A 72,089-nucleotide genomic window follows, 5' to 3' on the forward strand; every position below is an offset into this window, starting at 1 on the left:
TCAAGGACTCACTTCATCACCCTGCATGCTTGGCTACCTGTGGATCAATGGTAAATGGAAGGTTCTCCACAATGTGTAAGAAACTCTCTTTCATGGGGCTAAGATATACATATCCCTTGGATTATTGGCCATTTAATCGAGCAAGCTTAACCTCTACCTTAATTCTAAACTGCATACTTCCAGTCGCTTCCAACATCATACAGAATGGACGCCACTATTTGCTAAGAGAGTCGATTTCCTTGAGAAAATGTTTTACCAACACCCACCAAGCTTTGATATGAAACGCTGGACAGCAACTTTGCAAGTGATGTCCAAGTGTTAGGACTTTGTTCCGAATCAAATTTAAACAAATAGCTGCTCCCCCCCCCCCACCTCTGCTCCCCCTCCCAAATTCCTCAGCCGAGAGCTCCAGCAAAAAAAAGGAGAAAGGAAAAGGGGGGTGAAAAAACAGTTCAAAGTAAGTTCAGACATTGCCGTTTGTGTCATCTAATTGTAATGTGTATTACAAATTAGGGAAGAGTTCCATTTTAATAAAGTTGTCTTTGCTGAAACAGGAAGCCATTGATTATCCTTGTGTGTACCTTATGATATATTTAGAGATCAGAACGGCCAAAGTTTTGAAAATGGAGAACAGCTGAATAATGTCATTAAGACATAGGCCCTACTCTGACAGGATAATCCCACTGCCTTTGTTCCCCACCCCAACAAACACATGCTGCAGTTCTGAAATGTGTTAAAGGCAAGTGGAAACCTGAAGACACTGTCGAAAGCTCTTTTCCCAATCCCTTTGCAATCATTTCCTTGCTACTATGCGCACCTGAAAGACGCTGACTGCAAAAGGCATAATGGTAGACAAGACTGAGGAACATGTCGCCCTCCAGATGTTTGGTAACATCTCCCATCAGCCCTAACCAACATGGGACATGGTCTGGGATGGTGGGATTTGTAGTCCAGCAACATCAGAAAAAAGGTTATTGGTTCCCCCATTGGTTACAATTAACACAGGCCATAACTGCAGGCCTGAATCAAATTCTCCTCCCTCTCCCTTCATAACTGCCTCTTGTATCGTGACATTATAAATTTCCCCACCAGTGGCAGTCAATGAGGTGGAGCAGGACAGAGGTCGGTTTGACTATCCATTAGAAAAGGGGAGACGTTGAAACAGAGCTGCCATTTGTTGCAGTATCCTCCTGTTTCTTGTGCACATACATAGATCTCCCCTAATCTCTCCCTTTCCCATACTGCGGCCGGCCCTTATCTTTCAGCTCCAGGAGCACCAAAAACAGCCTGGAGACCTTCATGGCATTCTCCACATGAGACTGGTCTAGGTAGGTTTCCTCCTTCCCAGGCATCATTTGGAGAGGACCCTATGCTGTCCCTACTATCTCGGACATCCAAGTTGAAAGGGCTGTTAATCTCCTCTTCTGCACCACCCAGAGGGATGCCTTGCAGGGTGAGGGTGCAAGAGACGTGCAAGAAGGATCCCATCCTCTTCCTTGTCAGAACAAATTAAGGGAATCCTCTACCTACATACCTGGGAGGAAGCTGCACTGAATACAGTGGGATTTATGCCTCAGCAAATTTGATCCATAAGGGAATTTTCCTTTCTTTAGGTTGTCCACAGATGTGTTTGTTGGTTGGCATCATCAGGAATAATAATAATAATAATAATAATAATAATAATAATAATAATAATAATTTATTTATACCGCGCCCATCTGGCTGGGCCTCCCCAGCCACTCTGGGCGGCTTCCATAGAAACCAAAAATACAGTACAGTAAAATATCACACGTTAAAAACTTCCCTGAACAGGGCTGCCTTAAGATGTCTTCTGAATGTCAGGTAGTTGTTTATCGCTTTGACATCTGCTGGAAGGGCGTTCCACAGGGCGGGCGCCACTACCGAGAAGGAAATGACATTATCCCAATATATACCTGCCCTTTTATCTGATGTGCTTCAACCAATGGCCTGCTTTAATCCCACATTTATTGTGAATTTATTATGGCCATGAACTGCTCAGTGCAGGTGAAGAGACCTTAGAATGGATGCAGTGGAAGAATAGGAGAATTCACCGTCTGCTCTCACAGTATCTCTGTTGCTGCCAAATAACAGAAAATCACAAAAAGTCATCATCATAATCATCACCTATTACCTCTGTTGATGTTGTTGTTGCTGCTGCTACTCTTTAGAATATTCAGAGTATCATCTTGTCATCTTCAAAACAACCCTGTAAGGTAGGTCATTTTTTATTATTTCCATATTGCAGATGGAACTGGAAGCGGCTTCCTTATTGAGTAAATTAGGGACCAGTTCTTTTTGCACAAGTAGCTGGCATAAAACAAGAAACTGTAAATTAAGTCAATGTAAATTTTACACTGCATTCAAACTGTGTTCAGCAGTGGCGCTGCTGTTTGCAGATGGAAAACAAGCAGTTAAAATAGGGTTTTATGCAGGGGTTGCCAATATGACTGAGCTGAATGGGCTTAGGATCAAGCTTAAGTCCCACCCCCTTCTCCGGTCCCAACAACCCCCCATAATGTCCATTTTAGGGGACTTACACTGTCCTGGACTTAGCTGGCTAAATCCCAGCCAAGCAAGGATTGAGCAAGTTATATCAGCATATCTTTGGTTAAACTGGGGTGGGGACTTAACTAGCTGAGCCAGTTTGAGCTGGCCATCTGTTGGCTGAGCCAGAGATCCACTGAATCCTAAGCTGCTCGTCCCTGTGGATCTTGCTATAGGATCACCTTATTTATCTCATTTTAAAAGGCACAGCACCTCCTCCTTGTGTCCTAGGAAACAGAGCTTTGGGAAGTTGTATCGGATAGATTTTTCACGGTGAATGTAGGAAGGCATAGCCAATTGGTTCTCAGCATAGGGAGATATTGAGAGACATGAGAGTTTTCCACATGACATCCCCATGTGATGGAATGGAAAAGTGTTTCTTCCAGGAATCTGAGCGTATAATGGGACTTTCCTACAACCCCTTGGCTAGTTTGCCCTCCGTAACGAGTACTGAATCTGCACACCCTATAGATCATTCTAAGCTTATTATTGTAAAGGCCCTCTCTAAGGAACAATGAAATGAATTATAAGAATGAATAATTTGAGAGTTTGCTAACTTAACACAAGAGTTCCTTCTGGACTGAAAAGGAAGAAGATGAGATAATTGCCAATAATTTATTGTAAGGATTCTGATTAGATGAATATGATAAGAACAATAGATGTACATGGTAAGGTGTAAGAACACATCTTGTAATCTGATGACTCAAGCACGTGAATTTATATAACCTTGAAGATCATTTAAAGGGGAAAAAAGGATTTGCACATGCTGAAACAATCCTAGCCAACCTGATATCCTCCAGCTACGACTCCCATTAGCCCCGGCCAGCACAAAACAGCTGGAGGGTGGCAGGTTGGCACTGGCTGACACAGAAAAATAATGGAGCCAAAGGAAAATAAAGGAGGAATAAATAAATGGGTGTAAGGGAGCAACATCCCCACATTATATTCTTAATGCCTCTCACCCAATAATATTGTATACACAGTGCATGTGGAAAGAGGTGCTAAGGCTGCAATGTTATATGCACTTCCCTGAGAGTAAGCCCCACTAACATCAATGGGACTTACTTCTGAGTAAGCATGTATGGATTTGCACCATAAGTTTTAGTATTGTGCTGTATCTAGAAGGTCACACTATGAAACTAAGCCGGACTCATCCAGTTTGATCAAGAAAACCAATGGAAAATGAAGAAGATGATGCTATTGATTTTGCTGTGGGAGAATGGACAGCGTCAAATTTCTAGGTGGAAAGATTGCAGATGAGGTATTTTGGAGTCAATCATTTATTCGCTTGCTGCTTTTTCGGTCCTCAGCCGAAGACAATTTGCAACATTAAAACTTCAGACACACGATAGTATAAAGCCAGAGATTGCTAAAACAAGTCTAGAAGGATCTACAAGGATCAAAACAACTACAATACATTAAAATAAATTGAAAGCTTTGCAGAATTAAAAAAAATAAATAAATCTTACAGTGAAATCTTGTTTTGTTTGTTGAGTGTGTATCAGATTGCAGCATTGACTGTCTACCTAAAAGAATCAGAGCCAGAACTCTAGAGATATCATTGCCTACAGTATACTCACATACATATTCCGGCATTAGGTCCAGTCAAACTGGTTTTAATAGGTTTCTCATTGATACCTCAAGAAGTGCCTCAAGGGGAGCCTTAGGGCAGCTCCCAGGAGTGCAATCCACCTGCTACAAATAATAGGCTGCCTACCTACATTTTGGAGTAACTGTCATCATAAGCAGTTCTAGGCTTGCACCCCTGTTAAGTAACCTAAGCATACCCCATCCAGTGTCTGAAACTGTTTGAAAATACTTTAAAGTTTAGGTTTCAGTGGGCAGGTGACAATATGTTGTTACACACAGCTCTCTAAAAAGGGGAATCTATGCTTGTCTACTTTGTTTGCTTCAAATAAAATAACTGAACAGATTCAGTAAAATAGCAATATGATCCACACGGCACTGCATTTAGAAATAAGATGAAATATTTCCCCAAAGTGCTTAGAGCATTGCCAGACCTCTAAATGTCAGAGCCTGGGTTCCCAGGAACTACCCGGCCAGTAATAATAATAATAAAAATATAATAATAATAATAATAATTATTATTATTATTATTATTATTATTATTATTATTTATTTATACCCCACCACTCTGGGCGGCTTCCAACAAAATATTAAAATACCATAATGCATCAAACATTAAAAGCTTCCCTAAACAGGGCTGCCTTCAGATGTCTTCTAAAAGTCTGGTAGTTGTTGTTCTCTTTGACATCTGGTGAGAGGGGTTCCACAGGGCAGGCGCCACCACCAAGAAGGCCCTCTGCCTGGTTCCCTGTAACTTCGCTTCTCGCAGTGAGGGAACCACCAGAAGGCCCTCGGCACTGGACCTCAGCGTCCAGGCAGAACGATGGGGGTGGAGACGCTCCTTCATATATACTGGACCGAGGCCGTCCTAGTACCATATGCATGGTGCGGCTTTGGGCTGCTGTTTCTCAAACCACAGCTTCCAGGGGTTCGTGGCGAAATTGTTTCTTACTTTCAAAGCAACTTGTGACCTGGCATAGGGGGTTTGCAGTTCAAAGGGGAAATGTCAAACATTCCAATTAGCCGGGTGCAAGTAGATAAATAGGGACCGCTTACCAGCGGGAAGGTTAACGGCGTTTCCGTGTGCGGCTCTGGCTCTGGCTCTGGCTCTGGCTCTGGCTCTGGCTCTGGCTCTGGCCAGAGCAGCGATGTCACGCTGGCCACGTGACCCGGAAGTGTCTCCGGACAGCGCTGGCCCCTGGCCTCTTAAGTGAGATGGGCGCACAACCCCAGAGTCTGTCAAGACTGGCCCGTATGGGCAGGGGTACCTTTACCTTTACCTTTAATTGACAGGTCTCAATTATATCTCTGAATCCCAGCCAGAATTTCAATAGTGGGAGATTGGCTAAGTTGCCTCTTCCAATAACTGACAAACATTCTGATTATCAAAATAATTTCTCATGTGTTTTTTTAAAAAAGACTCTTCCTTATTTTCCTGGTAAGTAATTCACCAGATTTTTGTTTCAAATTCTTCAAAGTCTTCTAACAAGGCCCACTGGACAATATATACTGGCTAGCTATTTCAGTTGTACTTGTTAAGATCAGATTAGCCATTACTTCCTAATGTTTTCTGTGCACTAAATCTTTAAGATAAGAAAGCAGAAATAAAGCATAACACAAAAGGATAAGGAATGTGAAGAGATAACTTTCATCAATAGTTCTGAATTTCCCATCACATACAAAAATAATTTCCTTTTGCTGTCATCACATACACACCACAAATATGTGTTCGGGTTCACTTCCTTTCTCTTATTCAATTGAACAGACATCATTGGTTTTCTCTTAAAATAATTAGTAACAGAATTGCTGTTTACGAGGTTTTTTAAAGAAAAAATTGTCAGGTTTCTTCTTACATATAATTTCCAAGATTTCCTCACCATTTACCTTTTAAAATAAAGGCAATTTAATTGTTTCAACTGTCCTTTAGAAGTGAAATTGACTTGATCAGAAGCATCTTGTGATTTGGTCTAGTCAATGTTACTGTACTTCTCCAGTAAAATTGTCTTCTCCCGAGACAAAGGGATTTTAGCCATGACCTGTAAGGGAGCAAGGTTTAAGATGCCCTTCTATAGCTTTCAAATCTTTGGTGCTGAACTGAAAGCATGAAAGAATAGGGTGCTGCCCCCCTTGTTCTTCAGAAATAATCATCTCCCCACAGCCTTAAAACCACTCACTTCTCAAAATGGAAGTACCAAAAAGAAAAAAAAAGATCAGAACTTGGAAAACAGGAACCAGGAAGAGAAAATGACTTAACATTTAAGTTACTTGGCGGAGTTTTGTTTCACCCATTCCCTAGAATATAAATGAAATGGAAGATTTTGTTTTTTCGAAAACAGACAGGTTTCCAGCAACAACAATTTTGAACAAAATATTTTTACAAGCTAAGTTAGAAGAGCATCATTCCATTCATGGTCCACACCCATGATAACTTGAAAGACAGAACCAGAGAACAAATATTATGATCAAATGTTCTTTGTTATGAAGAAAGGTTCCCTTTTCTTATTTCCATTCCTCTGAGTTCATCTTGTCCCCCACAATGAGACTTTTTGAACTTGAGTACGTTCAGCCCATAATATATATTTTTAAGTGGATGGAAAACTGCATCTAACACCAAGTAGTTTTCATGCGTGTAGTTCAAGGTGGAAATGATCTCTACGATATGTCCACACCCCATGCCAACTTGGTAATGCAGATATTGAAAAATATTTAGCATGACACTTAAATGTGCATTGCAAGTGGAAATATTTGAGATTCCAACACATTTTAAAGTGCATTTGCTTCTCTTTAACGTTTGCTTTGCTGATTTGTTCATCTCGCCCCTCCACACAAACACTATATTTACTGTTCTAGTGCTAATGCATTTTCAGGTCTCTAAGGCTTTTAACCTTTAATCTCCTCTCATTCAAGTAAGGTTAAGTAATTTTTTTTTCTTTCTTTCCTTGTGGCCAAAAATAGGTCTTCAATCAAACTTTCCTCTGAAAAAGACAACACTCCCATCAAACCCTAAAGTGCTTCCTCTTAAAACTTGACAATTTTCCTAGCAATAATGCAGAAAGAATGTGGAGCAGGAGATTATATAAAACAGGTAATTCTTTTTAAAAGCACACAGACACAATGTTTTATACCTTTTAAATGAAACTAGGAAGAAACATACAAGAAGGCAACGTTGAATTTAGTGCCTGATCCACCCAAGTTTCAGCATTTTCAAGGACCATTCATTTCAACAGGAAAAATTTCACATACACACTTATGACTTCAGACATTCAGGCTGCAGTCCTATACCCACTTACCTGGGAGTAAGTCCCATGGAACTCAACAGGTCTTCCTTCTGAGTAGACATAGATAGAATTTCACTGTAAGTTAAAGATATATAACATCACACAATAGTCTTCCAAATCATTGACATCAGTTCATGTATTCCATTTTAAATTGTTTCAAATCCTGCTTTTCAATCTCTGTTATGTCACTGTTTTTATTATTATATTTTTAATGATATATTATTATTTTTAATGATATTGATATTATATGTTCCTGAAACTGTTGTTGAAGGGTGGCATAAAATTCCCCTAAATAAATTAATAAGGCTGCAATCCTATGCACTCTTACCTATAGGTAAGACTCACTAAACTCAACTGAGTTAACTTGAAAAGGACTGTACTGTTGATTTATTACAGAGCAGGGACTCATGTAGCAATACAACAGCCAGTCTCATTTAAGAGTAAGCTTTTAGAAGCCTTTAGATAACCAGTTCATTTATTTTTCAAGGCACCTTAATAGTATTCTTGTGGCACACTGTTTGGGAGTTATAGATTTACATGATGTCTGGCAGCCTCTGCTAGCTTGAACGCTAATGAAATAGTAATTTAAGTTTAATTTCCAGACATACCATACGTGTAAATCAATGAGGGGATACTCAGATGATGTAACAATATAAGTCTCATTCCTAGTGACATTGTACACCCACAAATATTTTCTCTGGGGTCCAAACATTAAAAAAAAAATCTTTAAAAGGAATCTTGCTGCAAGCGTGTTCAAAAATAGAATTGTAGGACGTTATTTTTTGTTTGGGTTGTAATTATAGATGGCGTTTTATTAAAAGAAGTCTGAGGTAAGGGATTGTACATTCTATTAATGCTCTATACTGTTAATTCCTGTCACTGTTCACTTGTTACTTTATTTTTAGGGGCAAAGTTATAGTGAGCTGCTAGATCACATGTGCCAAAGTATTCGAAGTATCTGCAGCTGCTTACATTGCAAGCGATCCAAACTGCATTCCTGTCACGAATCATAGATTTGCGAGTGCAGCGCAACAAGTTTCAAAAGAGAGAGGGAGAACAAGAGAGCAAGGTTATACATGTTGCAATCAGATAGTGAGACTTTATAAGATTCTTTCGTGTCTGAGGAGCTCCATCATTCTCTCGCCCCCCCCCCCACGTCCTGATGATGGATGGGTTGTGCCGCCATTGCCAGCTTCAATCTTTAGCTTTCATAGCCGTCCAACGTGCGCCAAGAATGGATTTAAGTGGCAACGGTTTTGACAGAGCCTTTGCCGCTCTCTTGCCCATAGAGCAACCATCAAAAGGTTCACAAGATGCCATGCGCCAGCAGCTGACATGGGCACACAACTTGAGATCGGAGAGGACTCCTGGAAAACATGCGGCTCAGAGCTAAAGAGCAGGGTTATCAATGAGGAGAGGGGATTGGTTCTTGTTCCCATAACGGTGCCTTGATTTGCAGGCGAAGCCTCTCACGGCAAGGGGGTTGGCACCGTGGGCTGCCAAGGTCAACCGTTCCACTTGGTTGAAAAGTTGGCAACCATGCTCAATAGCTTCCCTTGCCCATCCCTGCAATCCTATTGGAGAAGGGAGCATTGGGTTATGTGTTTCAGTTGGACACTTAGCAAGACTGGCTCTGTTCATACAGATCCATTCCCTTCCCCAAGAGTGAAGGAGGAGCACGTGTGAAAGGGGGGCACATGGGTCAATCTCAAGGGAGCTTTTCCGTAGATTCTGTAGTCCCTTCCTTTAACGTACGCACCACTTCTTAGAGGGCCATGTGAACTGTATCCCACCAATCAGACCCCTGGACGGAAGTGTGAGGCGGCGAAATCGAGATGTGGAAAATATGGAAACAACGAGGAGAAGCAGGACTAAGATGTGGAGATATGCTTCAGAGATCCAGACTGTAGGGAGCTCCGAAAAATTAATAAATATAATTTGGACTATAATTTGGTCTTTTTATTTTAGTTTTTTATTTTAATTGGAGTATTATGATTGGATATATTAATTGGATGTTTTTTATTGGGAAATCAATAAAAATGATTTTTTTAAAAAAAGGAAGTGTGAGGTGGCTACCTCAGTCGCCTGATTTAGAGGTGTAATGAAAGGACAGCAACTTGTTACGTCAATGCTTTTTAATTCTTGACTATTGATGTTGTCATCAATCACAGGGTGAAGCACTTGTGGGATTGTCTGCCTCAGGTGCTAAAATAACTTGGCCAGCTTTGAAAACAGACCTCAGAGGGGAACAGTGCTGACCTTTGAGGGGGACAGTTTTATACATAGTAGTTTTCATTGTATCTTATAAATTTATCATAATATTTTATTTTTATTTTATATTTTGAAGGGTTTTTTTAATCAACTTGTGAAAGAGACTGTATCGATTGGTGACTATATCGATTAAACATGCCCAGGCATGTTCCTGAAAGAATTTTTAAAGGGGAATTTGCAAAGGAAAAGGCACACCAAGTGAGATTTTGACATGCCTGAAATTGAGACTTAAATTTTAACATCACAATTCACACTCAAAATGATGTGTGCTAAAACATTTTCCTTGCAGTTGAGAAAGATAATCAAGGACTGTGGTATTACTCATTCTTGCAACTTAAAATAAATTTAGCCGTTTCAAGTGATGGACTTGTCTTTTTTTTTTTTTTCTCCTACGAGGCATCTGTTTTTGAAAATTGAAGTTAGCAGTTGTGGGTGAGGGCATGCAAGTAGTGGCAAGCCTTTCCCAGAGCACAAAATAGCCAAGCATCATCGCTGAACCCACCTCAGGTAGCACAATGTCTTGGGTCAGCCCTGGCACTGCTCTTCCCAAGGGTGGTGAGATGCAAAAGAAGCTCAGATTCTGGCACCTCCTTGGAGGAGAGGGAGGTTGTGACGCAAGGAACATGGATGGAAATGCCCTTTTCTGTACAATTATTAAAGGTGTAGGAATCCCATTCTTTTTTCACCTGCCGATCTTCTTACATCAGCCCAAATGTAAACGGCGCAAAAAGAGATAAGGAAAAGAGAAAATGCAATATCCTCATGCAGAGCCATTTTATATCTTAATGCTCAGACAAAAAAGATCTGCATTTCTTGTCATTTATCTTACCAGGGTATGGAAAAACAAGAATGGCCGCTGCACACTTGAAGCCCCTGGCACAGAATGAATGAATCTTTATTTGCATCAGCCACCAGCTATCACATTAAAACAAACAAAATGTGGTATACAGGAGATAAATTACCGTATTGCCCCTTTCAATAATAATCCTGGGAACTGTAGTCTGCCCTCTCACAGAGCTACAGTTTGCAGCACTCATACCAAACTACAGTTCCCAGGATTCTTTGGGAGTGGCCATGAGCTCTAAATGTATGGTGTGGGGTGAGTCCCATGAAAAGGAAAAAAATGTTTGCAATATTTGTGCATAGGTACATTTGATGCATTACTTGCACATGAAAGGACCACGTTTGTTTTCACAACGCAGTCCCTACAGTTGCTTCCTGAGCTACAGAAGTCACTGAAAACATCAGTTCATCATGCCCCACACTCAGTGGCGTAGCGTGGGGGTGCAGGGGGGGCCGGCCGCACCGGGCGCAACATCTGGGGGTTAGGGTTAGGGGGCGCAAATCCATGGGTTAGGGGGCGCAAATTACTTGCCTTGCCCCGAGTGCTGACAACCCACGCTACACCACTGCCCACACTTCCTATAATTCATCATGCCTTTAAAAAGCAAATGTCCTATTATGGTCAGCTGAGAGCGCCATGAACTACATGCAACCTGGAAAACAAAGGAATTCCCCAAATTGTACCATTGCATAACATTAATGTCATTTTGTTGGTGTTGATGTTTCACATGGAACATGGCATGTTTACTTTGCCTCGTTTGTCTGATGATTATTAGTTCTGTATTAACTTTTTGCATCAGGGTAACCACACTGCGTATGGAGAATGCTATCTTGGGTCACAGCCAACCGTCCCCAAGTGCCTTGGTGGCTTTCAAGCACGACTGACTGGAGGTGGGACTAGACAGTGTGGCGGCAGCCTTAGGCCTTCAGACATCTTCCTACTCTCCCCTCTCCCCAACCCCTCCCCCAGGCTGTTTTTCTTCATGTTGGGCTCACTTCTGGCATCAAAAAATGAGATGAAGAGTTACGGTGGTGCTGCAGGAACAGCAGACTCAGCACGGATGTAATTCCAGATACTTATAGCTTCTCTGCTTCAAATCATACACGCATACCAAAGGACCTTGCAGTTGTTGGGCACAACTCATCTTCGAAGTCGTGGGTCATGTCTAGTTCTTCTGTAAAGGCCATAAACAAGGAGACATTAGGGGACTAGCCTAGTATGTTGACGTTGTTTTGCACCATGTACAACTTGCATCACAAGAATATACAGAACTGTGTGTACTATCTCAGATCACTGGTCCATCTCTGCCCCAAGGCAATCAGCAATGGTTCTCCAACGTCTGAAACAAAAGTCATCCAGAACCTCCACCTAAGATCTTTTTATCCCCCTGGATTGAGTATGATTTTGAGCATGAAATGCATGTGCTTACCTGCTGCGCTTTGGCCACTCCACAGAGTTTTATGCCTTCTTTACCCCAGCACTTCTTGTTTGGGATATGAACCTGAGACCTCACACACAAACACTATGCGAAACTTGTGCATCTGCTTATGTGATTTTGTGGCTTTATTTTCAAATTTTCTAGCCCCCCACCCCACCCCTATAATCACCAATCCCAAACTAGCTGACAGAAACATAGGTTAAAATGATACCATCAGTTTCAGATATACAAGAGGACCAGATTACACTGTCACAATTAAAATAGAATTGCCTCTAAAACTAGATTGATGGTTTCTTCCTACACCCCATTAACATTCCACAAAAGCCTGAGCAATCAGGTACCAATGTCCACAGAACTGTAGAGTTGGAAGGGACCAACCTCTGCAATCTTTTCCCCAATGTGGGATGGGAACCCACAACCCTAAGAACAAGAGCCTTATGCTCCACATGCATTACTCTTGGTAAACAGCCTACAGATTCTTCTCATTAGCCCCATGTCCAATGGCTAGGGATGATGGGAGTTGTAGGTCAGCAACATTGAGAGGGCCCAAATTCCCCCACACCTGCTATAAAGCAATAGAAGCTACTTTCCCCTTAGTGCTACCATGGTGGATATACCGGAATCTACCATCAGTAAACCTACTGGTTATAGGTTAGAGATCACCCACCAGAGTAGCACTAAGCAGAAACAACTGTGTGTCTTCTGATATCATAAAGACTTCCAAATAATTATGACATAAGCTTTCATGGACTTGATATTAGTTTACTAGTTTGTTAGCTTTTGAGGTCCCTGAAACCTCTTTCTGGTTTTTGATGCCACAAACTGAGAGAGCTACCCCTCTGGAAATCTTTACTACAGAAAAAAAATGCTTCCATTTTCCCACAGGAATAATCCATTGCACACAACTTCAGTTGTGGGGGCAGAGCTTACCACACGGGGACAGTTTGTCTGAAAAGTTTTCCCTAATTCCTAACTGCAGCTGCTTTTGCTGGTACCATACAAGTCCATGGAGTTGTGAAATCTATTGGACCAACCTTCTCATCCTGTCAGTTTTACTCCTTTTTTTATTGTGTCAGTTTCACTTTAAAGGGCTGCGAATATGCACCCTTCCTTCCTTCTACTTTAAACAAACAAACAAAAACAACCCAACTATGAATCAAGGTATTAGGGAAAGAGGCAGGTAATTGTAGCAAAAGAGAAAGCTTTTATAAATTGGTCACTTCTAATACATATTAAGGGATGCGGGTGGTGCTGTGGGTAAAACCTCAGCGCCTAGGACTTGCCGATCGCATGGTCGGCGGTTTGAATCCCCGCGGCGGGGTGCGCTCCCGTTGCTCGGTCCCAGCGTCTGCCAACCTAGCAGTTCGAAAGCACCCCCGGGTGCAAGTAGATAAATAGGTACCGCTTTATAGCGGGAAGGTAAACGGCGTTCCGTGTGCTGCTCTGGTGCCAGTTCACCGGAGTAGCTTCGTCACGCTGGCCATGTGACCCGGAAGTGTCTGTGGACAGCGCTGGCTCCCGGCCTCTAGAGTGAGATGAGTGCACAATCCTAGAGTCTGTCAAGACTGGCCCGTACGGGCAGGGGTACCTTTACCTTTAATACATATTAAGCTGACGAATATAATGGCGTAATAAGGCACAACAAAACACAACATGTGACTTCAAGCTCCTTCCCCTATTCAATTGCTTTTCCCAGGAATAAATTGTGCTGTACTGCCTAGCATGGAACCCCCCTTTTTTTAAATAAAAGAAAGAAACATACTGCTATCATGCCTGATTCCTTAGTGGCAACTGAGGCTGGATCTACACACATCAAAAAAAAACATTTCAGGAAAACACATTGTAAACCTCATAATGGCAAATCACATTGCCAAAAGTCCCAACTCTACAGAACTATCTGGTGTCACAGTGGTATCACACATTTAAAACACTTTTTTTAAAAAAAAAACACCCAACAACACTAATCTGGCTAAGTTTGTGAAAAATGGCAGTATGACCACAATTCAACTATGGAAGAGGGCTCCGTGTTGTTGGACTCATTGGAGAAAAAAGATCTTGCTAACAGTTTAGAAAATCTGGTGTGTCTGGTAGACAAAGAACTGGGTGGCAATTCCTTTCTCAGTTCTAGAGTTCTCAACTCTTCCAAAAGATCCTGGGATGTGGCCGTTACTCAGCAGTAGGGAGAACATGCTTTGCAAGGAGACGGTGCCTGATTCGACTCTGACCTTTAGGTTTAATAAATTTTATATACTAGGGCTGAGAAAGACCTTTGCCTAAGATCTTGGAGAGCTTTGGCAGGTCAGAACACAGAGCTCAGTGGCATAATAACCTAAGTATGACAGCTCCATATATATATATTTAGAATCATAATACTGAACCTTGCTCTTTTGTCTGCTATTGTTGCTGTTCTTTCATTTCTGTTTTATTGCCTTCCACAGCAGCTGATGAGAAAACACATTTGAACTGTTTCTCAACCATGGTTTGCTTGTGAGAACATTGCTCCTTTCTATATTCTCAACTAATCCGTTCTAATATTTTAATACTGTGGGACCTGAACCAATATATCTGTATTTCCAATGCAAATGTCTTTAAGATGTCGTTGAGTGCCTGAAAGTTTATTCCACAGTCTTCAAATGGGATCATTTCCTTTCAATGTAGCACAGCTGTGTAATAATCAAGTGTAGTCTGCATTCCATATGCTAAAACCAGATTGCTTGCTGTTCATTATATGCCTAAGTTTGCCCATTTGCATGATCCAAAACCAACCTCAGCCAGAACTGAAACAATCAGACACAGCCAGACCATGTTGGCATGTTTTTATTTAAAGGCACAGCTAGCTTTTCAGGGACTCCAGGTGAGAAACAGGATTACACAATATGAATAACATAGTATGTTTCTTGGAAACGTCTGCAACCCATTCACGGTCTGTTTGCTTTTTCAAAAAGCAATCTGCTGTTGTAACCGATAAACCCACAAAATCAAAATGACTTATTTTCAAAGACTTTGCTCTGGGATAATTTTAGAGAGCCAACTTTCATTGTCCGCAAAAAAAAAAAAGATGAGCATATTTCACTGCAAAAGCAGTGATTACGGCCTTAGTGATTCTTAGACCATAGTTCCAATCTCACCCGCACCACTCTCCTGCCATCTTGCTTGGCCAAACTATTCTACATAGTCAGCTTTGTTAGCTCAGTTGGTTGCAGCATGATGCCAAGGTTGCAAGTTCGAACCCTGTAGGGGACAGTTGTATATTCCTGCATTGCAGGGGGTTGAAGAAGAAGAAGAAGAAGAAGAAGAAGAAGAAGAAGAAGAAGAAGAGTTTAGATTTGATATCCCGCTTTATCACTACCCTAAGGAGTCTCAAAGCGGCTAACATTCTCCTTTCCCTTCCTCCCCCACAACAAACACACTGTGAGGTGAGTGGGGCTGAGAGACTTCAGAGAAGTGTGACTAGCCCAAGGTCACCCAGCAGCCGCATGTGGAGGAGTGGGGAATCGAACCCGGTTCACCAGATTACGAGTCTACCGCTCTTAACCACTACACCACACTAGATGATCCTCATGATCCCTTCCAATGCTACAATTCTATGATTCTATGAAATGGTTTGAAACCCAGGTACAGTATCTTGAAGGTGACTTTTGTATGTGTTCCTTTATGTACTCCATTCAGTGTCAGAGACCTCCTCCAGGAATCATTGCCAAATGAAATACAGTAGGCCTTTAGTAGACCTCTCAGTAGCAGTGCCAGTTCTGTGAAACTCCCTCTATACATGGTTCCTCTAGGTCTCTAGGCCATTACCCTATACATTTTTAAGTTCCTTGATGGGGCAGGCAGAAGCTTTGGCTGATATGTTTTAGAACTGGTCATACAATTGGTACCAAGTTCTCAAGTTAGTTTTATTGCGACAAAAGCCAGCGACACAGAACACCACAAGGTCAAACAAAAGGAAATCAACAACAACATCAAAAAAAAAATTACACATTGTCAATAATGATTGTAAGATAATTTCCAAAATGTATAAAATTCTGTTGGAATGGCATACAATGGATGAGGAAGTAAAAGTGGTCATGATTCAATGGGCCAAAGATTTAGGATATAACATAGAAATGGATGATTGGCAAAGAATATGGAATGAAAACCTGAAGTTTACAGCATGTATCACATTGAAAGAAAATGTTATGAAGATGGTATATAGGTGGTATATGACACCAGTAAAATTAGCAAAAATGTACAAAACTTGTAACAAATGTTGGAGATGCAAGGAGAAAGAAGGTACATTCATGCATATGTGGTGGGATTGTAAGAAAGTAAGGGGGTTCTGGGAGATGATATATAATGAATTAAAGAAAATGCTAAAATATAGCTTTGTTAAGAAACCAGAAACCTTTTTGCTGGGAATAACAAGAATGGACATAAATAGGAGAGACTGTAAACTTTTTCAGTATGCAATCACCGCAGCAAGAATACTGTTGGCCCAAAAATGGAAACAAGAAGAAGTACCGACTTTGGAAGAATGGAGGACAAAATTAACAGACTATGCAGAACTGGATAAATTAACTGGGAAAATCAGATTCCAAAAGGATCACAGGTTTTTTGAGGACTGGGGAAAATTTACGGAGTATTTGAAAACTGTTTGTGAGGACTGTACAACGCTAGTGTGCTTTAAAGAAGCTTTGTGAAAATACAAGGAATATTGTTAGTAAGTAAATAAGGTCAGAAATATAGTGTTTAATGGCAATATTAAAATTAAGGAATGTGAAAATAGGATTCGAACTACGAATGATTGTCAGAGAAGTTGAGGGAGGTCCAATAAGCTAAAATATGTGATGTGTAAATTGATATGACTGGAGTTTTTCATGGAAAATTTTTTAATAAAAATTTTTAAAAAAATAAAAATTACACAAGGGAACTTCGCTTCTCGGCCTTTTGGCTAAGATCAAGTGTAGTAACAATTGGTACCATTGAACATGCAGGTGTTGCCACATTATGCTGCTGTCGGAGTATGAGCCAGATCACAGAATCAAAGAATTGTGGAGTTGGAAGGGACCCCAAGGGTCATCTAGTCCAACCCCCTGCAATGCAGAAATCTCAACCAGATCATACCCAAAAGATGGTCATTCAACCTCTGCTTAGAAACCACCAGGGAAGTAGAGTCCACCACCTCCCAAGGGAGTCCGTTCCACTGTCAAACAGCTCTTTCTCTTAATTGTAATCCCTTGATATTTAGTAAGAATCGCCTGATGTTTAGTTGGAATCTCCTTTCTTGTAACTTTGGTTCAGATCCTAGCCTCCACAGCAGGAGAAAGAAAGCTCGCTCCATCTTCCATGTGACAGCCCTTTCAATAGTTGAAGATGGCTGTTATCTCCTCAGACTTTACCAGGCTAATCATGCCTGATTCCCTCATAAGACTTCTGGTTGCTTGTTACCAGAATGTCTCCAAACTGCTGTGACATTTCCACCCCTGTCAGAATGATGTCTGCTCACATAAGTGAGGGCTCCAAACGTTGGTAGCTATACCGATTAATGAAGGCAAGCAAAGTAGATTGTATCTGAGAGCAACGCTCCCTAGATTAGCAATGTGGGTGAACTCAGTCAAATCAGGGATCATGTTGTGAGCATAATGGCATATTATGCAACTGATCACATATGGTACATTATGATCAGGGCTTTTTTCCAGCTGGAACTCGCTGGAACTCAGTTCCGGCACCTCTCAGATGGGTACCGTTGCCATTCTAAGAGAACAAGGGAGGTGTTCATGGTGAGTTCTATTTTTCCTAGAAAAATAGCACTGATTATGATGTCACTGAGGACAAACAAAGCAAACAAAGAGATGAGGTGGTTGTATCCAGTGCTGTGCAAGCAACATGCCACTTGCACAACAAGGCTTCCTCTCCCCGCGAAACTGCTCCAGAGGGCCACCAACCCCTTGGAGAAGACTTTGAGCATGTGCGGGGAACTGCAAGAGTGGAGGGGAAAGTCCCATTGGGCAAGTGGACATCTTTTGCTCAAGCAGAACAGCAGCACTGGCAACAACCCTGGAGGCAAATGTAGACAAATAAGCAAAGGTTTTTACAGGCATTGCCCCAAAAAATCATCAAAAGAAGAGGCTTTTTCACACTGCTAAAAGTGTTCCCCAACAACAAGGACTTCAGCTCAGCATCACCCTAGCAATGCTCCCTTTTATCAAAGATCTTTTACTCGTGGGTAATATATATGCTATATCAAATCATATAGCAAAGAGCTCCTTTAAGCAGCTTAATCAGCAGTCAATCCATCTTGGATTCTGTTTCAACCAAGGGACTTTGACTTGTTAAGCCAAATATTTAACTACCGCTTAGATTTCTAGTATCTACTTGAAGTCTTTATCAGGCCACTCCAATTCATCTTTGTCAAATAATAAACCTTTTGGCCGCAGACCCCCTTCTCCCTGCAGGTGTCAAAGAAATATATCACTGTAATTTATAAAACACAAGATGACAGAATCCCCATTAGTGCAATTGTTAGCCAATGCCAAAAGGTAATCTTGTTACAAATATCACCACCTTTTCATCTGTATTATTTTCCGGGTGGTCTGAAACGTTGATTCAGAAAATAATGCCACAAACAGCAACTTGTAGTTCCCGAGGCCAAGCTGCCAGATGTGTCAATAATCAGTGCAAATTGGAAACAGATGTTGGTCCATCTTGAATAATAAATATAATTGAAATACTTCCTTTGGTCTCTCAGGTCCTCAGCAGATTCAAAAAATAAAGTCACTCTGAATTTTTATAATGCATTTTCTTGGGTTCCTGTTTTTATGATGAGCAGAAGGCTGCATTCCGAAATGCTTGTGCCATGGTTTGCTATACCTGCAAAGCCATATGCGTCTGCACAGACGTTGCCAGCCATGTGATCTGGATGTCATTGTCAGGTAGTGGCAGCGAGGGGTACATAAGAATTGGAACCTGATCAATGCTGTACAGCACTGGGGTATAATCTGGCAGCACCAGATCACCAGTGTTGAAGCAATGATTCTTCAACATCAACTTTGTCGGACTGGTCATGTATTTCAGATGCCTGATTATTGTCTTCCAAAGGAAATACTGTATTCTCAACTTAAGAATGGAAAAGTGAAATACTGGTGGACAACAAAAGAGGTTTAAAGATGCTCTCAAGGCAAATCTTTTAAAATGCAGTATAAGCACAGAAAACTGGAAAACACTGGTCTGCAAGCGCTCCAGTTGGAGAATAGCCTTTACCAAAGGTGTCATAGACTTTGAAGAAGCTCAAACTCAGGACAAAAGGGAGAAATGAGCCAGGATGAAGGCATGTTTGGCAAATCCTCACCGTGATCAGCTCCCACACAGAAACCTATGTCCCCACTGTGGAAGGACGTGTGAATCCAGAATTGGCCTCCACAGTCACATACAGACACACCATTAAGACAATACTCATGGAAGACTCGGCTACGAGTGGTTGCCAAAGAAGAATCTGGCAGCAGGACAGGGAGCCTGGGGAGGTGGGTTGGAGTCCAGGGAAGAATCACGCATGATGTACAAAGTCAGAGGCAACATGGAGTCAACATGGAGCTAAACAGTGATGGTCTGTGGGAAAGGGGAGATTCAACACATTTTTCTTCATGCACAGCAGCTGATTGGCAAAAAGAGGCAAAAACCAGGAAGCATCACTTAGCAGAGATAAGGGTGTGACAGGACTACAACATGGGCACCATGCCCAGAGAATGATCAGCAGTGCCCAGCCATGTCAGAGGTCCCTGATGTCATTGGCACATGCTAAGTGCTATGGGCAAAGCAAAATGCCCTGTGACAGGACTACAACATGGGCACCATGCCCAGAGAATGATCAGCAGTGCTATGGGCAAAGCAAAATGCCCTGTGACAGGACTACAACATGGGCACCATGCCCAGAGAATGATCAGCAGTGCCCAGCCATGTCAGAGGTCCCTGATGTCATTGGCACATGCTAAGTGCTATGGGCAAAGCAAAATGCCCTGGTAATGGGTGCCCTTCACTTGTGTTGCTAAGAGTACTGCATTCACCACCCCCAATCCTGTACATATCACTACTGAAACAAAACGATTCCCACCCACCTACCCAGGAGATCCCTCTTGGAAAGATCTGACTGGTCACAAAAATAATGAGAGTTTTTGTTTGTTTTTTAATCCTACTAAGAGGCTGATCCCACCAAAAGGCCTAACCCTGGGACTGGAAGAGCAGCTCTGTGAAAATCTACTTTGTTTTGGTTTGGTTTTTTAATCTATGCAAACAAAAAACCACAGTCATATGCAGTCACTCACTATAGTTCCCCTTCAGAAATTCTCAGAAAGAGGTATTGGTTCTCAGGGCTTTGATAACATACACATCTCCCTTTTTGCTTTGAATTGAAACTCTCCTGGAGGCATGAACAAAACACAATACTGTCTGGTTAACACCTCCTTATCTTAACCCGGGATCAAGATTAAGTCGCTATTGTGGCATTTGGTTAAGAGTTTTCAACATGCTGACATCATTGGGATCCCATTACTCCAGATATCTGAGGTTTCGTTTCCCTTCCTAAGTGGGACCTGACTGACCCCCCTCGTGCCCCTTTAGTGAAATTAAAAGACACACAATGAAATATTAAAACATACTTATTTTAAAAGAATTTAGGGCATAGAAGGGAGCTAGTTTTACATATTTATGCCCCATGGGTCCAGTTATGATCACCCCAGTGAATCAGGGGTGTTATGATGGGGGGGGGGGTGATGGCTGGCTGCTGACTCTCAGCAGGTAATACTACCTAATCCAAAACGTTTCATAAATGTTTGACAAAATCATTCTGCAGGGGTTTTCCCCTCCCTCCTTTTTTGCTCATTAATTTTCCCATGGCCGCCTCAGCCCCTTCGTTGCTTCTCAATTCCTGCCTGCCAATTGTTATTCATTTAATGCGACAGGCTGTCATTTCCTTTGAAGTCACCTCATCCTTCCTGCAAACTTTGATGCCATGCAAAGCTCTTGAGCGGGAGTGTGAAGATCAAAGGCAAATATGACAGGGTTGCTGCTGCTGCTGCTGCTGCTGGCCCTCCCAGGTTGGAATGAGGAAACCAAACTGACAGTCCGCACCTCAGAAGTGCTCTGTATGGGTTGAGCAAGAAGGCATGGCGCTTAGGGAGTGAAAATCCCACCATTTCAGAGAACTAGTCATCACCTTCTAATTCGTTCTCAACATGGTGTCTGGCTGCAAGAAAGGGGAAAGTGATCCAGGAAGAGCAGAGGAACTGTTGAGTGCTAGGACTCCTGAGAGATGAGCAGGAACTGGCTAACCTAGACAACTCTTCCCCAACCTCCAGAAGGACCACAGTTCCCATCATTCCTGGCCCCTGGATCTTGTAGGAGCTGTAGTCTAAAATAGCTGGAGGGCACCAGACTGGAAATCTCTGCTGAGATGAGAGCCAGGCCCATTGAAGAATGGATATCTATAGCTGGGAGCCCAAATAATTTTGAGCTGTTGTCTCACAGCCAGTTCCTTTAACATATCAAGGTTACAATCTTCTCAAAGAGATGCATTTATTATCAAGTGTATTATCTCAGTACATTGTTTGATCTTGGGGCCTAGAATGTACTACTCAAAGTAAGTCCTCTGGGCTGATGCAGTGGTGGCAGAGAAATCTAAATCGGTCTCATGTGCAGTCAATGTGCAGGCATTGCAATAAATAGTGGTACAGGTCCTCTACACAAGGTTGCCCACACAGACACAGTCTCTACTTGTACTGTACTTTGCTATACCAACCATCCACCACCGCCGAGGGCCTCGATTGGAATCGTAATTCTGTAAAAGCGATTCTTAGTATGGCAGGTGGGAGCTTTGTCAGATAACCAGCTCAGATGTGCTCCGTTTTGATAAGTGGGAACCATGGTGAACTTTTGGTAGAGGCAATCGTGGTTAAATCCCTTTCTGCATTGGACCTGAAGAGACAATCTCTTAAGTGTCTCTTATCCATCTTCATGATCACCTGAAGATCTTGTAATTGATATTGGGTCAAGAGGCGTTGGATGCCATCCTGTATAGAAGGATAGACGACTCAGGATAAATTGCTGTGACTCCACCTTCCCTGCCCCATCAGATCTTGCCTGGTAGGGACAGTTGGGTCATGATGGCTTCCCCTTTCACGCGCCCAAAGAATTATAGCTTCTCCCACCACAGAGCAACAGTTCCTAGCATCCTTAACAAGCAAGATTCTTTGGGGGAAGCCAACTGCTTCAAATATGTGTTGAATGTGCTTTAAATACCTGGGGGAGATCTGCTCTTTGTCTCATTCTTGCTCTCAAGCAACAGCTCTTGACCATTTGAGTCAGACGATAGATTGGGAGATCAGCTTCTGTGGTATCTTTCAGTTCCCAAAGCTGCATTCCCCCCACACTTCCTCCCTTGCCCAGAGGCTGCTCCCATTTTTATTTTCGACAGTGGCAGACTTTGAGCTCTCAAATTTCATTGGCACCCTGTACAACACTAAAACACCCAACACCTCTTGCAATCCATTCTACAGCATTGTTGTGGTGCCCCCTGCCCCTGTTGCACTACCCTAAAACTGCCTTTGCCTTTAAGTTAGAAGCACATAAGAACATGAAAAGAGCCCCACTAGATCAGACCAATGGCTCATCTAGTCCAGCGTCTGATCTGACAGTGTCCAACCAGGTGCCTATGGGAAGTTAGCAAGCAGGACCTGAGCTCACCAGCACCCTCCCCACTTGTGATTCCCAACAGACTGCCTTTGACAGTGGAGGTAGTCCATTGATTTCAATGGGTCTGCTCTGAGCATGTCATAGGTGCAACCCAGAAGCTCCATTACTAGTAGTTGTTTCACAAACACAACAGAACTGAAAATCATGGAGGATTAATTCCAAAATGGGAAACGATGAATAGTTACAAAACCAATGAACTGGCTGAGCTATTTGTAGGTCTCAGATGATTCAGAAACTCATACAAGTGAAAAACTAGTAACATTTGACTGGTAAAATGAACAGCTCTGTTCACAAATATTTCCATCTTCTCGTTAACTCAGCAACCTTCTCTCCCCTACGCTTTGAGTTTGGAGAATTTTCAAATAGTTCTCTTCGGCTGCTCTGCACATTATTTTTCCACTTGGCTAGAGATTTGGAAACTAGAGTCAAGTTCAGTTGACAACCCTATACATCATGCCCTTTAGATTGCAGGAACCTGATCACATTTATCTCTGTTCCCACAATGGTTCTGCTCACAATTGTTTCTCCACATAATTCAGAGAAAACAGTATTTTATCTTAGATACAGTGTTGCCTAATCTAAAAAGTTTCAGAAACCTTCTCAGGGGGCTCCAGGCAGACTACCATTTTGAACCAGAACCAATGGTGAGAAAGGCTTGTCTTCCTTTGCAACTAGCTGTCCTCCTTTCACTGTTAATGCTCGACCTTCCCTTTTTTTTGAGTCTTTCTCAAGGCCATCCTTACCCATACTGTGTGAGACAACCATCCACCTCAGCTAGCAGGTGCTGGGAGTGAGAGGGATCAGCAGCAGAGGGTCTTGGACCACAGAGCTGTGTCTTCATTCACTACATGAGCACATGAATGCAGAAAACAACATTTTACATTATGAAGGATAAATTTCAGCACCTTCTTTCACGTGTAAGGACATGCACTTTAGTGCTGAAATGTAAATTTTGTTGCTGGAAGGAAGGCGCTAAATTTCATTCTGCCATTAATTCCCCCCCCCCTTAAATTAAAGGCATGAAATTCTAATGCAGCAGACTACAAAAGAGAATTTTGGTCTCAACAGTGAACATTTAAGTAAGCACCCCATTATTATGCTTACAATTAAGCTCAAGTTTTATTATTTGCACTGTCGAACTTGACGTGCAAAATGCATGCCAGGTTCAGTGCATCTTTATTTATTTATTTATTTTTCATCATTCTTTTTATTAATTCCACAAAAAAAGCAAAAAAACTAACACACATATACAAGAAAAAAGATCTACAAAAAAAAGAAAAAAAGAAAAACAAATAAACAAAAATACATAAACTTTGATTTGCCCATTGACATTCTTACATATACATCCCTTTCGAGACTTCCTTCAGCTTGTCCATAAATCTTTCGAAGTAGTAATCAAATTCACACGTTTCTCTACTTATTATTGTCGTTAAACTTTTCTCAATCTCCTATTTGCTTTAAACAATAAATCTTTGTCTTTCACAGTGCGTCTCTGAATCCCTTTAGCGTTGTTTGTCCCTCACTAATACATTCCAGGTAATCCACATACTTTCCCCAATCCTTGATAAACACTTGGTCTCTTACATACCTAATTTTCCCTGTTAGTTTATCCAGCTCTGCGTAGTCCAGCAGTTTAACTCTCCACTCCTCCACCGTTGGTATTACCTGCTGTTTCCACTTTTGGGCTAACACTACCCTTGCTGCTGCCACTGCGTAATATACTATTCTACGATCTTCTTTTTTAATCTCTTGCCTTAACATTCCTAACAGGAAGATTTCTGGTTTCTTTCTAAACGTGTATTTTAGAATTTTCTTTATTTCAATATATATATTCTCCCAAAATTGTTTCACTCTTCCACACTCCCACCACATATGGTAGAAGGAACCCTCCTCTTTTTTACACTTCCAGCACTTCTTGTCCGTCTTATACATTTTTGATAATTTTATCGGTGTTAGGTACCACCTATAAAACATCTTCATGACATTTTCCTTTATCATTGTACACGCTGTAAAATTTAATCCCTCTCTCCAAAGCTCTTCCCAATCTTCAAATTGTATGCAGTGGCCTACATCCCTTGCCCAACGGATCATCACTGATTTAACTTCTTCATCACTTAGATTCCAATCCAACAGCATCCTATACATCTTAGATATAATTTTTACTTCATTATTTATTATCTCCGTTTGAAATTTAGAGTCTTTATCTACATATCCTCTTTCTTTAAAGTCTTTACTAAACATCTGATTTACCTGGATATGATGTAGCCAATCATAGACATACTCCTTTACTTGATCGTACGGCTTTATCTTCCATTTCCCTTCAACCTTAGTTAGCAATTGGCTATATGTAGCCCAGTTGCTTCTCATATTAATAGCCTTTATACTCATTACTTCAAGAGGTGATAGCCAATGTGGTGTTTTCGGCTCTAACAAATTCTTATGTTTTTCCCATACCTCAATTAACGGGCCTCTAAAAATATGATTTTCAAATCCCTTATGTACTTTCCTCTTATTCTTCCATAAATAGGCATGCCAGCCGAATCTATTATCGAAGCCCTCCAAATCGAGTAGCTCCGTATTCACCAACTTTACCCAGTCCTTTATCCAACAAAGGCATGAAGCCTCGAAGTATAACTTCAAATCTGGCAGGGCAAAACCCCCCCTTTCCTTTATGTCTGTCAATAATTTAAACTGAATTCTAGGTTTTTTGCCCTGCCATATGTATCTTGAGAGTATTCGTTGCCAATCTCTAAAGATTCGGCTCCCCTTAATTATAGGTATAGTTTGAAATAGAAACATAAGTCTTGGTAAAACATTCATCTTAATTGTATTAATCCTTCCCCAGAATGACAGTTTCAGCCCTCCCCATTTTTCCAGATCTTTCCTTATGTTCTTCCACATCGGCTCATAATTATTTTTGAATAAGTCTATGTTTTTTGATGTTAACCAGATACCAAGATATTTAACTTTTTTAACTATCTCTATCTGTGTGTGCTGTTGGATAATTTCTATTGTTTTTGAGTCCACATTTTTAGCTATCATTTTCGTTTTTGTCTTATTTAGTTTAAAGCCTGCTATTTCTCCAAATTCTTCTATTTCCTTTAATATTTCTTCTATTGCTGTTATTGGTTCTTCTGTCATTATTACTACATCGTCCGCAAAGGCTTTGGTCTTATACACGTTCTGTCCTAATGTTACTCCATTTATTTTCCCATTTTGCCTTATTGAATTCAAGAGTACTTCTAAAACTATTATAAACAGTAGAGGGGAGAGTGGACAACCCTGTCTTGTGCCCTTCTGTATCTTTATCTCTTCCGTCGCCATGCTGTTTATAATCAACTTAGCCTTCTGTTCGGTGTATATCGCTTTTACTCCGTTAAAGAAGTCATTGCCAACATCCATGTATTCTAGAATTTTCAGCATAAAATCCCAAATCACCTTATCGAATGCCTTCTCGGCATCCACAAACATCATAATAACTTGTTTGTCAATTCTAACAGATAAATATTCTAGCATATTGATTATGCTTCTTGTGTTATTTCTCATCTGCCGCCCTGGCAGGAATCCCATCTGATCCTTATGGATAGTTTCTGATAACAACTTTTTCAGCCTTCTTGCTAGGATTCCTGCAAATATTTTGTAGTCTGTGTTTAGCAGTGAAATTGGTCTATAATTTTTAACCTGGGTTAAGTCTGCATCTTGTTTGGGGATTAACGCAATATATGCTTCTTTCCATGTCCCAGGAATTTCTCCTTTCTTTAAGATGTTATTCATAGTCTCCTTCAAAGGTCCCACTAAAATAGATTTCATCTCTTTGTAATAACCAGCCGTAAACCCATCAGGACCTGGTGCTTTACCCCTTTTTAAGTCATTGATTGTTTCTTCTATCTCCTCATTACCTATTGGTGTATTCAATCTTTGTTTATCCTCTACCGAAATTTTCTGCACCTTTTTCTCCTTCAAAAATCTTTCTATTCTCCTTATACCGATTCTCTCTTTGTCCTTATACAGACTTCTATAATAATTGGCAAACTCACTCCTGATTTCTTTGGGATCAGTTCTTTCTTCCCCCTCCACTATTATTTTGTTTATTATACCTTGTTCCTTTCTTTTTTTAATCTGCCAGGCAAGCCATTTGCCTGGTTTGTTTGAGAACTCGAAATTTTTTTGTCTCAGTTTTTTGATATTCCACTCCACTTCTCTATTTATTATAGTAGCAAACTGAGCTTGTAGCATTTTTATTCTTTCTTTTGCCTTCTGGCAGTTAGGTTTTTGGGATAGCTTTTGCTCATTTACCATTATCTGTTTTAGAATTTCCTCTTTATTTTTTTCCCTATTCCTATTTTTAATTGCATTCTGTTGGATAAAGTATCTTCTTATTACCGCCTTACTTGCGTCCCAGACTACATTAATCTTTGTTCCTTTGTCACAATTATCTGCAAAGTAATCCGACAGTTTTTTCTTTGCATTTTCGACAATTTTCTGGTCGTCTAAAAGATAGTCTTTAAGTCTCCATCTGAAAGATCTTGTCTCTAAACTTTCTAGTTCTAGCTCTATCGGACTGTGATCTGATATAACTTTCGGTCTTATTTCTATTAGTTTGGTTCTTGGACATAATTCACTGGAGAGCCATATCTGATCTATACGTGACATCGATTGGTTAGGTTCGGAATGATAAGTGAATTGTTTATCCAATGGATGTCTGAGGCGCCAGATATCCATCAGGTTGCAGTTTTCCACCATTGAGAAAAATGGTTTTGGTAGTTTTCCTTCTTTGTTTATGCCATCTCTAAGTTTATCCATTTCTAACGAGACGACACCGTTCATGTCGCCCATTAGAATTATTTTTTGATCCATATAATCCCATAGCTTCTCTTCTAATTTTTTAAAGAATTCAGTTTTACTACCATTTGGGTGTACGCCCCCACGACCACCAGTTTTTCTCCTTGCCAGTTGATGCTAACCCCTATCACCCTCCCCTCTTCATCCTTAAATAGCGTTTTAGCTTCTATCTTGTTCTTAATATAAAGTACAACACCTCTTTTCTTTTCTTTGTCTGAGGATTCAAATTCGTTTCCCAATCTTTTATTAATTAGCACTTTTTTATGTCTTCTGGCTACATGCGTCTCCTGAAGACAAATAATATCCAGGTTTTTTTTCTTCAGATATTGCTCAATTTTATTTCTCCGTTTTTTATCGTTCATCCCGTTGACATTCCAATTCCAAATTTTTAGTCCCATAATGCTAGATTTTCACTTAACCTTTCTTTACGTTAACCTTTCTTTTATAAGTGACCTGAGTCCTCCTTTTCCTCCTCTACTTCTTCTTCTGATCCGCTTCCCCCCCCTCCCCCCCCCTCCCCCACTCCTGGGTCTTCTGTTAATCCTCCCTCTACACCTCCTGTACCATTTGGTTCCATTCTCAACTCTTTATATTTCCTAAGAAACTTCCCGGTTTCTTCCTGACTTAATAGCCTGTGTCTCTTGCCTCTATACATAAATGAGACCCCTTCCGGGAATTCCCATCTAAACTCTATCTTATTTTTCTTCAATGTCTGCACCAAAGATTTGTAAGAGTCTCTTCGTTTGAGTAACCTGATTGGGACATCTTTAAAGATAATTATATAGCTCCCATCTATATTCAACCTCTTTTCCCTATTCCTCTGAAGAATCCTATTTCTCATTTCTTTGTCCTTAAATACAATCAGACAGTCGCCTATAGGTTTTCTAGCTCTTGTTGTGTTAACGCGCATTCTAAATGCATTCTGTATATTTTTGGCCATTTCCTCCGGTGATACCCCCAACCAATCCGCTAGCTCCTTTGTCAATTTCTCTTTTATATTTTCATTTTGCGTCTCAGGCACAGCTCTAAACCTCAGATTAATCTCCCTCTGTTTTAATTCATTCATTCATCTTTATTTATATTTTGCTTACTATTTACAGCTGTCTCTATGCAGATCATACGATAAATGGTAACAGGCAGGAGGTTTAATATGGGAACCAAAGGGTAAGAGAGTAAGCAGCTCAGCTGCAGCATCTTCAGGTCAAAAGAGCAGATTGTTCTGTAAGATCTGCCACTTAGTTATCTTTTCCTTAACTGGAGTTCACTGAGATTCTTTCACTGCACTTATAAAATACTCCAACACTGGCCCAGTTGAGAGCAAACATTTCCCATTCTTGTCCCATGATTACAAGTGTAAGAGTGCCCAGCCGATTTGCATTCATTCCCTCATCATCATCATTTTATTCGTATGGCCCTCTGCCTCTTAAACCTGCACATCCTCCCTCCCTCTGCAAAGTAGCCTTAACTCTGTGCCATAGCTGTCAACCGTCTCTTATTTGGCGGGAAAGTCCCTTATCCCAGCGCTGTGTCCCACTGCTGTCCCTTATTGATGATGTCCCTTAAATTTCCCAGGTTTCAAAGGAAGCAGCTCCTCTCCCTCCCTGCTGGCCAGGGAGGAGGGAGGCTCCAACTGTGTTGCTTGGCTGCCTGGCCCAGCCCCCTCTGTCCTCCTCTCACCAGTCTTGGCCCCCGGGAGCCCCTCCAGGCCATCCTCCTCGCGGCTGCCGAACTGAGTTTCTCTGCCTGGGGCCTCTCCTCTGCCCGCCGCCGCCACCGCTCCCGCTAAACTGTACTGCGACTGCCCTGCCGAAGGACCTGGATGAGATGGGCAACCTGGCGCAGCCTGTGAATTCCTGAGGAGCCTTGAGAGGAGAGCCAGGGCAACCATAGAGGATGCAGTTCAGAGAGTGGGCAGGTGTTCCAAGGGCTACAAGGGAAGGACCGCAAGCACTTCTCCCATAGATTTGTAGTGGTAGACTAGCATAGATGGTCTGATCTGCGGGTTTACTTCGGGCGCTATTCCCCCCCCCTTCCTCCCGCCCCGCCTGATGGAACTGAGAGCTGCAGATGGAGCACGAGAGAAAAGATACAGAACTGCAGCAGCATCTTCGTAGCTTGGACTTCGTTTTGCGTGAAAAGTGGTTGCTGCTTGTAGTCATTTAATTGCAGTGTTTCATCAGCTGGTGTCTTGAGCAGCAACCTCTGGAAACGAAGGGCTAAAAACTGGCGCTGCTCTCCAAAATTATCTGGTCCCTTTTAACTTCGTATTTCAGCTGGTTGACTAAAATCCCTTATTTTGGCTGCTGATCCCTTATTTTCGAGGCTTCTGGTCCCTTATTTTCAAATCTATAAGTTGACGGCTATGCTCTGTGCTGATCGTGACCTCAAGCCATGGTTAGCTTGAAAACAGCAGCCTGCTTTGCACACAACATTAAGACATAGTTTAAAGTAAACTCAATCGATCCCATTTGCTCCTCTCCTGCTCTTGCTTTTGCCATGCCAGGAAGAAACAATGTGGACCAGTGACCACAGTTTGTTTCCTGCAAACAAACCGGAAGCAGTAAGCTAAGAACAAACCCTGGCTTCCAACAGTGGTTTATTTGGAGAGAAACAAACCATAGGCACTGGTTCAAATGTAGCTCTCTGATTTACTTCTTCCCAGAAAATTGGACACTGTTGAGCATGTGCAGTAGCACAAGATATAGATAGATAGATAGATAGATAGATAGATAGATAGATAGATGATAGATAGATAGTTTATTACGGCCATAGGCCCATATTCAATAGATCATGCAGCAAAACAGGTATAACAAAGCAAAATTAATAAATTAAAATACGTTTAAATCAAGTACATCTCAAACCGTAAATTTCTACATTCCATTAAAATAAGAACAATATAGCACTTAAAATATGAAATTATCAATATAAATCAATATTACTTAGGCAAAATCAATAATCATAGAGTAATCCATTTTCCTCTTATAAGCTAATACTGTTATCAGAAATCTGGCAACAGAAAGAGACCTGCTCGGATCCGAATCTTGCAGTAAATGTATTAGCTGTTTTTCCAGGGAGTCACCCGAGATTTCCAATAATAAAGGGGACAAAAATCTGATCCGAGAAACTGAATGTAGTGAACAACAGAATAGTATATGTTGTAAGGATTCTATAGATCTATTATCACATACACACACCGCTGAGATCTGACCACTGGAAAATCTATAGCAAACCGGAAGCAGTAAGCTAAGAACAAACCCTGGCTTCCAACAGTGGTTTATTTGGAGAGAAACAAACCACAGGCACTGGTTCAAACGTAGCTCTCTGATTTACTTCTTCCCAGAAAATTGGACACTGTTGAGCATGTGCAATAGCACAAGGTATTATGCTACTTTTAATACTGCACATGAAGAAGGTCAGGGTCTGACCCCAGTGCTTGAAGCTGGTTTGCAAACCATAATTATGAGCAACCATGGTTAGCATTAGCCTCAGTGCCAACACAGCACTAAACCATGATTAATTATGAAAGGGGACGAGATGAGGGGTATTTATGCATAAGCTATTGTTCTTATATTCAGTCAGGAAATATTAGGTCTGCCCAAGACCATTCCCACACAAAGTGATGAGTGATGGCAAATGTAAAAATAGCACTAAATAAATTAACACCTGGAACAATCTAGCAAGTGCAATGCACTTTTAAGTAACTCTGAATTCAATGTGGGAGAATGAAACACTTGTCTAAACCATGACCAATGAAATCAAAGGGACTTAACTTGGGTTGGCATGTGCCCAAAATGTGAATGTAATGAACAATTACCTAATATCCAACATACAGCTGGCACTGCAGTGAGCACAAACTAAAAAGTCACACTTGCCAATCTTACTGCTCCCCACTTCGCTAACCCTGACACCTGAAACCTACCATTTAATTATGGGCTCTTCTAAAGTCAGTTACTGTACAGGGCTAATGAGTGTACTTGTATTTAGTCCTATTAACTTTGGCTCACATTGAAGAAGAACAGATTATGATGTTTTATATTATATCTACATGCAATGGCATGCACTTTTCTTCTATTCCAGTGGCACATACCAAGGTGAAGAAAGGTTTTTGTCTCATCAGAGTATGTTAACTAGGTTTGTATAATTAAAATAAATAAAACCAGATTTGTTTGGTTTTTTTTTTAAAAAATCCACCTTCTTCCATATTTCACCTTATTCATATACCTTGGTAATTATGTCTATGTTATGACACAAAACGTTCAGGCTTCTAAGCAGCTTGCAGGTTTTTCAATTCCAGCTGCAAAGTACACAATTATAAACTGAAATTTAATTAAGTATGCATTGCTTGCAGCAGTTGTTTAATCACAGGGCCATCAAAGTGTGTTTCCAAAAATCTTCATAAACAGAATCTTTTAAAGTAAATGGTAGGTTGGCACATTCTCCGAAGAAATAAACCATGCAATGCATTAATTTTTAGCTCTTTGGAAATGTTTGCTCTCAGTCTGCAAAAATGGCCTCAGTCCAGAAATGAATCTAATCTAAATTACCAGTTTGCTCGACCAAAACTTGACCATTTTGAAGGCAGATAAAATATAGAACTATGTGGGGCTTAAAAAACAAACAAACTGTATTCACAACAATCAAGTGGAAAGATCTGGGGTAGAGATATTTTGAAGACCTACACAACTTGTGACCAATTAAGCCAATAAAATCCACCATTTATACGCAGTGATCCAGGGACCCCAAGCCCTAGATCTTTTGCAGTGGAAGGCCCCAGATCTGCAGATCCTTCTGTCCTTTATTATTATTTTTCAAAGAGACAACAATAACTTTGCAAATTCAGCGACTGGATGCACAGCAAAGTGTCCTGCTGGTGAGATCTCAGCTTCTTCCTGCAAACATCTATGCACATCTTTTTAAGCATATGTAAGTTAAGCCTTGTGCAAATTTGCAGCCACCCACCAATGTGGAGGGGACAAGCAGGTGTCTCTGGGAATCACAGAAGCAGGACTTGAAAGCAATAGCTTGTTGGGCTCAATGTTTGCCACCAAACATTTTCAGCACAAACATTGTGCTTTCAAGTGGACTGAAATATGCTCTGCCTTGTTATATTGCCATTATAGGTGTCTATTTATATTAACTATGAATAGAATCATGCAGCAGTCTTTACTCTTTGGTAAGTCACAGTGCCTTAAAGATGGCTTGGCTTTTTCTTTAATTGAAATTCAGCTCCAGGTTAAAACAATCTTGTGGATTTTAATAGAGCTGGAGGACCATCAGATATTTCTGGAACCAATGGGCGGAATTCCATATTGTGCTCTTCCAAATGTTCCACCTGCACAAGCATTCCATATTGCCAGACAGAATGATTCCCTTTCTCCTTCCTGTACTGTTTTGGGGGTTCTCCCTGGGACAGGGGGGCTCCAGCCAATTTAGGGAACATGGGAGGCATGTGGGAGAAGGAAGGAAATCTCCATTGCACAAGCAGAAGTCCTTCCACAGGACTTCCATTGATAGGACTGGTTAAGTGAATCCTACTCGTTCTGTTTCATATTTTGTTCATTCGTTTCATAAAATTTATATAAAGAAACCTGCATCAAAGCCATTCACAACTATCAGAAGTTCACATCCATTCACAGTTATGCCTTGTAGGATCTACTGTAGCTGCAGACATCCCTAAAGTTTTGCCATTTTAATCTTCTAAATGTTGTGCAGCAATATTCCTTAAACAAATAATTTTATCTGAACTGGTAGTTTCAATGATGGAAATAACATTTTATTTAACGCCATTTTACCCCGTTCCTCAGCCTGAAAGACCCCCAGAGCATCTTATGTCAGATCAATAAAAACAAGACAGTCTGGACAGATCTCCTGAAAGGCATAACACAAAATGGTGGAGGAGGGAAGAGGAAAACAAACAACTTCAGTCACAAATTCTTAGAGATTGGTTAGTGTCAGAGCAGCACAGTGGAAACACAGGGAGATAGTTGTCTGTTACCCAGAGTAGACTTGTTGAAACTAATAACCATGACTATGTTAGGCCCATTAGTTTCAATAGATTTATTCTGAGTACAACACAGCTCCATCTCCAGCTTCAAATTTCCATTCAGCCACAAAGCTCAATGGATGACCTTGGGCCAGTCACTATTTCTCAGACCCACCAACCTCACAGGGTTGATGTGAGGATAAAATGGAGGTGCTAGGAGGGAAGATGGAACATAAATGTAGTAAGTAAATGAAAGTTAGATAACAGCTCCTAATAAGGCCAGCTGGGAAGGAAAGAATTCAGAGACGAGGAGGAGCCAAATGGAGGTGGTCTCTCAACAGAGCAGACGCAGTAATCCAGCACCCATCTCTCCTTCTGTTCAGCCTGAGGGAACTGCTTTTCCTTGAAAGGAGACTATGCTTAAGACTATGCTGGAACATCTGGTACTGCACGGAACAGGATGTTCTTGCTGTGGAAAAACCCACCCAATCAGATTATCTCCGGACAGTGGGGTTTTTTGTGATCCACTATCTCTTCTGACAATTGGCTGAAAAGTAGCACAACTCTTTGCAGCCACCATCTAAATACACATTTGCACGGTGTTACTGAAGAGTTAGACTCTAAAAACAGCTTCTTCTCCTCTGTTTTCCTCACCAGCTTTTCCAGCTATGACTATTTGCCTCCACGTAATGATGCGTTTTGGAGTATAAACATATGGGACAAGTGTTGCCTACACGGATTTTGGAAATAAGACTTTATGTTCTTAATATAAGTGCAGGCTTTGTTTTGTATTATTTTGAAGTTTGTTTCATTGTTTGCTGTTGATCTTGAAAAGTTGCATAGTGATTTAGGGCTTCTAAAACACTCGACAAAAATTGTATAGAAAAACTATGTAGCCCATGTATGCATTGTACCTTGGATGCACATTCGGAGCACATTATTCCCCTCTAAGAATTCTGGGTACTGTACCTTCTGGGAACCCCTCACAAAGCTACAATTCCCAGTACCCAGAATTCTTTGAGGGGAAGAATGTGCTTTAAAGTGGGCACAGCCTTCAATGAGTGCTGAATTAAGAGTGGTATGGGCAGTTCCCCCCCCCCCCACAGAGCACCAAGCCAAAGGGACAATTGAGAAAACCCATTTGGGGGTGCCGAATTTTGGGCTTGCTCAGGGCGCCATATATGCAAAGATTACCAAGGTCTGCTTCTGCATTAGATGTTAGGAACAGAGGCAGCTGTCTTAGGCTACTGCAGACGGTTTATCCATTTAGCTCAGTGTTGTCTAGGGACACAGGTGGCGCTGTGGGTTAAACCACAGAGCCTAGGACTTGCTGATCAGAAGGTCGGCGGTTCGAATCCCTGCGATGGGGTGAACTCCCATTGCTTGGTCCCTGCTCCTGCCAACCTAGCAGTTCAAAAGCACGCCAAAGTACAAGTAGATAAATAGGTAGCACTCTGGTGGGAAGGTAAACGGCATTTCCGTGCACTGCTCTGGTTAACCAGAAGTGGCTCCGTCATGCTGGCCACATGACCCGGAAGCTGTACGCCGGCTCCCTCGGCCAGTAAAGCGAGATGAGTGCCGCAACCCCAGAGTCGGCCATGACTGGACCTAATGGTCAGGGGTCCCTTTACCTTTATCTTTACCTGTCTAATGTCTACTCTGACTGACAGCAGCTCCTTTGGGTCACGGTCAGGGATAATTTGCACCACTCGCTATCTGTCCGTTTTAAATGGAAGTGGCTCAGGGACTGAAGCTGCAAAACCCATGGTCTTTCGAAGGGGGGGGGCTCCTTCTTAACCCCAGTGAGTGGATTAATGAACTGGGCTTGAAATGAACTTTCTCTGGTGTTATGTGAGGGCAGAAAATCAAATCTCTCCGTTTCTTTCCTTCGCAGCCATATTGCTGCAGACTGGAGTTAGCATGACAAAAGTTAATGGCTGAAAGAAACACCCCAATTTATAAGGCAGTAAAAAAAAGAGCTGTGCATTAAGATGCTGCAATTCACTCCTTTGAACTTTCAGGAAATGTCTTTGGTTTTAATACCACACCTTCAATTATATACACTCAGAGAGAGGGATTTTTTTCATAGCAATACCCTGCCAGTTTTTTACTTTTTAACAGAAAAAGTGAGCTGCATCAAAGACACTGTTCATATACTTAGTGTGGAACGTGGAGAATCGTATCTGAGTATATATTAGGGTATAGACATTTTGTGAAAGTTAGCAATTATTGTACAGGCTGGCAAGGCTGTTACGGCAACAGCTCACCTCTTCAGAAGGATATGGTAGAATGTAATGCTAATGTCCAATGCTAAGATGAAGTTCTACCAGACTTGAGTGTTGAGCACAATTGTCTCCAGCTTCACTCCTTCTTCCTAATAGTAGTGATATCATCATTTATTCAGTCAGAATTGGCTGCATGATGATGTCTCTGAAGCTAATTCAGGATGAGAGCAAGGCTCCTCTTTGCCCTCAGTGCTTGCTCTTGGTGACATCATCTGATTGGCTACATGGCGTCACTGTAAACTGGAGGAAGAGTGGAAATGAGACTAATAATACCTGGCTGAAAAGTAATGTGAGAGGATTGAGAAAGGGAGACTTGAGGGGTTTGGGCAAACACACCTACTCGGTTCCTTTTTTATGTCAAAGGTGTTTGCTAGAGAACATTCAGCTTAACCTGGTTAATCCCTTTGGTGGCCATGGCATCAAAACAGCTCAGAAGGGACTGACCAGATTGACCAAGGATGGCGAACCTATAGCTCTCCATATGTTTTTGGACTCCTTTCCCGGTCAGCGATCAGGGATGATGGAAGTTGTAGCAACATCTGGAGGGTGAAAGGTTGAGTGGTATAAGAGAACTCGCATAGAAGAATTAGGAGAATGAATGAGCAGAGTTTGGATGTATTATTAAAATATTCCCTGACAGGGGCTCCAGATGATTTACAGATAAAATAAAAACAGCTGAAAGCATAGAGAGAGAAAAGCAATCATTTAAAAAACAATTAAACATTAATAGAATTAAATCTTTCTCTCTCTCTATATATATATATATATGTGTGATATTTTTAAAAAAATACAATCACAACAAAAACAGCACAGAACTAACTGTGCCAAGGTACAATACACATGTGTTATGAGAGGCATCATCTTAGCACTAGTATCTTGGAACAAGCTATTTCCCTGCCTGAGGTAAAAGACAATACAGTGTACCTCGGGTTACATATGCTTCAGGCTACATACACTTCAAGTTACAGACTCCGCTAACCCAGAAATAGTACCTCGGGTTAAGAACTTTGCTTCAGGATGAGAACAGAAATTGTGCTCCGGCAGCGCGGCGGCAGCAGTTGGCCCCATTAGCTAAAGTGGTGCTTCAGGTTAAGAACAGTTTCAGGTTAAGAATGGACCTCCGGAACGAATTAAGTACTTAACCCCAGGTTCCACTGTATATCACCCCACCACCCTCATCCCAATTCTTTGTAGAACAGCTAACTAGACCGGCAATTGAATCATACTTCAAAATTGGCTGCCTCTTGTACCTATGGCAGTGTGGTGCACAATGCTCTAGCCTCCAGCACCTCTCTACCACACCCTGCTCAACAGTTTCTGCCACCTGAAGCAGCTGTCTCTCTGTGTGTGTCTAATGGTAAGACCAAACCTGTATATTAGATCAAATGAAGAATGCCTCTCTTAAAACAGAGCTTTTCATCTGCAGTTGTATATAGAGAAATAGAGAGATCTGCCGCCTAGTTAATTGGTGACACCATTTTAGACAAATGAGTTTTTTAATCTAATTGATAAATCAATTAAATGTTGCAGTACTTGTAGCTACCCATAGGGATTAAATAGAGAACAATTGTACACATCAAATCTGAGGAAGCTAACGTGGTTGTAGCCAGAACAGCGTTAACATAATACAGGACTGTGCCTGTATTAGGCAAGAAGGCCCACAAAAGGAAATGGATGCTTTTCCCCCTGTTCTTTTTCATCCATAACACAGTTCATTCACACACCCGCATACAATTGGCTATCGCGCGTCCCTTAACAAAGACCGTAGCCAACTCACACTTGCAGTGGGCGGTTGAGTCATGCCATCCATGAAATCCTCATTTTTCAGTTATGGAAATTTATCCCGATGCAAAAGGTAGCTCATTGTCTACGCTCTGTTTTAATATGAGGAAATGCAGGATGTGGGGGTGGATGTGACTCTTATAAGACTCCAGCCATGAAGATTAAGCTAGTGAGGGTATAAACAGAGCAGAAAGCTTGCAGTAAATATTAGTCTACACCAGGACCCTCTAGAGATGGATGATTTGAGCGATTAAGGGGCACTGCCTTGTCTGGATTCTAAGGAACATTCTAAGAGTTGTTACGAAACAACTAGTTATCTCTCACTTGGACCTCTGCAACGCAGTCTATGTGGGGCTACCTTTGAAGGTGACCCGGAAACTGCAACTAATCCAGAATGCAGCAGCTGGACTGGTGACTGGGAGCGGCCACCGAGACCACATAACACCGATCTTGAAAGACCTACATTGGCTCCCAGTACATTTCCGAGCACAATTCAAAGTGTTGGTGTTGACCTTTAAAGCCCTAAACCAATTTGGCCCAGTATACCTGAAGGAGCATCTCCACCCCCATCGTTCAGCCTGGACACTGAGGTCCAGCTCCGAGGGCCTTCTGGCGGTTCCCTCACTGCAAGATGTGAGGTTACAGGGAAACAGGGACCCTGTGAAACGCCCTCCCATCAGATGTCAAGGAAATAAACAACTATCTGACTTTTAGAAGACATCTGAAGGAAGCCCTGTTTGGGGAAGTTTTTAATGTTTGATGTTTTATTGTATTTTTAATATTTTGTAGGAGCTGCCCAGAGTGGCTGGGGAAACCCAGCCTGATGGGCGGGGTATAAATAAGTTGATGTTGTTTTATTTTGGTGCTTCATGGGCACCATTTATATGTGTGCTGGTCCAGGGGGGAGGTTACCGTGGGGTGAGGTCCAGGACCTGAGTTGAGGGTCAGCAGACAGTCCTCCTCGGCGAAGCAGGGTCCACAGCGAGAAGCCGGGCAAGGACAGGAACTCTGGGGGAAACAGGACTGGATGCTGGCCGAAACAGCTCATCAACGACGTTGCTCCTGCAACCTGGGACCGGGCTGACCGGCCTTTATCTTCTCTGAGGCCAGGAGCGGTCTCGGCCCCCAGGAGACCTGCCTCTCCTGGCCTTAAGACGAGCACTCCTCCTGGGAGAAACCAGTTCCCTTCGCCTCTCTGCCCTGAGCCTCTGCAGTTCAGGAGAGGCTGAAGGGTTACTGGACCCAGGGGGAGACTCACCTGTAGGCACTGAATCCTCAACCACCTCTGGAGCCAGAGTGGATTCACCTGGTTCCTGCTCCTGAGGATCCGGCACAGGTGCAGGCGCTTCAGAATCAAGGCCCTGCCCCAGTTCAGCCGGCCCTGGAGGCGGGGACTCCTGTGCAGGCTGGGATTCCTCCGGTTCAGCCTCTGAATCGGATTCCCAGGCCATCACAATATGCCCCAAATAGTGTGCTGCCTAGCCCCCCAATAACACATGCTTCTTTGTGATGAGGCTACCTTATTACTTCTGAAATCATCTCCCTTTGCGGAATCTATTTCATTACAATGTCTGCAAAAGTGTGCCTCCCTCCTTCTCTTTATTTTATTCCAACAGCAATAATGTGCTCCACACAAGCATTGCTGCTTGTTTCTTTATTGTTTGTTTTGTTGGTATGCTGTTGCTTTTGAAAACTTAATAAACATATTTTTAAAACAAGATGCTCAAAAATGGCACCCATCTACTCCCCCCCCCCACCTGTGTCCACTTTTATCCGTTTTTATCATCTCAGGATTCTGCTCCCTCATTCCGCTTGATGTGTCGACCAGACAAACTAAATCCACTGACTTCAAGACAGTATGAAAGCTGTTTGTGTGGTGTGTGTCTAGTGTCATTTGCACATTCAAATTGTCACTTGATGGTGCCGCCATCCTGAGGTGACCTTCCATGCAAAGACCTCACCTGTTTAAACAAAGAACATGTATATTCATGTGCTATAGATGTGCCGTGTGCCATTCATCTGGGAGTGGCAGTAAAAGCTACAGAAATTAAAGCTGTCTTCACAATGCTTTTTTTTAAAAAAAATAATAATAACCACCGTTTTCAATTCATCACATTTTGGATAGAAACATGAAGCATGCAGAAAGATTTACTCTTCTGTTATCTTATCTTATCATGACCATAACAGACATGTACACTCCACCACTGTCTTCCACTCATGTCAAGGAATCAAAAAGCCTTTTTCTGAGGAAACATTTACCTCATAAGATATAACGCAAGTAGGTCCAATACTATCACCTATGAAGAATGCAAATACTATTATTTGTTGACAGAGAAGTTAGCAACCAGTTTGCAGCTCCCAAGAGGTTGGAGGGAGTAGAGAAGGGAGGGAAGATAGCTAGATTCCTTGTTCCTTAGCTGGATTTCCAAATATGTACTTGATGATCCTTTGAACAAGATGGTCTCCTGACGGAATACAAGGTGGTCAAGTGGGTTAATGATCTATGGGCAATATGCCTACTCCCAAATTCAATACTGCTGCGCTAAATGTTTGCTTTATTTCTATCCCAAGATCAACTGCTGAAGAGTTGAGCAAAAAGGGTTGCTTTAAAGTTTCTGCAGATACTATAGCAGGAGAACTTAAAGACCAGAATTAGATTGCAGCAAAATCTTTGTCAATTACTAGTGTACCCTGTCACAAAATGTTGCAGTACATCTTCACCCGGGCTCCTAACAGGAATATTCTGATTCAGGGTGCCAATGAGCCAGCCCACTCACAGGTCTTTATAATATCAGTGGAAACAGTTGGTCCTGGAGAGTATTTTTTTTTTTTATAATAATTTTTATTCGTTTTTCAAACAGATAACAAAAGTACCACAAAACAACATAATTTCCAACTGATCGTTTCATACCCTTCTTTCTTTTGACTTCCCCATACCTCCCCATCCCTGCATTCTTGTTTAGTGATTCTTTAGCAACCCTTAGGTCCATTATCTTAATTCCCTTTCATAAAAGTTCCTTTAGTTTTTTTTTTGATTACTGCTGCAATTTCTTTACCTCTTACCCCCTGACATCTTAACATTCGTCAATTTTACAATTGTTCTTGAGATATATTTTAAATTTCTTCCAGTCCTCTTCCACTGTCTCTTTCCCCTGGTCACGGATTCTGCCCGTCATCTCGGCCAGTCCCATAAAGTCAATCACCTTTGTTTGCCATTCTTCCAGAGTAGGTAGTTCTTGCGTCTTCCAATACTTTGCCAGTAGAATTCTTGCTGCTGTGGTGGCATACATAAAGAAAATCCTATCATTCTTTAACACCAATTGGCCAACCATGCCCAAGAGAAAAGCCTCTGGTTTCTTAGGAAAAGTCCACCTAAGGACCTTCTTAATTTCATTATAGATCATTTCCCAGAAAGCTTTAATCTTTGGGCAGGTCCACCAAAGGTGGTAAAAAGTGCCTTCAGTCTCATTACATTTCCAACACTTATTGTTAGGCAAATGATAAATTTTTGCAAGCTTGACTGGGGTCATGTACCACCGATAGATCATTTTCATAATATTTTCTTTTAAAGCATTACATGCAGTAAATTTAATACCGGTGGTCCATAACTGTTCCCAGTCAGCAAACATAATATCATGACCGATATCTTGTGCCCATTTAATCATAGCTGATTTCACCGTTTCATCCTGTGTATTCCATTTCAACAGCAAGTTATACATTTTTGATAAATTCTTAGTATTGGGTTCCAACAGTTCTGTTTCTAATTTTGACTTCTCTTTCTGAAATCCTATTTTTCTGTCCTGTTTAAATGTCTCATTTATCTGATGATAATGCAACCAATCTCGAACCTTAGGCTTTAGTTTCTCATAACTCTGAAGTTTCACCCTTTCACCATCATATTCTAAAATTTCATGATATTTTGGCCATTTAGAGTCCATATTAAGCTTTTTTACTTCCCTAGCTTCCATTGGTGACACCCACCTAGGGGTTTTACTTTCCAGCAGATCTTTATATCTAATCCAAACGTTATACAATGCTTTCCTCACAATATGGTTTTTAAAACTTTTGTACACCTTTACCTTGTCATACCATAAATATGCATGCCAACCAAAACTATTATCGTACCCTTCCAGGTCCAAAATGTCAGTGTTCTCAAGAAGTAGCCAGTGTTTCAACCAGCAGAAAGCTGCCGATTCATAGTAAAGTCTTAAGTCCGGCAGGGCAAACCCCCCTCTATCCTTTGCATCAGTTAAAATCTTAAATTTAATTCTGGGCTTTTTGCCCTGCCAGACAAATTTTGATATGTCTTTCTGCCACTTCTTGAAACAATCCATCTTGTCCAAAATCTGCAACGTCTGAAATAAAAACAGCATTCTAGGCAATACATTCATCTTAATAGTAGCAATTCGGCCTAACAAGGAAAGTTTCAACCTTGACCATATTTCCAGATCTTTCTTAACCTCTGCCCAAGTTTTTTCATAATTATCCTTAAATAAATTCACATTCTTGGATGTTAAGTTTAACCCCAGGTATTTTACCCTTTTTGTTATTTCCAGGCCTGTTTCATTCTGAAAACTCTTTCTTTCTTCCATTGTTAAGTTTTTTTCCAACACTTTCGTTTTTTGTTTGTTCAATTTAAAACCTGCTACTCGACCAAATATTTCAATTAATTCTAATACTCTTTTAGTACTAGTGTCTGGCTGTTGCAAAGTCAATACTAGGTCATCTGCAAATGCTCTTAACTTGTAATGTCTAACTCCGACCTGAACTCCTTTAACCAACTGGTCCTTTCTAATCATGTTTAACAAAACCTCCAGGACTGATATAAAAAGCAAAGGGGATATTGGGCATCCCTGCCGTGTACCTTTTTCTATGGGTATTTCTTCTGTAACCACATTGTTTACAATTAGCTTGGCCTTTTGTTGAGAATATATTGCACCTATACCGTTTTCAAAACCTTGGCCTACCCCCATCCCTTGGAGATTTTTTTTCATAAAAGTCCAGCAGATATTGTCAAAGGCTTTCTCCGCGTCTACAAAAATCAGGACTGCTTTCCTGTTAATGTCAACATCTAGCAATTCTAAAATGTCTATAATGTTCCTCACATTGTCTGACATATATCTCCCTGGGAGAAAGCCTGTTTGGTCCTTATGAATCTCCTCTATCAACACTCTTTTCAATCTTTTTGCCAAAATGTCTGCAAAAATTTTGTAATCCACATTGGAGAGTATTAACTGCTTTCAATTTTAATCTGAAGGTTGTCATTTGTTCAGTTCTAATTTTAATTTTAATTTATTTGAATTAATTTTGGGATGCATTTTAATCAATTGAGTGCTTGTTTTTATGCATTTTGTATTATTTATATGATGTTAGCTGCTCTGAGCCCGGCTCCGGCCAGGGAGGGCGGGGTACAAATAAAAATATTATTAATTATTATTATTATTAGCTGTTAAGGGCTCAAAGCAAGTCCATTCAATCTTATTCCTCCCCTCTTGATTTTGCATTTTTCTTCTCTGACATTATTCTGAGGTCCACTGAGCATGTTCAGAGTAAGGATGGCATGATGTCCTATGATATGCTACAATTTTGCACTGAGATTTTACCTTGACTTTTAATGCCCTAGGGACCAATAGTACTTTGTCTTTGTCTTTTATCTGAGGCCCAGCCTAGAGCCTTTGCTTTGTTAATGGCTCATCTCCCTCTCTTTTATTCTCTTAATGGCTCCTTACCCAGGCGATTTCCTTACGAGGAAGCTAACCTGGCTTATATTTTAACACTTGCTGAATCCAGGGGTTAAAAGGTCTGGCCCCCACAAACTCACAACACAGGGGAGTCTGGTACCCACAAGCTCATAACAATACACTTTCCAGATAGATGAGATTGCCCGTGGCTCAACATTGAGAATGCACTCGATAGGAAACCTCTGTCTGCCTCTGGGTGCATTGATAGTCCATATAATTACAGGACTGAAGAACTGGAATTCCTGACCTGAAGATTCCCCAATAATCCCTCGAAGATTAGGTCATATTGCAGGCTGGGGCCAGGTTATACAACAGGCCACAAATCAAGAGCAGGTGGGATTGAAGAGTACTATGCTAGAGGTGTTTGTAAGACTAGTCATTGCTTAACACAAAACATGCTGTGGAAGCTCAAGCAACCCAGCCACATAAGAAAGCCTTCATAAGAAAGGGATGGGATGGGCACGACACTCACTAGCCAATCTGTTCTGGGGAGAAATTTCTTGCCATCAACACACACAAACAAAAAACCATGGGGAATCACTTTGATTCTGAACATGAAAGCAAGAGGTGTTCCCCTCCTCTTCATTTCAGGGAAAATATAGTATTAGCATTTTTAATTACTACTATCCAATATCCCACTTGAGTTACCTCAAAGGAGGAGGATTCCCCCCGCCTTCCCTTCGCCAATCTATTTGTCAGTCAGACATAAGATGAAAAGTCTCCATGCAGTATACTTCATAAGTGTTAACTCACTCTGTTTCAAAGTGAGTGAGTTCCTTTACTCCAGTGGCTCTAGGGGGAATGTTCTAGAATTTCACTTCTCTGGCGGTGAGAAATGTTCTGATCGCTACCCTAGACTTACTAAATGGGAGCTCCGGCTCATTTATTCTGATACTCATGCTCCCTTTTAACTCTTAAAAGAAAATCCCTTTCCTCGTTGCTCACTTAACTTTTCCATATTTAGTTCAAGAGCTAAATGTTCAAGTTTACAAAGCAGTTTCTAACTTTCCAGGTTCTTTAATGTGCAAGAAAAGTTCCACTGAGAAAGAACAAACTCCAAAATCCATAGCTGGTTTTGAAAAATGGTTGCTCCCAATTTTTGAAAACATGAAGCCTGGCTGTGACTCAGGACAGGCAAGCAGGACTGTCTTCAAAGTGTCTAAGCAGAATGCTTCAAAATCTATAGATGGGAGATAAATTATATTTGCAACCTGCCTAATTCACACTTCCCAGCTGTTCTGCAAAATGTGTACTTCTCTGAGTTCTGTGATGCAATTTTCAAACCATAACACAAGTACACAAAGTTTGTTAGAGGAAGGTGTACATAAGAATGCATATATTAGTGAAATTAACATTAAAAAAAGGAATTGTGTTGAAGATAGTTGGTTGCAAAAATATATCTGTTAGGCAAAATTCATACAAAAATATGGAGAAACACTGAAAGGAAAACACTGGTGGATTTTCATTAGAACTTTTAAAAAAGAAATTCACAAACTTATGCAGAGGGGAGGCAAACTGAAATTAAAGTTGGAGGAAACCAAGAAACCAATATGGACAGATTCATCCACCCTGCTAGAACGCCCTGTGAGTTTTTCAAATACTCCTTAGATGTATCTCTTGAACTGAATACTACTTCATGAGTCCAGGATATCCAATTGCCAGGATTGCCAAAGCATCAGGGAGAGAATTGAAATGCACTGGGCCAGTTGGTAGTGGAAAATTGCACTCTTTCAAAACAGCAACAACAACAACCATCGCTACCACCATTGGCCACCTTATCTTAAATTCAGCTAAGACGCCACCACCCCTGACCAGACAGTGATGTTTGCCTCTGCAAAATCTTGAGGGGGGCTTTTGCTTTCCTGCACACAAACACTCCGGATGTGAAAAGGTCTGTGTGCCAAAAGGTTTAGCACAGCTTCGGTTGGTTGGACTGTTGGCGTGGCGTGCTGGCCCAAAAGCTTAGCTCTGGGCCAAAGGAGGGAGGGATCCACTAAAGTGGCATTGGATAGTAGAGTTAACTCTGGAAACAAAGCATAAAGTGGCATTGGATAGTAGAGTTAACTCTGGAAACAAAGCAAACACCTTTGTAAGATAAGTTCCCCCCCCCCCTTATTCAGACAATCTTCACATGTAAGCTAAACATGCAACAGGAAGTTGGGTTCCCTGCCAAGCGCCATGCCATCTTTAGTCTGTGTGGAGCCTCCGAGACTTTGAGAGCCAAGGACTGCAGTGGGGAGTTGCCTCTCTTTGTGAAGGTTATGCCTCTCAGAGTAGGAGCTCCCCATTGACAGGAGGCAGCCAACTGGAAGGGTAACAAACAGGGGTTTGTGAGATTTGATATAGGACCCCGAAGCCGTCTCTTGCTACTGGGACCAGCTGCCCCTATGCCTTACTAGCAATTCCAAAGGATGAAAGATCATCAGCGCAGCCTCAAAACATGTCAGGGGACAACTGCGCAGATGTATACTGTACATCTGCTTTCCCCACCCAGTAAAGCCACGAACAGCCTCTCCCTTAAGCCTTCTCCTCTACAGCTCTCTTTTCCTTTGAAAGTTCAGAGCAGCTTACATACGGTTTCTTATTCACGCACTGGTCAGGCCTGTACTCTTGTAGCTTCAACATCGCAACAGGTTCTCCTGGACCATTCACTAGTGTCCATTTGAGTGCACTTTAGCTCACAGGAGATAGTCTGAAAAGCAAACCACTCTCATATCACGTACTGAGTTTTTTAAAAAGCTGCAGCACCAGGAAAGAAAAAGCACATTGTTGCCAAAGATGTCTCATCTTGCACCATTATTATATCAGCCTCTTTATGTTGCATGTACATGCATAGGCCTACAAACTTTGTTGTTTTAGCTGTCATCCTTTAAAAAACTATATCTTCTAGTATTTTTTCCCCTTTATGTTAGAGGCTCATGATTCATTCTTACTTGGCTACAGCACACTCTTCCACCCACATAGAAAAACATGCCAAACCTCTGAGGTTTTGCAATATTCTTTTGTAGCATTGCTTTTATCAGGCAATCAAGTCAATATTAATGTAATTTTTTTCCCCTAAAGCAAAAGCAGCCTTTGCTGCCAAATGCACACGGCTCACTGGGTGATAAAATAAAGTATCAACAGATAGTTTCCCCCCAAAAAAATTCAGCTAAAGATATTCCCAAAGATTTGCGGCTTGCATTTGTTTGTGCTAATACGTGCTGTGCTGAATGAAGACATTCATAAGGATCTGATCCTAAGGATCCAATCTTAAAATATGCTTATTAGCATGAAAATTCCACCACATGTCAAGAGGATGACTCATAAACAAGCTCGATTGTAGACCAAACCTTGTGCATTTTCTTTGTGAAGATAATCCTAAAACCATAAGGGAGGATTTTGTTATGGAATGAAGGGGATATAAATTAGAGTGAGCTGAAACTACTTGCCTTGTTTTAAGTTTGTTTTCGTGAGTGTCAAAAGTGCCTTCTGGTTTTGGTAGTTTTTTGGCACTTGTTGCAGACACATTCACGTTGTTGAAATGTAGTTTTGCTACGCCATTTTCTTCCTCCTCCTTCCCTGCCCTTACAGTCCTCAGCTTCATCATGGGCAGTTGAGCCACCTGGATGAACGATAACTCCCAGATACCCTGATTTCTCTTGAAAGAAAGAAAGAAAGAAAGGAAGAAAGAAAGGAAGGAAGGAAGGAAGGAAGGAAGGAAGGAAGGAAGGAAGGACAAGTTTCTAGCATTTGTAGAAGCTTGGATATGGGGCCAAATCTGTAAGCACTTACTGTATTTTTCGCTCTATAAGACGCACCAGACCATAAGCTGCACCTAGTTTTTGGAGGAGGAAAACAAGGAAAAAAATATTCTGATTCCCAGAAGCCAGAACAGCAAGAAGGATCGCTGCACAGTGATCCCTCTTGCTGTTCTGGCTTCTGGGATAGCTGTGCAGCCTGCATTCGCTCCATAAGACGCACACACATCTCCCCTTACTTTTTAGGAGGGGGAAAAGTGCATCTTATAGAGCGAAAAATACATTAATTCACATTTGTTTTGAAAGCAACTCACCTTCTTCCACCTTTAGCCAATCAATGAAGTCAAACCAGTGACATTTAGGAAAGAAGATCTAGCCAATGAGACACAGCAAAAGCAAGAGTGAAACACACATGATCTTGACTCTTCTGGATTATCAGCCTTTTCTGCTGGTCGTTCCCTGGTGTGGAATTGACTGCATGACCTAAAATCCAGGATTTTAATGTGATGGGGGAGTATTGTATCAACTCAAAAACAAAAAAAAGTAGCAGCAAAGTTACAGGAGCACACAATCTTTCTAAGCCAGGACTTGTTTTACCCCAAAATGCAAATTTATTCCAAGTTTTAAAGATTGCACTGGCATTAACAGAGCAATTATTATTGTATCCATATGGTAGCAGGCAAGACTGTGGCTGGGAGAGTGTGGGTTACACCGACCCTGCAAAGTAGTCCAGTGTTGTTATTCCTATCTTGATGAAGGGAGTGGGGAGGTAGCATGTGACAACCTCGAAGTGTAATTCGGGTTTGTTAACCTGATATTTTGGATTGGGGAAGGGGAAGGGGCAGTGGTGAAGCTTTGTTGCAGCAACACTGAAATTAATTAAGAGCTGAGCTGGCAGTGTAGGGAGCCAGGGGAAAAATGGGGCGCTTCAGTAGTGGTTGGAAAGACATTGTCTGAATGCAAAGTCAACACATAGATGGGCAGCAGGTGTAGCACAAACCGAGGTGTAGATCTGGAATACAGGTTTCACAGAGCAGGGGTAGCTTCCAAATGACACGTTCCATCAGCGCACAGGGGAATTTTCCCCTGTCTCTTCTTCCAGATTGCTCCATAGGGTTGGGGGAACCACTCTGATAGATTTAGGGACTGTATGTGGGAAGAATTAGGGTGGACATTCCATTGACAAGCGTAGATTCTTGCAGTGAGGGGGTGTTAGTTCCTGTTCCTGTTCTCTGTTGCTAGTCACGTTTGTTTGTTTGTTTGTTTGTTTGTTTGTTTGTTTGTTTGTTTGTGATATTCCCTCTTCCCTGATGGAAAAATTCATGAACCTCACTTGCCCATACTGTCTTTGATCCTACTGTCTATCACCTCACAGATGATTTTGCAGATGACTTTGTGATGGTAAGTCATGCATTAATGTACTGAAAATGCATGTAAGCAAACACATATGAATTTCCACTGTCCAATGAACTAAAAGGCAGTGGTGTAGGTAAACGAGAACAAGGACAGAAAATTCCTTTTAAAGAAACCAAGCAGATTACTATTAAACAGGACAGTGAACTGGATTTCCAAAGTTGTGGTCCTCGGTGTTGACTAAGTTACTTATGTTCTCAAAGTTATTCACGATGCAGCACATGTACTTAAGGATAAAAATAAAAACGAGAAATAAGATAAAATTTGGTTGGGAAATCAATTCAGTATTTCACAAAAATCTTTAAATAATATTGTCTTCTGCTGTTGGCCTACTTGGGTTCAAATGCTGAGAAGTGGTCAGGAAGTTTAATTTCAGGAGGAAAGTCTGGACACCAACTTCTACATTTCATTGTCCAAGAAAATGATTATGAGCTGTTTCTAAACCTGGGAAATGCCATGTTTACATTTCAGCATGTGAACTTGCTTTATCATGCTCCCAAAGCAATTGACCGAATAACTGCAAATTATTAGTGGAATGTTTTAGTGAAGATTTCCCATGCGTCGTCCCAGGTTCCCTATGTTGCAAACCACATACGATCATTCCAAAGAAGCTGTTATAGCTTAGTTTTGCACAGAAAGTGACAAGCAAAACAGTTATGCACATCTAAGTCCTAGGTGTGCATAAAGTCCTTGCTTCAAAATGCAAAGGATAATTTAGACTGGTGTGAATAAACATTGCTATAAGAGATATAAATCAACTCTTAGTGTTTAACATTTCCCCGCAAGTCTCAGGATTTGCATTACGGCCATCTTAATAATAGTAATAATAGTTTCCATAATAAATACCTGCTGGTGGTTCTGTCCTTGAATATCGAGGGCTTTAATCTGCCACTAACGTAGAGCTAGTTAAGGGCATGCTGGTGTCCCTAATTTACAATTAAGGAATAAATATGATCACACCCTCTAATAGCAAACTCAGCATGTGAGTGTTGACATGACTGGAGCCCCAGTGGAGCCTAGAGGAAGAAGAGGAGGATATCAGCATGCTCAAGAGAACCGCAAGGTTTACAGAAGAAGAAAAAATATTTGCAGCAAGGGAGGGGAGGAAGAGACCAAGTTGATTTAAAAAACCCAAGAACACCAAACCCAAAACAGTCCCATGAGGACTGAACATAAGGACTGAATATACACTGACCGGGTATTGGGGGGGGGGGGGACCAGAAAAACAGCAGGAATTGGGAAACGGGATGGAATATCTTAGAAGCAGCCAGTGTTGACAGGCTGGAACACTACACAAATGCAACATTTTACTGGCCCCAGTTAATACTGAATAATAAATAACTGCAATGACAAACCTAGACAGCATCTTAAAAAGCAGAGACATCACCTTGCCAACAAAGGTCCGTATAGTTAAAGCCATGGTTTTCCCAGTAGTGATGTATGGAAGTGAGAGTTGAACCATAAAGAAGGTTGATCGCTGAAGAATTGATGCTTTTGAATTATGGTGCTGGAGGAGACTCTTGAGAGTCCCATGGACTGCAAGAAGATCCAACCTCTCCATTCTGAAGGAAATCAGCCCTGAATGCTCACTGGAAGGACAGATCCTGAAGCTGAGGCTCCAATACTTTGGCCACCTCATGAGAAGAGAAGACTCCCTGGAAAAGACCCTGATGTTGGAATGATTGAGGGCACAAGGAGAAGGGGACAACAGAGGACGAGATGGCTGGACAGTGTTCTCAAAATTACCAGCATGAGTCTGACCAAACTGCGGGAGGCCGTGGAAGACAGGAGTGCCTGGCGTGCTCTGGTCCATGGGGTCACGAAGAGTCGGACATGGCTAAACGACTAAACAACAACAACAATAAATAACTGGGAATGTGCTGTTTTTAAGGATACCCAAAATCTGCTGCCTGAGATGGTCCACTTCGCACCTTTAGGCAATACCATTCCTGCATGAAAAAATTTCCTTGCCTTGCCTCAATCACCTGTCCTGATCTGGTAACTTCTTTTGGCTCCCAGGGCCTTTATTCTTTCCTTATATGTTAATGTTCATGTAGCCTGGGCCCTTGCTTGCTCCACCCTAGCACTGATTACCAATTTCTCCACCTTTGACACAATGTTTCCTTCTTTAACGTCCTGGAGGTATAGCCGAAAGTATTGACTACACAGAGTATTCTTAGCACGCATATATAAACCATTCCCTCTTACTTATCACCTGCCTCAGCACCTGCCTTGATTGTCATGTTCTGTAGGAAGTAAGGTAACTATGCCTTAAACAGAATCTTCTTTCTATGTGATGTTTCCTCATAGTACCTGTATGCAATGAGCACAAAAGGATTCCTCATGTATTAGCATGAGGTCAATTAGTAATGGTGATGGATGAAATAGCAACCACTGAGATTTGTCCAGATGACACAATTTTTCTCTCTGAAAGCAGCTCAATTGCAGGAGTTTAGATGGGGAAGTCCTGCAAGAACTGACTTGCACTGGTCTCTCTTATGAGAAATATTTCCAGTTCTCAGGCTTATGTCACTGATTAGTATCTTTTCGCAAGTAAACACTGTTGTTTTGTACTTTTCCAGATACCTAGAATTCTGGAGTAGTCCCAATTTCCAAACACAATACTGAATGGGACTGTACCTCTATAGGCAGGAAAGGTAAAAGTAAAGCTTATTATAAAAGAAATTGCAACCCCCAGAAACCCTGCATTGAGGGTGCAAGATAAATTTTGCTCTATGTCTGCAACAAAGGACAATCTTTGCTTCTTTGCTGGTCCTTGATTGATTTTGTCTTCCTAGTTCAGTCTCAAAAAACATATAAATATATACATACACACAGAGAGAGGGTATGAAATACAAAAACCCATGTAAACAACAGTCCCAAAGAGTCAGTGATTAAAAAGCATATAAACCAGCATGATAACTAATGATGAAAGGAAGGACAACATTTCTACTTTTCCTGCGTATATTCATCAATGTCCACTGACAGTAGAAGACTCCATCATGGACAAGGATCTACAGCCTGGAAGGAGTTATTGCCAGCCAATTTTAGGAACCGGTGGGGGCAACACTGACCTCCTTTAAATTCTTCAGGGTTGGCATGGGGAATAACAGCAGGGCATAGCTGACCTGTCATGGTAAGCACGAGGTTGCCCAGTGGATGCGAGGAAGCAACAATGACAGCAAATGGTCTAATTTTGAGTTATGCCATTCCCCCACCCCATACAGCAGCCATGTTGCATTGTGACACATACCTACTGGCAGCCATTTTGTAACTGGCACAGGCTCAAAATCTGAAATGTTCCCACTAGTCCAAAATGGTTGGCAACCCCTGTCTAAGATGATAGGAACCATTATAATTCCATGTAGGGACTATCGGGACTCGGTAGCTCCAAAGCATGTATGAACTGGCCCTTAGCAGAACATTTAAACTCAGTGATGCAATCATCATTTGGTTCGGTAAGTTAGAAAGGACTGTGAGAAGCTTAGCTTACTGAAAAAGAAAAACCTCATTGCCGGGTTATATTTGAATTCTTATAAAGAGCAAAGTGCACACTGGAGAGAACAAAGGAAGCTTGCACTGGCTGTGACGCAGGAAATTCTTATTTAATTGTGGTCATAATGACTCATCACCACTCACTTTGCAAGACGAGAGCCAAGCCCACATTGGTGGGGAAAGGGCCACTCTCAGCCATAGCTCCAAGTCCTTTGCTTTCAGGATAGAAGGCAGGTAGTAGTAAAAACAAATTCAAAGAATTTTTGTCTCCAAATGTTGTGGTGGTGAGGGGCAGGGGCCTAGGAAGGCAAGTCATAAATCAATATAGGTAAGAAAACATTAAAAACAGGTAGTCGAATATGCTAAAGTTTCTTGATTTAGTCTTAGCCATATTTCTTTTTACCATTTATTAGAATTATGCACAGGTCTAACACATGCTAGTAAAATGGTGCTGTGTTGCATGCTCCTATTCAGCCATGTTGTTTTCCAGGATACACCTTAGCATTCCTGCTTCACAATTCCTGGGTTTCCCCACTCTAAAAAATCAGTCAGCAAGCATTTGTAGCCTAGTCCTCATTGAACTGCTTATTTTACTGAAAAGTTGGGTGGTAGTGGTACTAACATCTTGGGGTTCCGTTGAGTCCTTCAACACCGCCCTCCTGTAAATGAGTTTGGCACTGTTTTGTACTTGGAGAATGACTTATTAGCAGATATGAATGTGGCAGCTAGACTGGTGACCGGGAGTGGCCGCCGAGACCATATAACACTGATCCTTAAAGATCTTCATTGGCTCCCAGTACGTTTCTGAGTACAATTCAAAGGCTGGTGCTGACCTTTAAAGCCCTAAACAGCCTTAATCCTGTATACCTGAAGGAGCATCTCCACCCCCTATCATCTAGCGCTGAGGGCCTTCTGGAGGTTCCCTCGCTGCAAGAAGTGAGGTTACAGGGAACCAGGCAGAGGGACTTCTTGGTAGTGGCACCTGCCCTGTGGAACGCCCTCCCATCAGATGTCAAGGAAATAAACAACTATTTTACTTTTAAAAGACAACTGAAGGCGTCCCGGTTTAGGGAAGTTTTTAATGTTTGATTTTGTATTGTTTTTAATATTCGGTTGGAAGCTGCCCAGAGTGGCTGGGGAAACCCAGCCAGATGGACAGGGTATAAATAATAAATAATAATAATTATTATTAATAGCTTCATAAAGCTTCATAAAGAGGACATTTTATATCAGCCCTTGCTCTCACCTTCATCTGTTACCATGGCCACCAAGTAAGGAGAGCTGGGAGCTTGACACTGCCAAGTCTGCCTGGGAAAGGAAATGCGCACACCTTCAGGATGAAAACATCCAAGTGCTACCACCTTGCCCTGGTCATGTTGGTAGCACACCTTCATGGGCATCCAGCTGCAGAACCTTTAAAGAATAGATCTGGATCTGCAGCAGTGATATCAAAAGACTGGGAAAGAGGAGATATTTAATATACCTTATTTTTCCATGTATAAGACGACCTTTGTTTCTGAATTTTTTGGTGATAAATTGGGGGTCATCTTATACACGGGTTAATATGCTAAGTAAGCAAGGACTGGTGCTGCGGCCGTAGCAGGGAAATGTCAATGGATTTGAATTTGATATCCCGCCTTTCACTCCCTTTAAGGAGTCTCAAAGCGGCTAACATTCTCCTTTCCCTTCCTCCGCCACAACAAACACTCTGTGAGGTGAGTGGGGCTGAGAGACTTCAAAGAAGTGTGACTGGCCCAAGGTCACCCAGCAGCTGCATGTGGAGGAGCGGAGACGCAAACCCGGTTCCCCAGATTACGAGACTACCGCTCTTAACCACTACACCACACTGGCTGCTTGCTCACTCTTCCCGGCTTAGGAAGAGTATTTGGTGAGTGCCAGTATGCGGCGTATTATGGCACCAGTTCTGTCAGCCAGAGGAGGGGATTGCCGAAAAGCTGTTCAACATCTCAGCAAACTTACAAAAGAAGCTCAACAACTGCTGAGGGCTCCCCAAAATAGGGGTCATCTTATACATGGAGTCGTGTTATACATGGAAAAATACGGTAACTAACCTTCCTTTTCCTTTATCTGACATCCCTGCGTTTTTTAAACGTTATGTTTACCATGACTCTATTTTCTCTTTCATCAGGTGCCTTGGAGGTGAAAAGGTGACACACGGATACAGTGGTGCCTCGCAAGACGAAATTAATTCATTCCGCGAGTTTTTTCGTCTTGTGATTTTTTCGTCTTGCGAAGCACGGACTTTGGAAAAGCTTCAAAAATCACCAAAGTCTTCAAAAACCTCAAAAAAAGGCTACCACACCACGTGCTATGAGTTGCTCCTCGAAGTGAATGCACGGTTTTAAGAAAAAGGAAACAAACTTGCAAGACGTTTTCATCTTGCGAAGCAAGCCCATAGGGAAATCCGTCTTGCGAAGCAACTCAAAAAACGAAAAACTCTTTCGTTTTGCGAGTTTTTCGTCTTTCGAGGCATTCGTCTTGCGAGGTACCACTGTATTTTAATGAAATGAATATTGCATCTGTATTCCACTTTTCCCACAGCGATCGCAGAGCCGGGTACATGTGGCCTCATCCATAATACCCTCCTGACAACCCTGTGAAGTCCCTTAGGCTGAGTATCCACACTGACCTTTCCTCTGTGCTTCAAAGCTCCCTGTCCAAGCACTCTTCCCCTGCTCCGATTCAGCTTTAAAGACAATAGATAACAGAAACATAGAGTTGGAAGGGACCACGACAATCATGTAGTCCTACCCCCTGCAGTGCAGGAATCTTTCGCCCAATGGGAGGCTCAAACCCATGGCCCTGAAATTAAGATTCTCGTGCTCTAGCGACTGAGTGGGTTTTCACAGGGAAAGCTCTGGTGCAAAAAAAGGAGTGTTCAGACACGGAACATGGACCTGTGGCTGGAAAGAGCAGGGGAAAAGTTGAGTGTGGATAAGCCTTACTAGTGACTGGCCCAAGGACACACAGCGAGATTCGTGAGTAATAAAAACTGGGACCTGCCTGCTCCAAATCCAGTATTCTATTCATTAGCCACTCTGGATTTCCATTTTGCTCCAGTAAAATGAAAAATAAATAGTAAGCGCTTGACAATCCCCCACCCACCCGCATTGGTGAAAACATTGGGAGGCAGTATACCATGAAGCAGAATACTCCCTGGCATGCATATTCAAGAAATTGCCCTAGAGAGCCCAGAGGAGACCTCTGTCCCACTGCCCCTGTGGCTACAACCCTAGTTTGAAGAACACAGCAACTCATAGCTGCATATGAATTGGCATTCATCATTTGATTTACCGGAAAAACAATATTTGCATAGGTGGAAGACTCAGCGATGAAAATGAAGCAAAGAATGCAATAACAGCTTGCATAGTACACTGGATTGTGACCACTGTGACTCATTCGTGATTCCAAAAGCACATTATGGTAAGAGAAAGTCAGTTCACAGAGCTGGTTTCGAGGATGGCAAACATGTTGCCTAGCTTATCAGGACCGACTTTGTCTACCATTGTTGAATAATTGCCTGGGATGATAAGTAAAGTGATAAAAGAGAATGATATCTGATAGCTGATTGCTGATAGGAGTTCCACCCCTTTTGATAATCAAGCAAAAGCTGGATCCTAATATGTCGTTATCATATACAAACAAGTTCCAGGGTTCATTCTCTTTAGCCTGCTAACATTGCTCCCCCATCACCACACAGCCACCCCTCCATTGGATTTCCTGGGATCTGTAATGGAAGATGATCTTGAGTGAAGTGAGAGGATTTCCATTCTCTGCCAATGTATTTAAAACAAAAACAAAAACAAAATCAAGAGCTTTATCTACAGAAATCCTGAACCAGTTTACTCTGGCTACCTTTTAAGGCACCAGATGTAATGGGCTTTGGGGGGGCCTCCTCAGACTTAATGGCCTTGTGCTTCACCCCCTTTAGCTGGCTGCATGTAATACTTCACTTACTCATGGGGTGGTGTGTATTATTTCACTTCAAAATGTGATAGGTCAGCCCTGTTGCATTCTGTACTGTACCTCTCTTGCTTATTCTGCAGAGTTGGGACCACTGAGAACTGGTTCTAAAGTGGCAATGTTTTTCGCTCGCCCAGAAAAGTGATGGTGTGGTCATGTGCAAGATCACATGTGGGAGCTGGCCCTTGTGCCCACATCTGCAAGAAGAGATGGGTATTAGTCAGCGCCCCCTTTGTGAATGGAGTGTTGTCTTTTTCGGACGTTTGATTTCAGTTTTTAGAGTTTAGATATCCCTTTCCTTCATCAGTCAGACAGACTCAAGAGGAGAGGAACTTTTCTCAGGTCAGTTTTCATGGAGGGGTGTGTGTGGAACACATAACATTGGTAAGTATGGCATGCCACTCAACTGTCCCGATTCGAGTGGGACATCCCGGAATTACAGAAGCCATCCTGGTTTCTGATCAGATGTTCCTTTTTTTGGTCTCGCACTCTGGTGCAAGTCAGAAAGCTCGCGCCAGAGCACAGGACCAAAAATCCAGTGAGAAGGCAAGACCCAAATACGAGTATAGTTTTAACGAAAGGGTTTTCCGTTTTGGAGGCGCTTCGCAAAACGAATTTCCCTATGGGCTTGCTTCGCAAGACGAAAATGTCTTGCGAGTTCCTGCGGGGGTTTCCCCCCCTTTTTCTAAGCTGCTAAGCCACTTATCAGCTGATCCGCTAAGCCGCTAATAGCGCTAATCCGCTAAGCCGTCAATGGGCTTGTTTCGCAAAACGAAAAAACCGCTAGACGAAGAGAATCGCGGAACGGATTCTTTTCGTCTTGTGAGGCACCACTGTATTCTGATTTTGATCAGTAGGATGTTGGGGGGTATGGTATGGGCATGGGGGAAAATAGGTGGGGAAATGGATCTGAGTCTTACCTTTGTACAACCAGCTTCATTTCAATAGCAGGAACAACCACACTGTTGCGTGTCGAGGTCCTCAAGCCACCCCCCAATAATTAACACATCACACATCAATTTTGGTTTGGGTTTTTGGCACGATTTTGGCCACAACTTTATTTAAATACACACAAGTGAGTGGTTGCTTAAGCATTGGTTCCGACTATCTGTCCTTGCCCAGGGGACAGAACTGACTTCCGGATTCCAGTGGAAGCCAGTGAGGGAAACAGTTTTGGGAGAAAATGAAGCTGGGCCTCAGTCCCTCACTTCTCACCCTCATGCTCCTGGTGGCTTGCACGGAACAAGTCCGATGCCAGGGACAAGGACGAAAAGAATGGCAAGCCCCTGGATTCCTTTAACGGAATTCCCTTTCCGCACCACCATTGGAGGGGTAGGCACTTACCCCTCCACCAACCAATTTGAACCAATGCCTAACTGCCAACCTTACAAGTTGTGACGATTTGCTACGCAGTAGGCAAAAACCAAATGGCACCAGCCAATCAGCCAAATGGACAAAATTCCTACCAGGCCCCTGCCCCAAGGCAGACGACCCCATTACAGGCATAGCAAAGTAAAGTGAACAACCCCCCCAATACAGGGAGGGTGGGCGGGTGATCCGGTGCAAGCAGCCAAGAGGGCGCCCAAAGTTGGGTGTCCAGTATTTAAAACCTCTGACCCCTCCTTCAAAATTGGCAACAAGCAGTTCTCCCCAGCGACCCAATTAACCAATTCACTGCCTGGGTCACTCCGCAAATCCGCCCAGCAACACTGGGGTGGCTTGTATCCCCCACCGCAACACGTGCTCTCTGCTAGGGAGAACATGTTTTGTCATCGTTTTCCAAACTGAAACACATCAGAGTGTTAGAAAACCGTGCTTCGAGAATAATTAGAGCTGAGAAGCTTAGCTGAGAATCAGAGCTGAGATTCTCAGGAGTCTACCATCCTAGGACAGAGGTGGAAGAAAACTTTCCATTCCAGGATGGTTATAAATTAGAAAGTGTACAGTCCTGAAAACAGTTGCATGCCATTCTGTGATTTCTCATAAAGAAAGTAGGATCAGGATGATTGCTCTCTTATTCCTAAAATTAGTCTGCAGTCCTAAACACAGGAAGCAGGCCCACTAGATAGACTGGGACTAACTTCTGAGGAAGTACACATAGGATTGCACTATCAGAGTCATAGTACAAGACACAGCAGTAAAAAGCAAAATAAATCTCATGTCAAACAAAAATATGATCGTTTTAAAAACTGTGTCTAAACTAATTCTGCAGTTCTTACTCTGAAATAGTCCATTCCTTTCATTTTCTCCAAAGAGCAAGGCATATGGAAGGTGCATTACAAGAAGACTTTTCAAAAATAACATGGTTGAAAACCACGTTCAGGAAGCAGGGTTGAGTAGCTTGTTCATAGTTTCCCAACATACTTACATTTGGGCTGGAGGCAGAGATCCTTTTCGCTTTGAGGATGATTGGAAACACCCCAAGACGTGATATTCACTTCCGTGTCAGCTAGCCAACGTTCTTCAAATTAGCACAGACAGCACCTAACCCTTTTTAAAGCAGGTTGTGCTCAGTTGCTGGGGTTCTGTTATGTTTTTTGGCAAGCAATCATTGGATGAAGGCCAATGTAACATTTAAATAGTGGTCAGGTGGGGATTGCATGCAGGGCATAATCCTAACTTCACAATTTATCCTGACCATATAATTCAATAGCAGATCAAGGCAAGCACAATAACTGCCTTTGCATGGGATCCAGGTTTTTTCTCTCTCTCCTGGAATCACTTTCTCCTCTCTTTCGTTCTCTTTCTCTTTCTCTCTCTCTCCGTTGCGTTAGTGTTGCTGGTGCAACCCACTTTAGGTTTCAGATCAGTCACAAAGCACCTAAACTGTATATATACAAACTGATTAAATATATATTCTCCTGGGAATAGAGAGAACTTGTATTTGAGAGAATGTAAGGAGATGGTGGCGGTGTGGATTAAAGCCTCAGCGCCTAGGACTTGCCGATCGAAAGGTTGGCGGTTCGAATCCCTGCGGCGGGGTGCGCTCCCGCTGCTCGGGAATCGGTTTTCTGCTGTTTCAAAACCTGCTGTGGAAAACAACCTTCTTGTGTTAAAAGAATAAAAATGGCCAGGCTAGAAGATTGCCAAGTTAGGTGTAAACATCTTTGCATAATGATCTTAAAGGGGGGGAAATTGCTGAGAACTGGGAAAGAATTCAAGCCAATGGCATGCATACAGAATCAATGTAACCTTAGGTTTTCCAAGATAGTTATACCAGTTACACTACTCCTAACAGCCACAACCAGCTTTCCCAGGCCAAGTCAGCAACCTCAGACATGTCTTGCCACGTTGAAACTCTTTTTCATGTATAGCACTTTTGGTACAACTTGGCATAGCTTCAAACACCCACACACTGGAGGGATGAAAAGATCAAATTAGAGGGAAATTTCCACCTATTTATTCTCAAAGGGGGAGAAAAACACTCGGTTGCACAGGTAGGCACGCCCTAACCTTCTTTTTTTGTGTGTGTCCTCAGTACTCAAATACTAGAACATGTCTAAGAAACAGGAGCAACAAGAACATCTATAGATGGCAAGCTGGTATTTGAACTCGTAGAGTCATGTCTAAGGCCCAAAATGCTCTGGTCTAATTGTGGGGCCCTGGGACAGTCCTCATTCACTACTATTTCTTTGTCTGTGAACATAACCTAACAGAAAAAGTACCAGTCTCATTAACGAACTACGACTTTGAAAAGACAACAGTTAAGTTTGAGTTTACAAACATGAAAACAAATCTTTAATATTCCATAAGAGAAAATATACAGTAATACAAAGGTAGGCAAACTAAGGCCAGAGGACCGGATCCGGCCCAATCGCCTTCTAAATCCGGCCCGCGAATGGTCTGGGAATTAGTGTGTTTTTACATGAGTAGAATGTGTGCTTTTATTTAAAATGCATCTCTAGGTTATTTGTGGGGCACAGGAATCGGTTCTTCTTTATTCCAAAATATAGTCCGGCCCCCCACAAGGTCTAAGGGACAGTGGATCGGCCCCCTGCTAAAAAAAATTGCTGACCCCTGCACTAATATATCATATAATTATTAATATTTGTCCATGTAATATATTTGTCTGCAGATATATTTTATCTGCAGGAGTTGCTGGAAGGAGGTGTACAAGTCTCCACTCCACTCTGGATTTGTGCAGGATTTACTCCTTAGCCTTTTCCTCTCCTGAAGATATCCCTCAATGCAGCGGAGGGTTAGGAACAGAGTTTTCCTTCTCCTAGATGGGCTACCTTCGCAGGGTTGATAAGCCCAATCTGCTCCTCACTGCCTTCTAGAGCACATACAGAAAACATGTTCTTGACCGTTGGACCCACTGTTGGCCTCACCTGCTCAGTCTGCCCGAGCCTGTCTTAACATGCAGGAGAAGTCCATAACTCATGGAGGGTTTGTAACCCATTGGCTACCCTTGCCTGGTTTAGCCAGCCAGTCAAAGCCGTTCCCAGCTGTGGCTGCTGTTGCACACTGACGGCTTCTAGGAGCCACAGGTGAGAGCTGAGTGCAGACAAGGGTCAAAGATGGACAAACTACCCTAGAAAGAGCACAATGTGTCTGCCACTCCTCTCCTAACACCCCACAAATGCCTTACGGCAACGCCGGCAGTCAAGCTGGTGTCAAATGTATTGCTCTGCTTTCCTCTGGGCCACATCAACAAGGCTGAGAGGTAGACTCAGCATCTGGGCAGCCCAAGACCTTCAGATACGCTGCCCAGGCTTGCACTCCAGGGAGGCCCCTGAGCTGCTGCTAAAGCGTGTTCTCCTTCATGAAGAGCACATGTTGTGGTGGGGTCTAACAGGACAACCCCTCTTGGTTACTGGGCAGGACCATTTGAATGGCCATGACTGTGATCGGGCCAATTTGGGTTGTTGGGGAAGATTCTGATGTGACCATTTAGAGGGATGGCCCGGAGGTTATATATTCTTGGCACGCAGCTTTTTTCAGTCGCTTTTGCTGTGGGGATCACCTGCCCTTCCTCCCTAATTTAGGGCTGTTGTGTTTGACCTTGCTATGCCTGTCCTGGGGTCGTCTGCTTTTGGGGCAGGGGCCTGTTAGGAATTTTGTCATTTGGCAGATTGGCTGGTGCCATTTGGTTTTTGCCTACTACATAGCAAATCATCACAACTTGTAAGGTTGCGGTTAAAGGTAAAGGTAAAGGTACCCCTGCCCGTACGGGCCAGTCTTGACAGACTCTGGGGTTGTGCGCCCATCTCACTTAAGAGGCCAGGGGCCAGCGCTGTCCGGAGACACTTCCGGGTCACGTGGCCAGCGTGACAAAGCTGCATCTGGCGAGCCAGAGCCGCACACGGAAACGCTGTTTACCTTCCCGCTGGTAAGCGGTCCCTATTTATCTACTTGCACCCGGAGGTGCTTTCGAACTGCTAGGTTGGCAGGCGCTGGGACCGAGCAGCGGGAGCGCACCCCGCCGCAGGGATTCGAACCGCCGACCTTTCGATCGGCAAGTCCTAGGCGCTGAGGCTTTAACCCACAGCGCCACCTGCGTCCCACAGGTTGCGGTTAGGCATTGGTAAATTTTGGGTTGGTGGAGGGGATGTGGTTGGCTGTGCCTGCCCCTCCAATGCTGCTGCTGCAAGGGAATTCCATTAAAGGAATCCAGGGGTTCACCATGCTTTCGTCCGAATTCCTGGCGTGGGGCTTAGGAGCATGTGGGGAGAGATGAGGATCTGGTGCCCAGCTCCATTTTCTCCCCAATATTGTTCTCTCTTACTGGCTTTCACCGGAATCCGGAAGTCGGTTCTGTCCCTGGGTGTGGGGACAGATAGTCATAAGCAATGCCTAAGCAACCACTCACATTTATGTATTTTAATAAAGCTGTGGCCAAAATTATGCCAAATACCTTAAACAAAAATTCTGTGTGAATTGTGATTTATTTAGGGGGTGGCTTGGGGACCTCAACACACAACACAGCGATTGACTTCACCCCCAGAGCCACACTCCATTTTCTCTGGAGACCAACAACAATATTTTATCTTGTGGAATGTGAAAAGGGTGCACCTGACTATGTTATGTCAGCAAAAACACAATGTCTGTAAACTGCGCTATAAATTAAACAAGCTATGTAAATGATCATTAGAAAGACCTGATGTTCTTAACTTTGAAGGGTAACTGGAGTCTGTTGCAAGCACTTCTAAGTCTCCACATTTTCTCCTAAGTCTCCTTGCGACCTTCTTCCTTCCCTTCCCTTGTTTATTTTTGTTGTCTTTGTTCTTGACAGCACATCAAGGGTTATTATTCTGCACATATGAATCTACTTTATATTACTTACTGATTTTGCCACTTGCCCCAGGTGAGTCTCGGGTTGTATGCACACCATACATTTAAAGTATGTGACTTACCCAAGAGAATCCTGGGAACTGCAGTTTGTCAAGGCTGCTGGGAATTGTAGCTCTGTGGGAAGTTAACTGCAGTTTCCAAGATTATTTGGGGTAGGTCATGTGCTTTAAACGTCCTCAGAGTGACTTACAGCATTGAAATATATACAAATACATAAGCCAACAAGGGCAAGAATCAAGCATGTATAAATAAATCCTACTGAAAATTCAGAAGTCAGTTTCAAGCATCCAGGGAGACAAGGAATGAAGGGAAGGTGAGGAGAATTTTAGCATTCCAGTCATCTAGTACTATATCCCCAGTACCTGGAAATCTGCTTATTACAGTATCTACTACATATATTCAATCATTGCAAAAAGGTAGGGAATAAATATTGATATTTCCCATGCAGATGGCAAATAGCAATATGTACTTTATATACATAAACGACAGGAGAACTGGTAAAACGGTTCCTATTTCAGCTTTCTGGGAAGGAGCGGGACACACACATGACCAAATGCTCCTCCGTACTGATTAAAAAACAACAACAACCCTCCGTGAACATACAAAACTATAATATCAGGAAGAAAGCTAGGCTGGAACTCTTCTGGCTGACACGCTTCATTTCATATGTGCAGGAAGTTTTTTTTACACTCAGCCACACTACCACACCCTGCCCTGTGCGCTCCTTAGGCCAAGCAGCACAGCCCAAGAATAGTTTTAACATCTCGTCTGCCGTTTCCATGAAGTTCTCGGCCAAAAATGGATGCCAACGGTCAGTGAGAGGAGCTCTTGCTGTGCACATTTCCACGGCAGAAAATCAGATATAATTCCTTTAGAATAAAATGCTTACGTATACCTTCTAAGTATATCCTGGACAGGTGGACTAAGGTGATACTGGAGCAGGTCCTCATTTTGGAAAGTTTTGTGAACTGCCCAAGAATGTAGATTCTCTCTCTCTCTCTCTCTCTCTCTCTCTCTCTCTCTCTCACACACACACACACACACACATACAAACACACAATGCACCTTTTTTCACATCCTCAGTGCTAACAATTTCTTATTCACATAGCACAGTTATTCAGTCAAAAGTCATTGGAATCCACTTGCATTAAGCTAAGCTGTGCAACATAAACTCACATCAATAGACCTATTGCAGATGCCTCAAATCAGCCAAAGCTTTAGAATCAGTTTGCTCATCACTGCTTGTGAATTTGCATTCTGATTTATTTTTCGTTTCTTTGTTTTAAACAACTTTTTCCCCAGAAAAAAAGAAAAAAGAAATCCAATCGAGCCCTTCTATCTTTTGAAATTGTTGCCTGCATAGCTTATTTCCACAGATACCACAGTATGTCTTGTTTTATTTATGATTCTTGGAAAAACTTTGATCTGCATGCCAATCGTGATAAAGGCGCAATCTCTCATGAATACACAGGTAGCTTAACAGCCAGTTTGTCTAGTTTTGTGTGTGTGTTCATTTTAAATGGGCGTAGGCATTTATTTTTAGTTGTGCAATATCTAGCTCAGAGAGGTTACAATGCTGTGTCTATTTTGATATTTAATTGCTAGCAATCTCTGAAATACCAAGGGTACCTTAGAGGCACACATCAGAACTAATTACAGCACCGGGTAGGTCTGAACGGTCCATAATTTATGCGACACCTAGATCTTTGTCCATCCAGCCACTTTGCCTTAAATTTCCGGTGTATTGAAAACGTAGGGTGATAGCCATCAAAGCCAAACTCAAAGCAGTGGACTGTTAACTCATGAATCTAGAATTTCCTCAACCAGGCCAGCATCCGACTGGTCTGGTATGCTGCTTCTACCCGGCAGTCGACTTGATGCCTCTGAAATCTCACCAGCAGGGCAATGAAAGAAATGGCACACACTCCAGCTGTCCTTTTCTACCTGGTACCGATCTCTCTCTGGTCTCTTGGCTTGCAATGGCCTTCCAGATGTCGCCAGATTTCAGCTCCTATCTTCACTGGCCCTGCTGGTGAGGGGCTGCAGCCCAACAGCAGCTTAGTGGGCCACAGATTCCTAAACCCTGTTCCAGTGCAATTGTTTCCAAGTAGCGAGCAGGGATCTAAAACTGCATCATGGATCCCACTTAAGTGGATTGCATCTGACCATAAAAAAACAACCAAAAACATTGTTCAGAATGTATTGGATTACCTTACATTTCTATAAGAAAGGGCTACCTAATGTAATATGGATGATGCTTCTTTGCAGCACACGCTTCTACAGTGTTACTAAATTTTGGGGGAAGTTGCTGGACTATATGAATAAGACACTACAGAAAAATGTAAGATTTTCAGAGGGAAATATTCTTTTGAACTATATACCTATTGTATGGAAATTGACAACAGGACAATGAAAATGGATTCTGTGAGTCCTACTAATGAACTGGAAGAATAGAGATTTGATTGCCCTTAATCAATAACTTGATAACACGACAATATTAGGAACATATGAATGGACTGCTTATAGACGAACACTTTCTTTGGAAAAATATAATGACATTTGGAATGAGTTTATACATAATGTATTGATAAATATATTTGTATTAGGATAATAAGATTATACACATCTATATAGTAATGGATGGAAATGTATACTTATTGTATTATAACACTTTTCCTATACTTTTTTCTCACTCATTTTCTTTCTTATTTTCTTCTTTCTCAGTCTACTTCCTTATAAATGAAATTCTTCATACATATGTGTGTGAAAAGAGAGAGAGAAAATAGGGCTATGGAGAACAATTAGGGGAAATTACAGAAAGTCGTAGGGGAAGCCAAAATATATACAAATATATTTAAGAGGCTTTCATGAAGCACGATAGGATTAAAGGTGCGAAAAATTAGGAGCCTACTGCTCTGGTGTCGATACAGAAACATGGATTCAAATTCCGTGGGGAGTTTGTGCTCACCAGATTTGGCAATAGGGGCTGAATTTAAAAGAGAATTAGACAAATTTGTGGAGGGTGAGTCTACCATTGCCTATTGGTTGTTGTAGCTCAGTTTCAGATACAGGTGCAATATGTCTCTAAGCCCTTGTTGCTTGTGGGGGTGCGGGGAGCCATATTAAACATCAGAGGAGAGCTGTTTGCCTCCATTCCCTGTTTATAAGTTTCCTAGAAGCATCGTAGCCAGTGCTGGAAACTGGAGATCAACTGGAAGTACCTGTGGCACAATCCAGCAAATATCCTCTTAGGCTCAGTGTATATTATAAAAATATAGAAAGGTGAACTGTTTCGTCGGTTTACTTTATGCATCCTGCCTCAGAAGGCAAGGCAGCTATTGCAAGGCTGCTATAGCACACAGTGGGAAGAGAAGGGCCTCAAGAAAACCCCAAGATGGTTGTCACCAATGGAAGCAAAGGCACAGAAAAAAACTCAATATGGAGGCCAAATCGCCGAAATATTGGGAAATTTTGGAACAAGATGGAGACAGGGTAAAATTGCAGTTTTGAAAAATTAAAAAACAAAGTGCGAGATTGGCTTCATTGTTACCAAATAATGGAGGCATATAATTTGGATAAAAAAGTTGGCTTCCAGGTGGAAAAATCAAAATTGGAAACAGAATTGTTAGATCCCAAAACTAAGAATTTGTCAAGAATGTATAACTTGCTGTTGAAATGGAACACTCAGGATGAAACGGTGAGATCTGCTATGATTAAATGGGCACAAGATGTGGGACATAACATTATGATGGCTGACTGGGAACAGTTATGGACCACAGGTATGAAATTTATGGCATGTAATGCCCTAAGAGAGAATTTAATGAAAATGATTTACAGGTGGTACATGACACCAGTCAAGCTTGCAAAAATTTACCATTTGCCCGAAAATAAATGTTGGAAATGTAATGAGACTGAAGGTACATTCTTTCACCTTTGGTGGACATGCCCAAGGATTAAGACATTCTGGGAGATGATTTACAATGAAATGAAAAAGGTATTTAAATATACCTTTCTGAAGAAACCAGAGGCCTTTCTCCTGGGCATGGTCGGCCAATTGGTGCCAAAGAAGGACAGAACTTTCTTTATGTATGCAACAACAGCAGCAAGAATACTCATCACGAAGTATTGGAAGACACAAGATTTACCCACCCGGGAAGAATGGCAGATGAAGTTGATGGACTATATGGAATTGGCGAGAATGACTGGCAGAATCCGAGATCAGGGAGAAGAGTCGGTGGAAGAAGATTGGAAAAAAATTAAAGATTATTTACAGAAATATTGTAAAATTAATGAGCTATAGAAAAATGGTGGAATGAAGTTATATGGCTTTGGCAGAAATGTTATAAGGAACTAGGTACAGATAGATTGTAAATGTATTAAAGGGAAAAAACAAGGTTAGAATATGTTAAGATTAATTACAGGACAGAAAATAGATGAAGATGGAAAGGAATTGCTGAAACAGTTAATTGAAGTGGAATACAAAAAGGGAGGCGTGAGGAAGTCAATGAAACAAGTGAATGAAAGTTAAGATTGAAAATATTGGAAGTGTTTTTAATTGTTTTTGTTTTGTTTTGTTATTTCAATGTTTTATGTAGTGTTTTTGTTTCTGTTTTTGTATTGTATTATATTGATTTGTTTAATTCTTTTTCTTTTTTGGTAATCTTTAAACTCTTAATAAATATTTTTTTAAAAAAAAAAAGAGAGAGAGAGAGAGAGAAGGGCCTCAAGAGATGCAATATTAGTAACAGCTACTTTACGGCCATCTCCAAAACATCTGGTATCAAAATCAGTTCTGCGCCAAGTTTATTTCTCAAACAGGCAGGCAAGAAGTCTTGCACTTTTTACAGGGTCCTTGATTCATATCTCACATATGTGGCAACACTGTGGTAAGCGCTCCCGGACTTTCACCCATCCCATAGCCATTCATAGACTCACGATGGGCATGGTGCCATTGAAAATATATAACGAGTCACCCAACCTAAATTTAGGCTTAGACCCGTCAACACCGGCTGAAGAGTGTTTATATTTGAGGGCTATTTAATAGGAACCAAGTTTGTGGATATGCTCCTTATTAGCATTCCGCCCTCAATCATCCCGTGCTTTGTTTTGTTCACTTTGCTCTGCAAACCCGCTTTGAAATTTGCTTAATGGTGCTCATCACCTACAGTTTGTTGCTGGAAGTTGCTTGCACGCACATTTACAGCAAAAGAGAGGCCTTCGTGTTGTGTCTTTGGGAGCCTCTGAAATAATAGGCGAGAGGCCTGAGGCTTAAAACACAGACAAACAGCCAGGAGAATATAATGTTTTGAGTTCATGGGTGCCAGACTCCTCTAAATTCCTGGATCTAGTTGTTGTTGAGAGACAATGGAGTGCACCTCCGGGGGTGAAGTCAAACTGCGTTAGCAGCCCCAAAGTGACCTTCCCTGTGTGGAAGCTAAGGCGGTGTGTACAAAGGTCCTGGGATGCCCAGGAGACAAGACCTCTCTCTCAGTGTCACTGATGTGGTCCAAAGGAAAGCAGAGCAAGACGTTTGGTACCAGCGCGGCTGCAGGAGTTGCAAGAGGGAGGCGTACAAGACACCATCCAACCATCTTAGGGACTTCACTCTGGATTTGTGTACGGTTTTACTCCTTAGCGTTTTCCTCTTCCGAAGATATCCTGCAATACATCAGAGTTTTCTTTCTCCTAGATGAGCCACATTCCTAGGTTGATAAGTCCCATCTGCCCCTCACTTCCCTCTACAGCAGTGTTCCCCAACCTTGGGCCTCCAGCTGTTTTTGGACTACAATTCCCATCATCCTTGACCACTGGTCTTGGTAGCAAGGGATGATGGGAGTTGTAGTCCAAAAACAGCTGGAGGCCCAAGGTTGAGGAACACTGCTCTACAGGATGTGCAGAAACTGCCTTCTTGGCCATTGGACCCACTATTGGGACTCAGCTATACAGCTGCAAATATAACGTTTTAAGTGTGTTTTCAGTGTATTATACAAATGTGAGCCCAGATGGTCTGATGAGCTAATGGCAAATTCCATATACAGTGGTACTTCTAGTTATGAACTTAATTTGTTCCGGAGGTCTGAACTTAACCTGAAACTGTTCTTTTTTTTTTTTAATTCTTTTTTATTGAATTTCCTTTACAAACAACAAAAACATTAAACAGATAACAGTGTCAAAAACTAAACACAAAAGACAAAAAAGTTGAACAAAAAGGCACAAAAAACAGAGAAAAAACAAAACATAAAATAGAAAGCAGTTATACATGACAAAAACCATTTCTGACATACAAATTGACTTCCTTCCCTGCTGGATTCGGTTTTCTTAATTAAAAAACTCCATTTTCTGCAGCTGGTATTGTTACTGGGTTAAACATCGTAAGTTTTATAACAGACCTGCTATAGTTGTTAAGTTTCTGTGATTTTCTTCGATATACGCCATAAATTTATTCCAATCATCAATAAACTTTGTATTTTTTTGGTTTCTAATTTTTTGTGTCATTTTTGCTAATTCAACAAATTCAAATAATTTAGATTGCCACTCCCTCACCGTTGGTATATTTGTACTTTTCCAATTTTGTGCAATTAGTATTCTGGCCGCTGCTGTCGAATATTGAAACAAGGTTTTATCTTCTTTTCTAATTTCATCCCCAATAATTCCTAATAAGAAGGCTTCTGGTCTTTTAGAGAAGGTGTATTTAAATATTTTTTTTAACTCATTATAAATTAGGTCCCAAAATTTCTTCACTTCCTCACACGTCCACCACATATGAAGGAAGTTGCCCTCTTTTATTTTACACTTCCAGCAGGCTTTGTTTCCTGTTTTATACATCTTTCCTAATTTTACTGGCGTTATATACCACCTATATATCATCTTTTCTAAATTTTCTCTAATTGCAACACTCGCTGTAAATTTTATTCCATTATTCCATAGTTTTCACCATTTTTCATATTCTATATTATATCCCAGGTCCATTGCCCATTTTATCATAACCTCCTTAATTTCCTCATCTTTAGTGTCCCATTCCAATAATATATCATACATTTTGGATAGTAACTTAGTTTTGCTCTCAATTATTTCTATTTGAAATTTGGATTTCTTTTCGTTTATTCCTACTTTTTTATCTTCCGTCCATCTTGCATTTATTTGATGATATTGTAGCCAGCCTGTTAGTTTTCCTTTCAGTTCTTCATATGGTCTTAATATCCAGCCGCCTTCAGATCTTATCAGTAGGTCTTCGTAAGTCAATCTTTGCCCTTCCATATTTGCTTTTTTAATTATTAGGATATCTGTTGGTGACAACCACCACGGTGTTTTCCATTCTAATATTTTTTTGTTCTTCTCCCAAACATCATATAATGGTCCTCTAATAATATGGCTTGAAAACCCTTTGTGTACCTTTTCTTTATTTGACCATAAGTAGGCGTGCCATCCGAACCTATTGTTGAATCCTTCTAAATCTAATAAGTCGGTATTTTCCAAAGTTATCCAATCTTTAACCCAACAAAGGCAGGCAGCCTCGAAATATAATTTTAAATTTGGGAATTTAAACCTGAAACTGTTCTTAACTAGAGGCGTGCTTTCGCTCATGGGGCCTCTTGCTGCCACTGCAATGCCGGCACATGATTTCCGTTCTCATCCTGGGGCAAAGTTCTCAACTCGAGGTCAGCAGAGTTTGTAACCTGAAGCGTTTGTAACCTGAGGCGTTTGTAACTCGAGGTACCACTGTATAATTTACTACTACTTCTTTTTCTTTTTTAAAAAAGGCATTTCTCCAGTGTTTTTTTAGATCTGTGTAAATTCAGCCTTAGTCTCATCCAAGCAGTCTGCCAGAGCTTGTCTTCACATGCAGAAATTTGAAAACCATCGGCTACCCTTACTTAGTTTAGCCCCTCAGTCGAAGCTGTTTCCCGGACTGTGGCTGCTGTTACATGCTGACAGCATCTCAGAGCCACAGGTGGATCCAGCAAATGTTAAAATATACATTATCTGGAGCTTCTGCCTTTTTTATTGTCTTCCACGTTGTCATGAACTTGCAGGATTTTGGGAAGGAGGAAGAGGATCCCAGTGAAGGACACAGCGAGAACTGGGTCCTTGGCTGTCAACTTTTCCCTTTTTTTAAGGGAAATTCCCTTATTCCGAATAGGATTCCTCGCAAGAAAAGGGAAAAGTTGACAGCTATGACTGGGTCACATGGGGGCAAGCTGCGGGGGAGGAGAAGTTGGTGTAGATAGTATTCATGGGGTGACAGAGGATGACGAGGGCACAGTGCACAGGAAACCAAGCAGCGGGTCTCCTCACAAGAGTCAGAGGGGGGCTCAACCCCACAAACACAGCAGGTTCTGAGATGTAGGGAAGAGGAAGCAGAGGCAGGCCTGGGCCTGCAGCCCAGTTCACCTGCTAGCCAGGTGAGGAAGGAGGCATGTGGTTCCTCAGCTGGGGCAAGCTAAGAGCAGGTGAGGGTCACATGCCTCATCGAGCAGGCACAGTATCAGAAGGCAGCAGAGCTGAGGTGCTGTGTCTGCTCAACTGCCCACGTTGAGGGACCTGGTCTGGGATTCTCCTTGGACCTTCATGGGCTTCTACTTTGGGCATGATGCTGGACTGCATCCTGACTTTGGACTTGGATTGACCCTGGACTTCATTTCCCGGCCTTCGACTTTGGATCTCAGACTTTGCAGATGCTAATCGGCCCTCGGCTTTTGAACAGGTAGGCCAGGGGATCAGGACACACATGCAGAAGAATCACCTGATACAGCTTTTCCTGGGGTATACCACAGCAGACTAAAGGTGAAAGGAGGGGGTATCATATTTCTATGCCCCCCCGCCCAATAATGATGATTCCCATACATTTTGCACCACAGGGAAGCGGTTAGGGTTAGAAGCCTTTCTGCTGTCTTGGTCTCCGGCAATTCAGAAAGGTTTCTCCCTGCCTGCCCCCACCTATTTGCAGGGAAGTAGTCAAATATGAGATTTCCCCATCAGCAGTGGCATCAGCCAGGGAAAGCAGCACCATGTGGTTTTGCCGCATGTGTTGAACAGCAGTTACTGGTTAAAAAAGTGGTTCTAGCAATAAGGCAAAATAAGAATATGCAAGAATGGATTAATATCAGATGAAAATTTGAAGTTAGAATATGTGAGGAGAAATAATTAAGGGTAAATTAAGATGGTATGAATTTGCTGAACAAATTTTTAAATGGAATACAAAAGAGGAAGGTGTGAGGAAGTCATGAAAATAAGTAAATGAGTGGTAAGATATTAGAAAGAGGGATTTTTAATTTTATTTTCCTTTTTTCCTTTTTCTTTTTACGTTAAATTTTGGTTTTTGTACTTTCTTTGTATGTTTTTTGTTTACTGTTCATTGTTCTGTAACCTTTTTCTCTTTGTTAAAAACTTAATAAATATTATTTTAAAGAAATAAAATAAAATAAAATTTAAGATTAGCATGGATTTTCTTGTTTACATTAGGGGTGGCATTGGACTGGTCATAGCATGATTCCCCAAGCAGTCACATGTTTAATGCATTACTGGAACAGTAGCAAAGAAGAGGGAGAATCATGCCAAGTGTCCTCAAACAATGGACATCCCACTACTTTTCGGTGGGCCTCAGTGTCACAGCCTGCCCAGTGCCGCCTCCTCATTTGTCTGACCAGCCCGCTAGTCATGCCATAGCTTTTTTTTTTTTTTATAAAGATTTTTATTAATTTCCAATTTTTTTAACAGAAACAAAAAACAACAAAAAACAGACAAACAAAAAACTCATATTTTCATAACCTTATTTTCATAACCCTCTTTTCCCGGACTTCCCCATACCTTTCCCTTTTTGCATCC

At 41.8% G+C, this 72,089-nt stretch overlaps 2 long non-coding RNA genes across 3 annotated transcripts; both read right to left on the bottom strand.

The window, feature by feature from the left end:
- Positions 1 to 33,307: 33,307 nt before the first annotated feature.
- LOC307214387 lies at positions 33,308 to 58,633 on the bottom strand. 2 transcript variants are annotated; one of them, XR_013838020.1, is made up of 3 exons: positions 58,339 to 58,633; positions 35,798 to 36,354; positions 33,308 to 33,999 (listed from the first exon to the last, which is right to left on the bottom strand). It is a non-coding gene; the product is annotated as an uncharacterized lncRNA (long non-coding RNA). The 2 variants fall into 2 exon arrangements; XR_013838021.1 differs by lacking the exon at positions 33,308 to 33,999 and having other exon boundaries at positions 35,739 to 36,354.
- On the bottom strand, positions 45,458 to 48,290 carry LOC307214418. The gene is made up of 3 exons (XR_013838061.1): positions 47,393 to 48,290; positions 46,763 to 46,978; positions 45,458 to 46,030 (listed from the first exon to the last, which is right to left on the bottom strand). It is a non-coding gene; the product is annotated as an uncharacterized lncRNA (long non-coding RNA).
- Positions 58,634 to 72,089: the final 13,456 nt, after the last annotated feature.

The sequence above is a fragment of the Podarcis cretensis genome (genome assembly GCF_951804945.1).
Source record: "Podarcis cretensis genome assembly, chromosome: 4".
In the NCBI taxonomy this organism is placed as follows: Eukaryota; Metazoa; Chordata; class Lepidosauria; order Squamata; family Lacertidae; genus Podarcis; species Podarcis cretensis.